At 39.0% G+C, this 65,255-nt stretch overlaps 4 protein-coding genes across 4 annotated transcripts; 2 read left to right on the top strand and 2 right to left on the bottom strand.

The window, feature by feature from the left end:
• Positions 1-8,985: 8,985 nt before the first annotated feature.
• Positions 8,986-24,369, bottom strand: copz1 (COPI coat complex subunit zeta 1). The gene is made up of 9 exons (XM_052106292.1): positions 24,281-24,369; positions 23,858-23,926; positions 14,996-15,077; positions 14,781-14,872; positions 14,633-14,688; positions 14,466-14,543; positions 11,983-12,034; positions 11,705-11,743; positions 8,986-9,476 (listed from the first exon to the last, which is right to left on the bottom strand). The coding sequence occupies exons 1-9, from the start codon at positions 24,296-24,298 to the stop codon at positions 9,429-9,431; spliced, it is 534 nt and encodes a 177-aa protein (XP_051962252.1). The 5' UTR covers positions 24,299-24,369; the 3' UTR covers positions 8,986-9,428.
• Positions 24,370-32,745: 8,376 nt separating this feature from the next.
• LOC127629091 (transcription factor NF-E2 45 kDa subunit-like) lies at positions 32,746-42,359 on the top strand. Its single transcript, XM_052106139.1, has 4 exons — positions 32,746-32,845; positions 36,863-36,941; positions 37,305-37,442; positions 40,799-42,359. Exons 2-4 carry the CDS (start codon positions 36,894-36,896, stop codon positions 42,014-42,016), a joined length of 1,404 nt encoding a protein of 467 aa, XP_051962099.1. The 5' UTR covers positions 32,746-32,845; positions 36,863-36,893; the 3' UTR covers positions 42,017-42,359.
• A 2,363-nt stretch (positions 42,360-44,722) lies between these two features.
• hnrnpa1b (heterogeneous nuclear ribonucleoprotein A1b) lies at positions 44,723-49,281 on the bottom strand. Its single transcript, XM_052105452.1, is given in 12 exon segments — positions 44,723-45,008; positions 45,244-45,369; positions 45,654-45,794; positions 45,895-45,943; positions 45,945-46,057; positions 46,422-46,490; positions 46,604-46,708; positions 46,785-46,877; positions 46,962-47,172; positions 47,275-47,421; positions 48,543-48,662; positions 49,170-49,281. Coding segments are annotated over 11 exon segments (1,176 nt in total). The 5' UTR covers positions 49,182-49,281; the 3' UTR covers positions 44,723-45,008; positions 45,244-45,253.
• Positions 49,282-49,979: 698 nt separating this feature from the next.
• On the top strand, positions 49,980-57,733 carry LOC127628669 (chromobox protein homolog 5-like). The gene is made up of 6 exons (XM_052105453.1): positions 49,980-50,114; positions 51,052-51,129; positions 51,236-51,441; positions 51,720-51,948; positions 54,913-55,013; positions 56,012-57,733. The coding sequence occupies exons 3-6, from the start codon at positions 51,305-51,307 to the stop codon at positions 56,151-56,153; spliced, it is 609 nt and encodes a 202-aa protein (XP_051961413.1). The 5' UTR covers positions 49,980-50,114; positions 51,052-51,129; positions 51,236-51,304; the 3' UTR covers positions 56,154-57,733.
• Positions 57,734-65,255: the final 7,522 nt, after the last annotated feature.

Raw genomic sequence — 65,255 nt, 5'->3', positions numbered from 1 at the left:
TCAGCCAATGGCGGGACAGCAGCGGTAAATCTGTCACTGCAGGGTCTGTTCACGGGCACTGTGGTACAGATGGGGAATCCGCTCGGGTGAGGGGCGAGTTAAAGTTGTACTATACTGTATATATGAGGGAAAGGGAGAGATGGAAGATGAAGAAAATCTGAGCAACAATCTACTGCATCTTGCTTTGGTTACCAACAGATTAATTTGCAAACTCATAATGGGTGAAAATCAAAGTGTTTTTAAATCAGTAAGCACTGAAAACCAAACATGACCACATACGAGTGCGAACGCGTGGTTCAAGCCTTCCTGCAGGCAGGATAATACACACAAAAAGAAAAATATCATAAAGCTTAATTGCCACCACTGCCATGTGTGTGACATTGAGTGCCCGCCACAAAAGTGAAATATGGCTACGTCGCACTCAACAATTACATCACTGGCTTAATCACGGACTCTGTCAAGATTATTTCAGATCACGACACTCATGCACATTCGGCCCAATTGAAATGTGTGATAGCTTGTCAAACCTCAAACATTTCTTTAAATTATATGACATAAAAATGGGAATGCAACATGTCTAAGTGTATGAAACATTGACCTGTGGCTTGACTGAACGGGCTCATGCTGCCAGTGTGCTGACCAGATGTTCTATCAGTGTTGCCAGATGTCGCAAGAGACATCTGGTTTGACAAAATTCGTTTTTAATATATATATTATTATTTTTTGCTTCTGTGTGTGTTTGTGAACTATAGATCAACTTAGACAACATAAAAACATTGATTAAACTAAATTAAGGCAAAATAATTAAATTTATATTTTTTCTAAAATCATTTTAATATTTTACATATTCAGTTGGCCATCTAGACCAATGAAAAAAATCTCTCTGTCATGCACACATTAACACCCACACATACCCAACATACATCTTCTGTTCCAGAGCATTTAGGTATGGTTAGGGTTACCACCATGACAGTACAATTCCATCCTTTGCTTTCACTCAGGGGCATTGATTCCAGGGGGGGACCCCCAATAATCAAATTATTTGTATTTTTGACTCTTTGACGTCCGTACAGGTGATAAAACATTTGTGGCTTAAGCCCCAGTAGCCCATCCCTAGCGCTACCCATGTGTATGGCGTGGCTCGAACATTTGACAGCTTAATTAGATGGGGGCCAAGCATTTGCCAGAAAAAAGGAAAACCCCAAAACGCTACTGTATTCTGGAAATAATACAACATTTATATATATAAAAAACAAGGCCGGTCAACCAATTAAAATGTTTTATAAAATGAATTGCATGAAATGCCAATTAATTAATTGATTTAATTACATATATACATATTTTCTGAGGAAGGCCCTCACATAGCAATAATTAAATACATAATGATTAAATAAATAGTTATATTTAGTATATTATATATATTATATTATTATATTATAAATAATTCAGATGATTAAAATGCATTATATTGTGGAAGACAAGTACAGCATAGACAAGACAATACAAAAACTGGCACTAGAAGGTACTATATTGTTTATTTCTATATTAATATACGTAAGCCTATCATTGGCCTTTAGTCTACTCCACAGCAATCCATTTTGCATCTGAATTTGTCAATCTGTCCAGGATAGATTTATTATAAGGGCTTTTCTAAGGACACGTCAATGTATACTTGCATATGATGGATGCTTTTGGTGTGTATACCTCATTTTAGTTGCATGTTATAAACACATACGTTTTAGGTTGCTGTGTCAATTAAACGTAGTTTGAAACACTAGACATGGCAACACTGCTGGATATTTGCTGCTAAAGAGAGGCTATTTGTGTGTGTGTGTGTGTGTGTGTGTGTGTGTGTGTGTGTGTGTGTGTGTGTGTGTGTGTGAGTGTGTGAGTGTGTGTGTGCTTCTGTAACACAGCAGGGCGGGCTTTTGAATCTTAGGGGATTTTAGTTTCGGTCTAAATCACAGAGAGGGAAAAAAGGGCTACTGTCTCTAAAAATGTCAACAGGCTGCAGCTTACGGAGCCACATTCTCAGCAACCATCTCTAGCACAGATTGACACAGCCAAATTCAGTGACTTATGGCACAGGCAAATCGAAAATAGAAATGTCTAAACAGGCTTGTAGACATATCCAACAGCTTGGCTGATAAATGTAGAATGCCTTCGCTAGAATTTATGTGTTTTTAAACTCTCTGTCATGTGATATGAAAATAAGGTAGGCCTACTCTTACTCCAAGATATGGCCAAAGCACTAACGTCTTAGCCTTTCTGAATGGTACATTTGAAACGCTTAGTGTGTTCTTGTGTAAATATTGTGCAGCAATGAAATCGCACATAACTTAAATGCGAACAGGATCCGAGGTTTAATGGGATACTTGTATGGGAGCTAAGAAGCTCTTCTTACCCATTAGCGGTCATTATACCAGATTTATCTCCAGGATTTCCTAAGTACACGCTTACACCTATAACGTTTACTTTTATGCATTTAAAACTTGAAAAATGGACAGCTTCTGATGATTTCAAGAGACAAATAACTTCAGCAATGATCTACGTAAAATATTGCAAAGAAGATGTTATTTTTATGTAGGATAGAATAGCTTGTTGAAATACTACTGGAACAGCAAAAGCTGTGGCATTACTGTTGATTTTGGCCCCCTCTGCCTCAAAGGTAAAATTATTTTCTTTTCGACAGGAATCCATAAACAGGCCCTGTGAGGGCAAGAGGCGCCATAAAACACATCAGGTCATACAGAGGCGTTTCCGTTACCGACTTGTGCTAGCCTGGGGACCACGGCAAAGCCAACCACAGCCTCAACTCTTATCTCAGCCTGGTTGTGTCCGGATCTATTTGTATGCCTACTGTCCTCTATTCCAAGTAATTTTCTATGGACTTTTTGATTAATTTGGCCTGTCTAAATTTGCCTGTACCAGGATCAGGTCGTAATTTACCTACATTTATCGCAGCCATGCTGTTTGCTCAGCTTCTGCCCTGAGCTGCATGCGTGATTAATATGAAACACAGGCACTTTTGTGTCGCCCTCTCCCTCAAGTGTGAACTGAATTTGACTCTGATTGTAAAAGGCATGTTCGATTTTGGCTGTGATCGAAAGCTTGCCTGATCCAGCTCCGGTCTAGCCCGATGTCCAATACCAATGATATCGGTCACTGGGTGATGGCCACTGACTGAAGCCTGTGCCAGCCACACAGCGAGGGGCGCTTCAGTCATCACTGTCTGCATCACCTCGGTCTACTGCAATGGACTACGCAGAGGATGAACTGTTGAACTACTGTAAGATATGGGATACTCCACTGGCCACTGACTGAGCCTCAGACTTAGTACAGAATTCTTTGCCGAAATGAACTGCCTCAAGCTTACAGCTGGACTGCGATGCACCTTACTAACCTCTGCCAGCATCATCTTGGTCATATGATGGACTACAGTCTCTTAATTTGTGATACATAGACAATAAATGAATGCCAACTAAAGCCTTTATCAGCCAAATAACAGAGGACACTGCACAATGTGCAATTCCACAGTTTATTCCGGATGGACATCAAAGACGTTTAGTCATTAATTTTAAAGTTAAAAAAAAAAACCTTTTATTTAAACAATGGCCAACAACATCTACTAAGTTTTCTTACACAAAACAAGACTTGCACCACACATAGAGAACTATTATTGGTTTATGTTCATGACGACAGACTACAGGTGCCTTAAAATGGGATATTCTCAAAATAATTTACAGCTTTTAATGGCTCCACAAACCAGAGAAAAGACTACACCCCACAGGACTGTTGCATATCATGGCAAAGGTGCTTTCCAGGCAAGTCAGTCCACTCGGTGACCGTTTTGGGAACGCTCCTGGGCAGCTATTTTGTATGGATAAAAGGGCCATGAAATACAGCTCCCATCAACTTGAATGGGAAAAGACTGAAATCTCCAAAATTCTTGGTCAATATAAGATCAAATAACATATTTCAAATCAGCAGTAATATCTGACAGCAATAGCATAATAAATTATGCTTCTTTAGCTCAGATCACGCTAAAAGACAAGAATTTTGAGGCTGGCCCAGCTAATGCGCTATATCGTCTATATCTAAAAAGTGATTGTCTCTTTTACCTGTAAGGTGGAACTTTTTTTCTACACCTACCATATTGAGTGTTCCAATTTCTCTACTTAATTTTAATGCAAGTGGTCCGTCTCAGGAATGATAGTCTCTGACTATAGGCAGTGAAGCACTCATCTATGGTGTCTTCAAAGACCAACCAGAAGCATATTAGTTGACAGGTTGTGTTGCAAACATTGGAATCAGATATTTATTTTACCTTTTCAGTTTTTGGACACTGCCTATATGAATTATTTTCTGCAGGAGAGCCGGCCTGCAGTCACATTAAAAGATGCAGCCATTCTGCATATTAGTATGTGTCGGTTTGAGGCTGCTGGAGTGATGATGCAATACTCCATCGGTGATATAAAGTCTCTGTAAGCTTGCAGATGATGATAATTTATTGACTGCCGCAAGCACATTCTGCATTTTACACACACACACACACACACACACACACACACACACACACACACACACACACACACACACACACACAGACAGCTCTAGGCAACTATCAATTACAGGCCTCTATTCCACATGCCTCACAATTTTTCTGCATGTTTTTTACAGCGTATCAAGCCGCACTGTTTCAGTCTATTATACTCATTCCACTATAATTAATATTATAGTGCATTTTTGCATTTTTACAGCCATGCCACTGTAATTAGTCGATGAAAGGCAGTCATCGACTTCCCATAGGTGCTGCTGGAATCTCTAGATAAAAGGCCAATGAAACGGCAGGCATGTAGGTGGGGCGCAGAAGGAAAAAGAGGGTCAAATTTAACCCCATCTCTGCCCTGCTGGGGTCGTAGAAAAGGCTGATCTACATATTTAACCCTTTGCCATCAAAACAAGCTCTGACAACCTTGACAACACCCTACACTTTCCATAACACAAAGGGTAAAGAACGTGCTTTTCAAATTAGCTGCATCAATATGGTGATTGCTTCAAGTCGTAAACAGAATGATTCCTCGAAATGACAAGGGAACATATTGTCCCTAAGGGTAGTATTCTTTCTTCAGGTGTATTAGCATAGTGAAAGGTGAAGTGTAGTAGTCCCAAATGAGGCACTATATGCTGTGAATTATAATATGCAGTCGGCCATCTAGTGTTTCAATTTTCAGTGTAATGTCATCTCAGGCCATGTCCACACTAATTAGTTTTAGATTGAAAACGCATTTATTTTGCTATGTTACACCTCTCCTTTATACTGGAAAAGTGGCCTCAAATTAAATATATATCTATATATGTTTTAATAACAAGCACAGAAGCATATGCATTTTTTAACTGACAGAAGTGACGTTTAGCACATTATCTAACTTCAGTCCAACACTTATTCCTATTCAGTTATGTACATATTCACACAAGGTGGGATGATTGTAAAGCATTCTCACATTTGCAAGGTACTGTCTTCACAAAAGTTTTGTTAGTTGCCACATCTGTTAATGCTGCCATCACGTGATTTTGGAATTTTCGTAAATACGAGTTTCCTATTCTGAAGTTGCACTTGAACGTCCCCTCAAGTCATAATTATGACTGAGAAATTATGAGATGCAGCTACCATATTATCACAATTTTACATTTACTTAATACACGGATCACTGGAATGCTCAATTCTGATTGTTCAGTTGCGCCATCTAGCGGTCTGATATTTCTCTGTAATATCGGCACATCCATATATCAGACCGCTCATCCGGGAATTTGCGAGCCATCTTTCCTGCTTCTCGCTTGACTGTGCATTCTCTACAAAGAATACAATAATTGGGTAAAATAATCAAAACTAAAACTATATAATAATAATAATACATTTTTCATGTACATTTACTCATTTATTTGGCTAACACAAGATACGAAATGAGCAGCCAGATGTTCATTAATTACAAACTAAACACCAACAGAACTTTGACGAAAACCGGAGTTGCATTTCATCTTTTCAACGATTTATTTATTATCACATAATTTCAACACAACACAATATTTTATGTCCATGTATTTACTTACAGTATGTGGGTAGTAGCCATGTAATAAGTGGGATAATGTACAGTTAGCTGGTGGTTTTCACAAAATAAACCCCTTCAGGGTGGTCCAGCTCACCCTGTCGGGATTTATTTTGCAATAACAACCGACTGAATGTACATTAGCCCTTTCATTTATCAGGAACTACATGATGTTTATTGTGCATTTTTACACAGAGAAAATATGTAGCATGAATTTGGCCAAAATTCCATCATCATCTGCCAGTTGGCTAGCATGTATTACGGTGTCAAAATAAGAGTTCCCCAAGAAATATACCTTGATTTGATTCCTTGGCAACAAAGCACTTGAACATGACGTGCTTCATAATGACAATAGTTTTATGAGGCCAGAATCATGAAATTTAATGTGAAAACACAATTCGCACTACAAATATTTAATTAGTATCTCTAAAACATGCTTGATGTTAGGTGGTACCATCATACAAAAAAGCCATCTGTTAAGTTATTGACTACAGGCCAGTTAGTCAGCAGCATTGGGTTTTGCACACCATGTGTCCTAATCAAATTTGTGTGAATTTCTTCAGTGCATCAGAAACAGTATAGCCTATGCATGCACCCCACCCAACAGTGTCCTCTGTATGATTCTGAGGATGTACATGATATACTTCTTATTTTAACAACCATTACTCGAGGGGAAACCTTTCATTTGCATTAAAACGAGAGAGAGAGAGAGAGAGAGAGAGAGAGAGAGAGAGAGAGAGAGAGAGAGAGGGGAGGAATACGCCAGAAAAAAAGTAGACACGTGAAGCTGTCATCCCTCCTTTCAGTATTTTGGCGCGCTAAATGCGCGCGCACACGCATTAAGAACACATGTGGGACACGTCCATTTTGATTCCGAATATTCATTTGGGTAAACACTTTTCTCCTGTTAAGAGGCTTTTTGGCCAAAACAGCTCTTCCCATTTTTGAATAACAGCCTTTTTTAGGACCTCTTAAAATGTGTGCCATAAATTGCAAGTGATTTAAAATTGAATCAAAATCACAATTAATTTACTCGTAAACCCCACAGTTGTGGATGTATTAGAACTATTGTAATTTTACATACACAAGGGTTCTAAAATGTGCCTGGAAAACATAAAAGGGCATCAAAAACCGTCAATTTAAAGTGATTCAAGACTGTTTGATTCGCCACCAGGCAGAAGAGGGAGCTGTTGGATTGATTTTGAGTTCATGCTTCAAATATTCATGCAAAAAACTTGGACGAGTTTAGAGCCGAAAATAAGGAAATTGCATTATATTTACACAAATTAAACTAGACTTAAACTTAATAGAGAACTAGAATACAATATATATATATATATGTATCTTGAGTGTTTAAAAAAATATCTGTGTATTGCTTTGTATGTACAGTAGGCCTACTATAAATTATCAATAAAGTTTTGTGTGTGTGTGTGTGTGTGTGTATATATATATATATATATATATATATATATATATATATATATATATATATATATATATTGTGAGTACAGGTACAGCCATAGTCTTATGTTCACAATGCTTTGAATCACTACATAATTAAAAGACAAAAAATATATTATTAATACAGAATTACAATGTTGTCAAATTCAATATGTGATAACAAATAGTTTTTTGTTTTTTTGCATTAGCATAAATAATATTTGTATGATTATTTAATCTATACAAGTTTACTATCACAGGGTATATTTATAAATTTATATTTAAAAATATATTTATTTGTGTATTACAAGACAAATGAGTACTATATATTAATGTCACGCAATGAATTATCAATGTATCAAATGCATGTATGTACAAATTATACATGCTAATTCTTACTCAAGATGGCGCTGATGTTTCAGTGATTGACTTTATTTACATTTGGCATTGCTATTTGGAGAAGCAGAAACGTGGAAGTAAACTATAACACGTTTACATGATTTGGCTATTGTCATTTGAGTGTAATACTGAAATTCTGTATGTTGTGCTTCTATTTAGACTTAAAATTACCAGTCACTCCCTTGTCTGGATTGGTTGTTGAAAAGAGGGAAATGCCAAGCAGATCTTCACTGCAATGGAACTTCCCTTGTTCCCATCCCAGACAGTTGTTTGATGTATTGCTGCCACAGTGTTGTTGTTGTCATCTATTGTTGTAAATAATGAGTTGAAGTTAACCTTAATCATTGAGTAAATATTGTAAATACTAGTTAAGTGTGGAAGCTGTAGGGTGGTGGGTGCCATTTTTGTTCAACCTTTTATCTTTGCTCCTGTGTTTTGGTTTGTGAGGGAGGTAGGGAAGTTAATGTCGTTAGGTAAGGTAGTTTTGACTCCCCAACAGATATTTAAGTAGTGTTTGTTATTTTTGCCTTTGCCCCCTCCTGAAGCCATTTTGATTCTTGTTTTGATTAAATAAATACTTTGTTTTATATTTTAAACTCAAGTGATGATTGAGTGCTGGGATGGGAGAAGGGGAACCCTGAACCTGTTTAATTTTGTTACTCCTCCCCAACCCTAGACTGGAGTGGGACATAACATCTGTTCTATATTTGTTGCATCTCTTTGAAAAATAAAACCTCAAAATAAATGTATATCAGAATATCTTATATGCTATTTATTTATTTATTTTTTTGTAATTGTCTTGAAAATGTTTCAAATATTTGACACTATCTGTGATTTTGTAGATCCATTTGTGATACATGCTGGGTCACTAAAGACCAGAGTATAAAATAATGTTTGGCAAAACACCCATGCGTTTAAGGGTTTCATGAGTCTTATCTTACTATGAACTATGAATTATAAGGCTTAAAAAAAATGCCACTGGTTCAAATCACAAATAGTAAACAGGACTCCCACCCCCCACCAAAAACTGGATAACAACTAGAATGAAAATGTTTTCTTTACTTCAATCTAAACGAGGGTCAGAGGGAAGAAGAGAGCACAATATCAACCACTGGAATGTACATGAATGGATATGAAATTCTCACAGCACAACAGTGAAATTCACAAAACCAGCCATATATTCAGAGCTTACTGGAATGGGATAAAAAACTACAACACACACATCCCCTGGTACTTTTCCCTAAAAACAAAGTCCTGCCAAGACAATATTCCGTCTTCTCTCTCATTTTGACATTCTAATTTGAAACGGTCATGTTCTTCTTGGCTTTATCTTCAAGTGAGAAATCAAAGAAGCTGTTTTCAGTGGACATTAAGAAAAAAAAAAAAGAAAAAAAAAAAAGGCAGATTGGAGAAGAGTGCCGAAAAGTGGTTGTGTCTTCTTTTATTCCGTTGTCTCAGTTTAGGAACAGGACCAAAAGTGTCCTATCGGAGGAGAGACCATTTAATCTGCTCCTTGGCTGACTGTAGCACCTAGAAATAATAATAACAAAAAGTTAAAACCAACTTAAACGTATACCTAGAATATTATGTTCAGTTCTCATATTATTATGTAAGACACAAATTATTGTGTATAGTATATTTATTAATGTGTTTAATGTCTATTAATAATGTTTCAATGGCTCATTTGTGGTTTTTGCAAGGGAAACATTTTGGTTACATATGCAATTGAAGAAATACCCCTTTTGCAGACATATTTGTATAAATAATTTAGTCCAAAACAAAAAATGTTTTGAGATGTTTGAAGGTGCCATGTTAGTGTACAATACTTGTAACTGTATTTGTCAAAAGTACTATTCATTTTTGTAAGTATAAAAACTTTAAGTGGGAAAAATGTCTAGGGAGCACATTAAATGTAATTATAATGGTTGTTAGAATTAATTTATGGTGTCATTAGGATACTGAATATATGAAAGTGGGTGCTGCCAATTTATTATGACCTGATGTTTCAAATTATGATTTGCTAAATAATTAGTCACATTTAATTATAATGAAGTACCAGCTTCAGCATAATTTATTTAAATGTTTTGTGTTCTTCTTCAGTGAATCCAATCACTCAACGAAGATGGATATATGAAACCAACCCCCAAAAAATAGTTGTTTCCAAAGCCAAAACAGGTAATTGAATTTGAATGCGTTTGTGATCTTGAGTCATCATTTGTTGTAAAAGAAAGGCATCCATCAAAGTGCTGCTTTCCAGTTTTCAAAACTGAAAACAATTAAGGTAGTCCATTCAAAACATTAGCACCTCCTCTTTAAGATACAGTGAAGTCCAAAACCAATAGCGGAGTTACTTCTCTTTAGCAAAAAAAAAAAATAATATTACAATTTATAATATCAGCATAACAATCTGAATGAAAAGTTTAATCTAAAAATGTACACGGGGTAGTTAGTATTTAGTATGCCCCCGTTTGCATTTGTGACAGCATACATGGCATGGTCTTCATAAGTGTGTATTAAGCCTGATGATTCATGCTACATGTCACCAATTTGATTAGTGACCTTAATTCTCTCATTTACTCTCCCTCATGCCATCCCAGATGTGACTTTCTTTCTTCATCAGAACACAAAGATTTTTAGAAAAATATGTCAGCTCTGTTGGTCCATACAATGCAAGTGAATGGTGACCAAAATTGTATAGCTCCGAAAAATCACGTAAAGGAAACATAAAATGAATCCATATGACTCCAGTGTTTTAATCCATATCTTCAGAAGCAACACAATAGGTGTTGGTGAGAAACAGAATATTTAACTCGAAATCTCCATTTTAACTTTCACTTTCAGATGATAGTGAAACTAATCAGGCACCAGATGTGACTTTCAGATGTAAAAGTGGAGATTAATAGTAAAAAAGGACTTTAATTTGTATCCGTTTCCTACACACACCTACATCTGAAGATATGGATTTAAACAATTGAGTCATGTGGATGAATTTTATGTTTCCTTTATGTGATTTTTGGAGCTACAAATGTCTGATCGCCATTCACTTGCACTGTTTGGATAGCCGAGATATTCTTCTAAAAACCTTTGTTTGTGTTCTGCTGAAGAAAGTGAGTCATACACATCTGGGATGGCATGAGGGTGAGTAAATTAAATAATTTTCATTTTTGGGTGGACTATCCCTTTATAAATGTGCAGAATCTTACATTTTCTTCTTACATCATAACTTCAAAATCAAACTACATAAGGAAAACAAAACTTTCCAACTAAAACTCATACAAAGGGGCAAACGATAAGGGAAACCCTGTAATCGAGTAATGCAGGCACGACAAAACATCCAGGAATTAATTTATCATCTTAATTTGAGCGAGGCAAAGCAGAACCATATAGCGGGGAAGGCAAGACAGCCATTTATCACAGACGTGAGAGGGATACAGGCAGCCTGTCGCAGGAGCTCTTAAATGAGAACATTAATCAGTCCACACTCGTGACTACAGCAGCCACGGGGAGCCGTCGCTGGCAGACAGCCGCCAATAATTAGCCATCATGTTTACATGTGGAAGACGCACCCCGAAACTCTGAAAAAGCTGGGCTAACTGCACCGCTGTGGAACTCCTAATGTGGGAGCCATGAAACCAGACCACCACAGACTCATTTTCTAAATTAATCATGAGTAAATTCCTAAGCAACTATAAAACATAAGAGCAGTGATGGGATAGGACGACAGGTGCCAGCGCTAAACAAAGCATGTCTTTGCTCACCTGTGTGACTGTCTGTTCTGTCAAAGGCACATCATCACCCTATAGAAGAGAGAGAGAGAGGGTAAGGACTTCAAGACTGCTGGCTTACTTCCTGTCTCATACTTTGAGCCTGATTATTGGAAATCAAAATGAATAGCTGCCTAGCAGTTTCATAATGCTCATCAGTGGCTTCAGAGTGCATGAGACCAAGGAGAGCCGACAGATGTAAGGCAAGTAGATTAACATTCAGCACAGAATAATGGAAGTCAATAGAGGGAAAACAGGGAAATGTTGGTTACCCTCAAAGCAACACGATGGACCACCTGCTGAGGGTCACTCTCCAGGATCACACTGTAAAACAGAGCTTGTATCATCACAAAGACAGTGCTTTACCAATGACTGCTGCATTTATTGGCATTTTTAGACTCTCTGCTTGCCTCTTAAAGCTGATGTGTGTCATTTCTGTGCCACCAGTGGGAATTGCAATCACAATTAAACTGCAAAAATATATATCAAATATATATTTTTGGTCTTTGCTATCATTGACGAAATAAAAAAACACTTCATCAACAATAACAAACAGATGATGAAAAAGATGCATATCAAATTATATTTTATCTATTTTAATTAAAATATACTGCTGATAAAAATACAAGAAAAAGGTATAAAAAAGACCACAAAAAGAACAAACATCTAGAGCAACATCCATTTTTTAGAAGAAACACACAGAAAGGATTGATTAATGTAATCATATAACCCAGTATGTTGAGTATTTTTCCACTTGAGCTGCATGGAAAAAAAGAGCTGAATACCTTCAAAATAAACTGCTAATTAGCCTCAAACGCATCCTTTTTATACATGAGATTAATCACCATATCCACATTATATACATAGGATTACAACTTACTTCTGCACAGACACAGGACACATAAAGTGAATGAACAGGTGAACTTGAACCAAGTTTCTTGTTAGTCAGAATGCGTAACTTGCTTTGTAAATACACAACGTTTTCGTAGAAACATGGTACATGTAATGCACTATCCTGGCTAAAACATGGAAAAATAAAGGGATAGTTCAGCCAAAAATGAAAATTCATCATTAACCCTCATGCCATCCCAGATGTGTATGACTTTCTTCTACTCAAATTGAGATTTTTAGAAGAATATCTCAGCTCTGTAGGTCCATATAATGCAACTGAATGGTGACTAGAACTTTGAAGCTCCATCCAACATCTGGGATGTATGAGGGTGAGTAAATGATGAGAACTCTTTATTAACAGAATTTCAAACATAAAGATACTTCAAAAAAGTAGCTAATACTTTAGTACATTGTATACATTACTACAGTATATATTTTATGTAGAGGTGCACCGATTGCAATTTTCTTGACCTGCCCGATACCGATTTTTTGGTAACTATTATAAAACTATTATTGACCACATATACAAACAAAATCTACCTTTTTCAATGCTAAATTTTATTTTCATAATAAAATAAATGATTAAACATTACAATTTCCCCCAAACTGCTTTAAGTTTATAGGATCTTCTCTCACTTAAACAACTCTCAAAATAAAGTGCTCTGTGACTGGAAAGAGGTAGAAATAACAATTAACTGCAAATTAATTGCTTTATATAACAGATGTCATTTTCCACTAAGCCTATGAACAAAACTGACGTGTCCAATATGCTCAACATTGACATTAAGCTTACGTTAGATGTCCAAATATCAGTTGTAAAACTGATTGCTGCTTCGGGATCGGCTTGTAACCATACCGGTCAACACTCCCGGTTATCCCAGGAGTCTCCCGTATTTCACACCCATCTACCGCCCCCTTCCATTTTTTTATTTCTCCCGGGAAACTCCCGTAATTTGTATGGCCCAAACCACGTTATATGAATAATCACATCAATATATTATTCCAAGGTTGTCCAGTTGCCAGATCTTGTATGAAACGCATCCTACTCACACTATTGACACATCATACAAATTTCTAATAATTTGTGACCTCAACCTGGCAACCAAAACCCAGCTGCTCTGCGCAGGCAGTAAACACTGGAAGTTGAATCAAGCATCACTGGTAGATGGGAGGAGAAGACTCAGTGGTTGCTCCGGCGAAAAGGTTGCCAGGTTGAGGTCACAAATTATATATATATATATATATATATACATATATATATATACATACATACACACACACACACACACACACACACGTGTAAATTTAACAACAGCTGGACGGAAGAATTTAATTTCATATCCCGAAACCATATCAACAATACCTTTTGCAATGTGTGTCGCACTGATTTTAATATCGGACACGGTATTTTCGCTGCTCATACCAAGGAATGACAGGAGAGGCTGCTGACTTGTGGCTGGCTCTGAGTTCTGGCTAGCTTTAGCCGCTTTCCCTTTTTTAGCTTCTTTTTTAAAATGGGCATTTTCAGCCAATGACATGTTTACATGCAGCTGTGACGTTATTGCCTGCGCCACTGGCAACAAAACGGACCGGCTTGGAATCGGAAAGACATGAGGCTGACCGGCCAGTCACCGGTCCGGGCATGCGGAAAATCGGCTGATTCCAGTCCCTGGCCGGTCGATCGGTGCATCTCTAATTTTATGCTATTACTTCAGGAGCTCAGGTTTGACAGGTTCTCTTATATATGTTTGATAAATTTTTAAATTAATAAATGTTTATATATTTTTCTAAATGTTAGAATATTTGATTGACTTATTAATTGTGGCACACATATGTCATTTCGCAGGAGATACTGTATGCTCACCCTCCATCCACAATCTCATCAACAGCCAGGAAAAGGCCCTCCATATTTTCAAGCAAGGCTCTCTTTTCCACATTTTTCCTAAAACAAGAGAAAGATTAGAATTAAGACCAAACTGATGGTTATGTAGTCAGCAGACATCAATCAAGTGAAATTATGTTTTTCCCTACCTCAACATTTGACTCAGAGAGTCAAAGAGACAATTCAACACTGACATTAGCATCAGCTGCGGCAGGAAAGACAATGACACAGGTATGAGATTCATGAAGTAATGACGAAAAGAAACAAAATACACCGTTATCAAGTTTAAAGAATTACCTCATTTTCATGGGAGCTGCCGATAACGTAGAAATATAAATCAATATTGCTCTTGTACACAACCGTTAGACCCTCCAGCAATGCTATTTCACCTGTTTAAAAGAGAGAAAGAGTGATGTAGGACATTATGTTGAGGAACACAGAAGTGACGGTTCAGGAGTTCACATTCTGCAGTTTTTACAATACAGTATATAATGCCTATATAAAGATCTTACTGTCTGTTCTGTGTGTTTTGTTGAAAATGTTCTTCTCAAAAGCCTTCTGCTCTTTAACTGTGGGGTATGTGTCATCATAATACTGAAACATGAAACAAAATAATCACTTACAGAAACATTTAACCAAGAGTATGTAAACAGGATCATTTGTATATTTTAAGTTATTATTTTGTCCTGTGGAACACATACTAGTACATTTGTTAAGCAGCTTATTCTGGGTAGTACTAAATAATACCAAATAAAAAAAAAAAAAAAAAACATAATTATTTTACATTTGACGCATTTGGCAGATGCTTTTAAACAAAAGCAGCCAACCCATTCAAGTTAGACATTTCATCAGTTTGTGTTCCCTGGGAATCAAACCCATGATCTTGGCATTGCTAGCACTATGCTCTACCAGTTGAGCAACAGAAGCACTGTAAAACAAATAAAAAAAATGCTCAACATTTAACAGATTCTGGTTGCAAGAGGTATGCAAACCTATGAGCACCAATCGATTGTTTTATTACCTCTGTTGTTTTAGCATCCTGATTTACATTTATGCATTTGGTAGACGCTTTATTTCCAAAGCGACTTACAGTGCACTTATTACAGGGACAATCCCCCTGGAGCAACCTGGATTTAAGTGCCTTGCTTAAGGACACAATGGTGGTGGCTGTAGGGATCGAACCAGCGACCTTCTGATTAACAGTTATGTACTTTAGCCCACTACGCCGCCACCACCACTCCTATATGATTTCTTACATTTCTGTACATTTTTCATACTAAATTATTTTAGATCTTCAAACGAGATATAACATAAAAGAAAGGCAACAGGAGTAAACACAAAATACAGTTTTCAAATATATATATTTTATTGAAGCAAAAAAAGTTATCCAACACCTATATCACCCATGTGAAAAACTACAGTAACTGCGCCTTTAAACTTAATAGCTGGTTGTGCCACCTAAAGCAGTAACAACTGCAACCAAATGCTTCCGATATCTGGAGATCAGTCTTTCACAACACTGTGGTAGAATTTAGACCCACTCTTCTTTGCAGAACTGCTTTAGTTCAGCCACATTGGTGGGTTTGAGCCGTTTAAGGTCCTGCCACACATCTCAATCGGGTTTAAGTCAGGACTTTTACTAGACCACTCCAAAACTTTAATCTTGCTTCTTTTGAGCCATACAGAGGTGGTCTTAATCCCAAGCTTTGGATCATTGTCTTGCTACAAAATCCAGTTGCGCTTAAGCTTCAATTTACGGTCTGATGACCAGACGTTCTCCATAAGGATTTTTTGGGAGAGAGCAAAATTCATGTTTTCCTCAATTATTGAAAGTCACCCTGTAGCAGCAAAGCATCCCCACACCAAACTACCACCACAATGATTGACCGTAGGTATGATGGCTGGAGGTGGAATTCTGTGTTTGATTTAAGTCAGATGTAACGGGACCCCTGTCTTCCAAACAGTTCCACTTTTGACTCAACAGTCCACAGAACATTCTCCCAAAAGGTTTGCGGATCATCAAGGTGTGTTTTGGCAAAATTCAGATGAGCCTAAAATGTTCTTTTGGGTTAGCAGTGGTTTTTGCCTCGCCACTCTTCCATGGATGGCAGTTTTACCCAGTGTGTTTCTGATAGTAGAGTCATGAACAGTGAGCTTTATTGATGCAAGAGTGGCCTGCTGTTCCTTGGCTTTTTTGTGACTTCCTGGATGAGTCGTCTCTGTGCTCTTGGAGGAATTTCAGAAGGTCGGCCACTTCTGGGAAGGTTCACTACTGTGTCAAGTTCTCCATTTGGAGATAATGGCTCTCATTGTGGTTCTTTGGAGACCAAGAGAGTTTTAAATAGCTTTGTAACCCTTCCCAGACTGATGTATTTCAATCACCTTTTTCCTCATCATTTCTGGAATTTCTTTGACCTTGGTATAGTGTGCTACTGGGTGAGACCTTTTAGCCAACTTCATGCTGCTGAAAAACTTCTATTTAGATGTTGATTTGATTGAACAGGGCTGGCAGTAATCAGTCCTGGGTGTGTCTAGTCCAGCTGAACACATTATGAATACAGTTTCGTAGATTTGGGGATTTAATAACTACAGGGGATAATATATTTTCACACAGGCCCAGTTGGTATTGGATAACTTTATTGCTTTAATAAATAACTTTATAATTTAAAAACCGTATTTTGTGTTTTCTCTGATTGCCTTTGTTTTATGTTAGATTTTGTTTGAATTTTTGAAACAATTTAGTATGAGATACACACAAAAACAGAAGAAATCAGGATGTGGGCAAATACTTTTCCACAGCACTGAAGTATGGACTAACATCAAAGCTACAAGAATTGTTTTTAGAATATGACTCAGTTTTGCACTTGATGTTGTCCCTTAATGTGAGGTTTTATTAGACTTTGTTCACTTTTGGGTACTGTATAAGTATGTATACACACAAACGTATCGGTTACCTAACGTAACCTCGGTTCTCTCTAGATGAGGGAACGAGTATTGCGTAAGCTAGCTTACGCTACGGGAAAGATTAATCTTTTCTGAGATATTGAAGCCAAAAAATTATCCTTAATTTTTGTATCCATTGTCAACGCAGTGCGGCAGCTGCAGACCTTGAGCGGGCTAGCTAGCGAGCTCATAGGTTGCTCTGCGGCAACTGCTGCAGCCTATAGATGAGCTTGGGCGAACTCGCATCCAATGAGAGGCGTCCGCGCGCTCACTGCAACAAAGCCCGCCAAAATGGGCGTGACTAGAGTGCATATAAGCGTAGTTCGTAGGCTGGAACCCTGGTTTTCATTGACTGAAGCGAAAAGTCGCTCGTGGCGCGAGCACGGCCGGCTACGCAATACTCGTTCCCTCATCTAGAGAGAACCGAGGTTACGTTAGGTAACCGATACGTTCTCTTACGAGAGGTTCTCTCATATTGCGTAAGCTAGCTTACGCTACGGGAACCCATTGTCAACGCCGTGCGCGCCAAGCATCCACTGTATGAGCCCCAGGGAATTAAGGGGGGACCCGGGGGAGCCCTTATGAGTGGGAAAAAATATTTGGCCGGCAAGAATGCGGGTCATTGATTGTGTAATACATAAGCACATAGTGGGAAGGGAACGACAGCGCGGCGGTGCCGGTCTGTGTGGAATGTGTCCCATCAGTGCAGCTCACCAGGGGAGCTGTAGCGTATTAAACCGCTAGTAGTTTTGCCTGCAGAGCGGGCACTTCCATATTGTAAAATCTGACAAAGGTGGAGGGGGAAGTCCATCCCGCTGCCACACATATGTCGTGAATGGAAATCCCGCTGGACCATGCCCACGAGGATGCCATGCCTCTAGTGGAGTGAGCCCTAATGCCCAACGGGCATGGCAGGTCTTTTGACGCGTATGCAGCAGCAATAGCGTCCACTATCCATCTAGATAGTGTCCGTTTCGAGGTGGCGAGACCTTTGGTGCGCCCTCCGAACGAAACGAAAATCTGCTCAGAGCGTCTGAAAGCGGCGGAGCGCGCAGTATACAATATCAGTGTCCTGACCGGGCAAAGGAGATTGCCGTCGCGTTCGCTATCGGGTGCTGGCAGCCGATCACCTTGGGAACATAGCCGTGTCTAGGCTTTAAAATGACCTTGGAGTCACTTGGTCCAAACTCAAGACACGCAGCGCTGACAGACAGCGCGTGAAGGTCTCCCACACGTTTGACTGATGACAGGGCAGTCAGAAAAACGGTTTTGAGTGAAAGGTATTTCAAATCCACGGATTGAAGTGGTTCGAAAGGGGGGGCTTTCATAGTTTCGAGAACTATAGAAAGATCCCAGATAGGAACCGATGGGGGGCACGGGGGGTTCATCCTTCTAGCTCCCCTGAGGAAGCGGATGACCAGCTCGTTTTTACCCCATGACTGGCCGTGCAGGGGTTCAGCGAACGCCGCAACGGCCGCCACATACACTTTGAGCGTGGATGGGGATCTGCCCTTATCCAGCAGCTCTTGTAGAAATACGAGCAGCGACGACACCCCACATGTCCGCGGATCCAGGTCTCGGTCGGTGCACCATTTTGAGAACACAGACCATTTTGACGCATAGAGTCTTCTCGTGGAAGGGGCTCTAGCGTGTATGATGGTGTTTATTACTCCTTCTGGCAGAGCGACGGGTAGTCGTTGATCACCCACGCATGCAGCGCCCTGGGTGGGGATGCCAGATTGTGCCGCGAGCTTGAGAGAGGAAATCTGCTCTCACTGGGATGGGCCACGGCGCTGTCAGTGACAGCTGCGTAAGCTCCGGGAACCATGTCTGATTCTCCCAACGCGGGGCTATGAGGAGCACCGAGTGACGCGTTTCCCTGATCCTCTGCATTACCTGTGGCAATAGCGAGACGGGAGGGAAGGCGTAAAGCAGGCGTCTGGGCCAGTCCTGGGCCAGCGCGTCCTCGCTTTTCGAGAAAAATATTGGGCAGTGAGAGTTCTCTTTGGACGCAAAGAGGTCTATCTCTGCTCTGCCGAATAGGTGCCATAACGTCTGGACTGTTTGAGCATGCAGGGACCATTCCCCTGGGGGAATATTGTCTCTGGACAGTCTGTCCGGGCCGTCGTTCAGGTGGCCTGGCACGTGTGTCGCCCTCAGCGAGCGCAGGTGGCACTGGGACCAACTCAGTATGCGTTTCGTCAGATGGAAGAGGTTCCTGGATCTGACACCGCCCTGACAGTTTAGGTAGGATACCACAGATCTGTTGTCCGAACGGACCAGGACGTGGTGACCCTGAATGACCGGGAGAAAGCGCACGAGCGCGTACTTGACCGCTATCATTTCCAGTCAATTTATGTGAAGGAGCTTTTCCTGAACTGACCATAGGCCGAAAACCGGAGAGCCCTCGCAGACCGCACCCAAACCCGTGTTGGACGCGTCTGTCGAGATGACTTTTCGGCGAGATACAGCTCCCATTGTCACTCCCCGCTGATACCATTCGGCCACTGTCCAGGGCTGCAGAGCTGAAATACAGGTCTGAGTCACCTTGATGGGCTGGCGGCCTGTGGCCCAAGCCCAGCGAGACGCGCGGGTGTTTAGCCAATGCTGAAGCGGGCGCATGTGCAGTAAACCCAGCTGAAGTACTGCTGCGGCTGAGGCCATGTAGCCTAGCACTCTCTGAAATTTCTTCAGAGGTGTGAGGCTGTTCATCTGAAATGACGCGGCTAGTCGCTGCACACGGCGCGCGCGCTGTGTAGATAAGCGAGCCGTCATTGCCACTGAGTCTAGTTCTATTCCAAGGAAGGAAATTGCCTGACTGGGCTGTAGTGAGCTCTTGGTCCAATTGACTGCAAGGCCCAAACTGTTCAGATGACTGAGGAGAACTGTCCTGAGAGACAGAAGCTCCGTATGTGATTGTGCCAAAATCAGCCAATCGTCCAAATAGTTCAGAATTCGCAAACCCTGACTCCGCAGGGGTGCGAGCGCCGCGTCCATGCACTTCGTGAAAGTACGGGGTGCTAAGGACAGGCCGAACGGAAGGACGGTGTATTGATAAACCTGGCCGTCGAAGGCGAATCTCAAGAATGGCCTGTGACGGGGATTTATCTGAATCTGAAAGTATGCATTTTTCAGATCGAGAGAAATAAACCAGTCCCCCTGGCGCACATGCGCGAGGAGTTTGCTGGTTGTAAGCATTTTGAACGGTCTTTTTGCAAGCGCTTTGTTCAAAACCCTGAGATCTAATATTGGTCTGAGGCCGCCGTCTTTCTTGGGGACAAGAAAATAATGGCTGTAAAACCCCGACTCGCTCAGGGGAGGCGGCACTCTCTCTATGGCCCTTTTGCACAGAAGGTTTGCTATTTCTGAACGAAGCATGCACGCTGCTTCCGTGTTCAAAGTAGTTTCAAGCTGCGCTCTGAATCAAGGAGGACGGCGATCGAACTGTAGCAAATAGCCCTGTTTTATTGTGCTTAACACCCATTCGGATATCCCTGGAATATCTTCCTACGCTTTGAAGCGTAATGTTAGAGGGTGAATGGCCAAATCGCTCTGATTGCCGCACACAGCGCGCTGAACAGAATGTGTGAGCGCGCTTACTGTGCTTATGCTGGACTGCTCGCAGACAGCATGGACAGGCTGTTCTGTGAGTGACTTCCCGATTGAGGTGAATGGGGAAAGAGTCACGTCTGTTAAGTGATGCGCAAGCATAGCCACGGGCACGGGACTTACATACAGAGAAGTGTTTGCTGGCCGTGTGACAGAGCGGGCAGAGAATGGGCGCGCGCACGTATTCGTGAGCGCATTTATTGACTCTAACACTCGAGTGGTTCGTAACCACTTTTGAGTGTGCTCTGATGGGGACACGGAACGTGTAATGCTTGTGTGTAGAGGTGAACACTAGATTGTGGGCACATTTTCTACACATAAGGCTGGTCGTGTGACAGAGCGGCCAGAGAATGGGCGCGCGCACGGATTCGTGGGTGCGTTTATTAACCCTAACACTCGAGCGGGTCGTAACCGCTTTATGTGAGTGTGCTCTGATAGGGACACGGGACGTGTAATGCTTGTGTGTAGGGGTGAACACTGAATTGTGGGCACATTTTCTACACATAAGGCTTTATTTTGGGTCGCCGTGGAAACGGCGTTTGAGTGCAGGCAAGCGGGTAATATCACCGGCTTGTTGGCTGCTGAATCCACCACTGCAGTAGCCTGAGAGAAGGGGACTGACAGGGGGCGTACGGGACTTACATACAGCTGGCCGTGTGACAGAGCGGGCAGAGGAGGGGCGCGCGCACGGGCTCGTGGGCGCGTTTAACTCCAACACTCGAGCGGGTCGTAACCGCTTATGTGAGTGTGCTCTGATAGGGACACGGGACGTGTAATGCTTGTGTGTAGGGGTGAGCACTGGATTGTGGGCACATTTTCTAAACATAAGGCATGTTTACTCTTTACAAGATTTCTTTGGGTCGCCGTGAAAACGGCGTTTGAGTGCAGGCAAACGGGTAGTATCACCGGCTTGTTAGCTGCTGAATCCACCACTGCAGTAGCCTGAGAGAAGGGGACTGACAGGGGGCGAAGCTTTGACGGTGGTCCGGCCGTGGCGGGACTGAGCCGTCGTTTTCTCAACAACGCTAGGAGGACTTCGGTTGCTCGGGTTTCAGTACAATCTTAGGCCGAAGCCCGCAGCGGGGCGGCGGTCTGCGGCGGCTGTCTGAGCGCGATCGAGGGCGGCCGCCCTGTCGACGCTGAGAAGTCTGGCTTGTTGAGCTGGGCGCTGTGAAGAGGCTCGTGCAGGAGGCTGGTCACGTGGGCGGCCTGCAGAGGAGCTAGCGCGACGAGGCAGAAAGAGATTCGTGGCTTGGGCTTCGAGAAACGGTCAACAATGCCACTCACCGCGGAACCGAAGAGACCGGACAGAGAGAGCGGCGCGTAGTGCGTTCAGCTTCTCCCAAGTCGGCTGGTCAGATCTGAAACAGCCTCTGTCTGTAAGACGGCCATGGAATGCAGAGCAGATGCGGCTTGGCCGGCGGCGGTATAGGCGCGGCCAACACAGGCGGAAGTAGTTCTGCAGGCCTTAGACGGGAGCACCAGCTTAGACCGCCATCTCGCGGAGGGCGGGCAAAGGTGCGGCGTGGAGTCTGTTGGGAGCCTGCTCAGGGGGCGGTGACCACTCGAGCCCGAGGCGGTCGACGGCCTGTGTGAGGAGGCGCGTTAGTTCCCCTTCGACTCCGGCGCGGGTCCTGCTGGATTCCTGGGCCGAGGAGGAGGCGTGTGAGCCTGACCACTCCTCGCTGTCCGAAGCCATGATGGAACAGCCCTTATCCTCCGCTTCTTCGTCCGAGATGGCAGCAGAGCAGCCGCTCGGCGGCAACTGCGCGTCCCGGGTGGGCGGGGAGGGTTAAGGCGATGCTCGAGGGAGGGGCTCCGGCGAGGCAATCGCTTCTACCACTGGTTCCGGCAGCCTTTGAGAGCGGCGCTTTTTACTGCGCGGCTGAATGGAAGGCGGCGCGGCGGCTTCGGTCCTGAGCGCTTCGAGTCGAGCCCGCAGGGTCGACATCAGAAGCTCCTCGCAGAGATCGCATCCGCCTTCAGCGAGGGCGAGCTCTGCATGCCCCAGTCCCAGGCAGAGAGCGCAGATGACGTGGCGGTCTCCGGTGCTGAGAGGGGCGCAGCATGAGGCGCAAGTGGAGCGAGGCATCTTTAAAAAGACGCTCGTACTCTTTTGTGAAGTTCATAAGAACTAGCTTGCTTTAAAAAGGATACGTCGCCGGATGGCGTAGCTCGCAGGACGGCTGAAGGTGGCGAAGACGGCCGGCTTCTTCGAGCGCTGTCCACGCTTGCTTGATGCCCCTCGAACGGCGACGCGGCTTCCAGTTCAGAGATGCGAAGAGCTTCGCTGAAGAGATGAAAATCAGGGTTCCAGCCTACGAACTACGCTTATATGCACTCTAGTCACGCCCATTTTGGCGGGCTTTGTTGCAGTGAGCGCGCGGACGCCTCTCATTGGATGCGAGTTCGCCCAAGCTCGTCTATAGGCTGCAGCAGTTGCCGCAGAGCAACCTATGAGCTCGCTAGCTAGCCCGCTCAAGGTCTGCAGCTGCCGCACTGCGTTGACAATGGATACAAAAATTAAGGATAATTTTTTGATATCTCAGAAAATCTCAGAAAAGATTAATCTTTCCCGTAGCGTAAGCTAGCTTACGCAATACGAGAGAACCTCTCGTAAGAGAACACTACAATATTCAGAAAATGTTGTACAAAGCAAAACAAAGAATCTGTAAACACTTGTCCAAACACTTCTGGGGTGACTGATTGCAAAACAATTTCATCAGCTACTAAATCAATGAATTAAAACACTGCCACAGTTATAATGTGCATCAATCTGATATTCAGTAAATTGCAGAATCAAATTAATAAAAAAATCCCACCTTTGCATACAGTCTCTCTCCATCATTGTCCATGATCAGAACTGCTTTGACAGTGTACAGAGAGGGCTCCTGTTGCCACAGAGATGAAAACACAAATATGAGAGATGATCAGTGAAATACAAGAGTTAAAAATGAATGTGATCAGGGCAAAGGTTGAGCAGACGTGCTTCAGATACCCATCAGACGTCTCTTAGGTTATAACGTGAATACTTGAATCTATATACTATTCTTAAAGCTACAGACAGATCTTTAATGTTCAATTATCATGAATATGTATTGTATTATTTTGAAACTCGTATGGCTGATTAATAATACATTGAAAAGCGGCTGTGACAGTATGGATATTTTAACATGTAACAGAACAGATCTGGCTGTAGTCTTTAAACGGAAACAACAGATATAGATAAATAAAATATATATAACCAGTATTAACGTGTCCATGATCTACTGTATAGCAGTCGCTCACTCCAGCTTCGTGTTTTCGTTTCTGTGTGTGCTTCCGCCTACGACATGAAGTGAAAGGGCAAAGGTAAGCGGAAGTTGTCTCAAGGCAGGTTTATGACGTCAGATATTTTAGGCGGGTAAATTGTTAATCATAAATTATGTGTAATAATAATAATAATAATAATTACAACAACATATCTAATACTTATTTCTAGTTAAACTGTTTACTCTAAAATAGAGGGCTCATAGAGTTTATTTTAAAGAGAAAAATACGCTGTAGATCAAATGTTTGATTTTAGAGGGAAAATAAAAATAAATGATTGCAAAAACGGTTTCCCTACAGTAGGATTGACACACATCTCGTAAAATATGAGATCGTCCCGTATTTATATATACAATTATGCGTTCCGTATTTAAGCTGCATGGTCAGATTGCGTCACGGTGAAATATTTCCAGATTGCTAATTTAACCTTGATATAAGTTGGAAAATGTGCTTATGGTGGTTAAAGGACCGTCCGAAAAGTCCACACATGTTGTTGTTATATTATGAGTCTTTAAAAGCTGTAGGTTTGTGATAACTGAGCATTTTTAAAACTCACGTTATACTTTCCATGTGATATTTCTTATCTTAAATTTAATACAAACCCAATTTCTTTAGTTTTATTATTGAGATCCAAGATTTAATTTAGATAAAGCACACATTTTGTGTCTGATTTCCCTTTTATTATTATTTCTTGTATTTTTCCTCCTAATCTTCACCTTTAAGGCCTTTTAATCAACTGCAGTGAACTGATCAATACTTGTTAGGCCTGTTTTCTTGAAACTAAATAATGAAAGGATTCAGGAACGATTTAGATGTCAAGAAACATTAAAATGGTATAGGATGAAACAACATTTCTCTGACTGACTCTGTACCACCCAATTAATTAAGAGTGGCTCATATCTCTTTTCTCTTAAAGGGATAGTTTACCCAAAATAAAAATTCTCTAATCATTTACTCACCCTCATGCCATCCCAGACGTGCATGATATCTCAGCTCTGTTGGTCCATACAATGCAAGTGAATGGTGGCCAGAACTTTGAAGCCCCAAAAAATCACAAAGGCAGCATGAAAGTAAACCATAAGTCTACAGAGGTTAAATCCATGTTTTTTGGAGCAATATGATAGTGGGTGAGAAACAGACGAATCTTTAAGTCCTTTTTTACTATAAGTCTCCACCTTTGACCAGCCCTGACCAGTAGGTGGTGATACACACAAAGAATGCGAATTGCCAAAAAAGTGGAAGAATGTGGATGTAAGCGTGAAAGTGGATGTTAATAGTAAAAAAGCGTAAATGTATGTATTGTATTGAATGTAGCTGCGCTATTCTTTTTAATAAAATCCTTGTATTCTGCAGAAAAAAGAAAGTCATACACATCTGGGATGAGGTTGAGTAAATGATGAGAGAATTTTCATTTTTGGGGGAAATATTCCTTTAATTCTTTATTTTCTGTATATTTCATAAGCATCTTTACCTGACCATACCTATTATTTTCTGGTACAGAAATCGAGCAGGCAGAGACATAACATATAGCAAATATTTTATTTGACAATTTAACTTACATCTACCTTTATGTTTATGTAGTTTGCAATGGAGTATTTCTACTAAAGGTAATTCAATTAGTAAGTACTCTACTACTAAGTTGCTAATTATTTAATCACACTCTCTCCCTCTAATATAAAGAAAACTAAGCACCTCCGTATTGCTTAACCTGAAGTAAACCTCTGAATCTTATGAACAGCCGTTTAGTCAAAGGTACAGAGTGATTCAGATTCTAATTCATTACTGATTCTGTTTGATATCTACTTGCTCTTCATGAATGGGACATTTGCCTCAGTGATACAAGACCTCCTCAAAATCGCATATGCTCCCTGTCTGCCCCTTTTTTTCTGTGATAATTTAAGAGATCCTCCTATAATCAGGCATCATAATTTTGTTGAAAAGTGACAACCTGGTCACTTTTTCTGGGAAGCACCACTGTGAAAACGAATCCTAAAAGGGGGTTTCCCCGTGCACAGCTCATAGCTCTACTAAAGCAACCACACTGACATCATAGGTCATTTATTTTGTTTAAAAAGAAAAAAAGTTTAAAAGTTTAATCTAGAGATCAGTGGTTTGGCCAATTTTTTATTATTATTATTAAAACTTTCAATACATTTCAGAGGTTGTTGGTTAAGCTTTATTTTGTGTTTTAAAAATGAATATCGAAGCATAGGACAAAGAGATCTTTCTCTTCTGAATAAAGAGTCTCTTTATATGTGTGTAACGTAAGGTGGCTCACCAGCAAGTTTCGTAATGAAAGGATGGATTTTCACAATTTTACCACGAAGAGCATTTCGAAATTACCCTATGTTATGTCAGAGAGGATACAGTACGTCTTGTCTGGATATACTGTAAAGAAGATAAACCTTTTTTTCAGGTATGGTAATATATGTAACTCCCAACAGTCTTGGCATGAAAATTGTATTTTTACAGGCTTCAAATTGCTGCTCTAATAGCAGAATAAACATAGAATAAAAATGTAAAACTAAAAATTCTCAGATTATTTCCCCCCATGCCTTATATGTCATTATGTTCATCTCATTCATTAAAAAATAAACTCCTCTATACACTTTTTCAATTTCTGTAAGTGGATAGATGCATAAAATATCCATGAACAAGATATTAATTTCAAAAGTATTTAAATACAGTATGTAAGACAAGTGAATTTAAATGCTGTAAAGGGACCATTTTCTTTTTTGGGGGGGGGGGGTTAATTTCAATCTCTTCTTTGCCTTCACTAGTTTATTTTAAAAGTTCCTGTGGTGTGACAAATAAAAAGCAACTTAAAGTACAAGTTTTAAAGCACAAATATTCCATGTCTATTAAATATAAGGTCAAAAATGCTGCTTGCATAATAATTATAAAAGAGTTATCAAAAAGCTATTTAAAATAGATTTATATGGAGAATAGCTCACTCCAAGGGACATATTTGTGGAATACTGTAGGTCACCTTCTCAGAACTCAGTTCAGATAAATATTTTTCACTACACAAACATTATACCTGACAGTCCAAATTAGGAACCTGCAACCACAGTATCATTGCGCACAGTAACTATGTCTCAATAGTGCTTAAGATCAAATTCTCAGAGATCTTTCACAATAGCTCATCTTTATCTACATGATAACACTAGACAATGTGGTCAGTCTGATTTTTCACACATAACAGAAAGATAATGATGGACATTTTCCTCCCATTGGCCTGTAAAGGGTGTTTGGCCCTGGAGATGGCTCTGTATCCCTTCTGGATCCCAGTATGGGCATGGGTGTGGTGAGAGCAGCGATACACTTTGTGGTTGGTGTGTGTGGCTGCAGAGGGAGAGGAGACAGAGGGAAAGGGGATGTTGGGTGGTGGAAGCTCTGTTGAGTGCTGATAAAGGCTTGTGGTGTTCATGCTAACTGCTGTGGTTTTTGACTTGGGGGGTAGAGGGTAGCTGCCCAAGCCCTCATTGTACTTTTTAATTCACCCGGCCTCCTTTGTTGCACAATAAAGCATATATGCTACAATACATACTGTACATTGGGGTCCAAACTGAGACGACTATTGAAAATGCATGTTTTGCATACTTTTTAACGGAATATTGCTGGTTCAATGCAAGGTAAGTTCAACCGAATAACTACAATAGCAAGTTGTCCCTCCTTTTCTTTAAAAAAAGAAAAACTCTGGGTTACAGTGATACACTTACATTGGAAGTGAATGGGGCCAATCCGTAAACGTACAAATACTCACTGTTACATAATATACAATACATATAGCAACAATACATAAACAATATCTAGTTAATTTTATTGTGAGTAAATTGCTTACCTTTTCTGTGTAAAGTTGTATCAAATTATATCCAATTAGATCTAACTTTGTAGCCATGATGACGTAACACCACAAACTGTAAAATGACTGTAAGAAAGATGAATACTGTATGCCAACTTTTAAAATACATCACTTATCCATGATAAACACTACATGAATCTGATTCCAAAAAATAAAAGGGAGACATGATAACAGAAATGAAAAGATTAAAAAGTTATTTTCAATACACTGATCACCATTTTAAATCATAATATATGAAACAATTACATTAAAATCAGTTATTTTGTATGGTCTAAATTTCCCTTAATGCCGACAGAGCGTTATTGTTGTGCATAAAACATGTTCAAACAATGCAAGGAATGCAAAAAAATGCTTAATAAGCAGGATCACTTGGCACGTCATGTCCTGCACAATAGAGGAGGTAGAGCAGGCATGGGAAAAGTCATTTGGTTCAGGGGCTATATCACGCTTAAAAAGGAATATTTCACCCAAACATGAAAATTCTCTCATCATTTACTCACCCTCATGCCATCCTGGATGTGAATGACTTTCCTTCTTCTGCAGAACACAAATTAAGATTTTTAGAAGAATACCTCAGCTCTTTTGCTCTGTACGATGAAAGTTAATTGGTGCTAAAATAAAAGCACCACAAATCACATAAATCAGCACTTTTGTTTCAATGACAGAATGCTTTTGAGCTGGTATGGACTTAACAAGTGTGTCCAAATCCTGATGATCCATGTTATTTAGCATGATTTGAGAATGTTCCAAAGAGTATCTTGCAGGGAAACCTGATCTTTTTGAACAAAAGACTTAACACGGTACATAAGGAGTCAAAAAACATGCTGTTTATTTCATTTAGGGGTTAACAGAGCTGTTAGAGTATATACATTTAGCATTGGATAAAAATAGGTTACACTTGATAACACATACACATATTTTCCGCATTTCCCAGCAGCAGGCCAGGATGAACTTTCCCAGTGGACCACAAACCAAAGACATGAATGCTCTCATCATAGTAGTAGCTCGGGAAATTTTTCCATGCAATTAAACATGTTCTCATACTTGTACCGCATCTTTTTCGATTGCCTAATTACTCTTTGATTGTGATCCCTTTGTTTGTTTTTTTGCTATAGTTACTGAAAACTTTGAAGAAGACAAACAGAAATATACAGAATTCTTAAATAAATGTAATGGAATACCTCGGAAGGATAAGCAGTAGTTGGGTGGGTCAGGATAGTGTCAGTGGGCTCCATGACTTCTTGTGGTCATTGCTGGTTTATGACAAACCAACAACATGGGACAACAAAGTGGATTAAAAGTGTGATTGATCCAAAGATACAAGATAATAGCTCAAATAAACAATAAATGGAAAGACTAAATGGAAGAAAAGGACTAAAAGCTTACACAGTGAGATATAAAACTGTGAGATAGATACTCAATGACCTGAACTGTGCGTGGAGAGAGAAAGTCAGATTGGGTGTTTAGGTTGGAACATGCCAAATCCCAAACCATTGTGGTCTATGTAATAGCAGGCTGTTTTCATATGTGTGTTTGAAGGTGGTTAAGTAAGGTGGGTGGGTGGGTGCTAGGAATCAAGGCTTGGGAAGTCCCGTCTCTCTGATTCTTGGCAGGCGCCCACCTCTTTGGACGATGTCAGCCACCTACGTCCATCATTATGGTGCAATTACAAACAAACATATTAACATAAGGGAATACAAAGACCACATAGTAAAAGACGAGCTCGAACAAGCATTTAGAAAACCAGTGACACAAGACTGTCAGGGGCCTGTCATCTTAACACATTTTTAGTCATAATTTAAGCTCTATTGACAGCACATCTGTCGTGTTGTCGATTACCACAAAAAGTTATTTCGCCCCGAGTTTGTAATAACAAAGAAATGCGTTGATAGTTACACACTTACAATGTATGTTGGTTGTCCCATTAGACTTTTTTATTTGCTTATACCAGAATGAGGTCGGTACGAGTCAAAATGATTTGCTGTGGTAATCGAAGGCACGTCACAAATGCTGTCAATACGCTGCTGAAAAACCCAGCTAAAACCAGCCAAAGCTGGGTGGCTGCTCTCAGCTGGTCTTCCAGTCTGGCCTTTTGGCTTTTTTAGAGAGGCTTTGAGCACTTTTCAGCAGGTCAGGCTAGGTAACTAGTTTTGACCAGCTAAGATCAAGGTAGGTCAGCTAAGACCACCTGAAGGGGCGGTCACACTAGACTTCGACCATGTTAAATTATTTCGGGCACCACAATGGACACTAGGCCTACATGATGTCACGTGCAAGGGCTTCTGGTTTTAATGTATAATAAATCACTAATAGCAAATATTATTATATATAAATGTTAAAATATACTGTCTTCTCACTTTCCTGCAACAGTAACAAGCAGCAAGTATTATTAGTATAGAGCCAAGAGATCAGTGTGCAGTGTTTCAATTCAATCTTCTATTAGTCAGACGTCTTCCCGTCATACGAATTCACAGGTCTGAATTCACCAAAATTTTGAATGCAGTGGAATGCAAAATATGTTCTTTCCGGTCTCCCGTGGTTGGATGCGTTGGAATGGAAGTGAAGGTAGTTAGTGTTGTGTTACCGCGGCTTAAGGTTGGTTGTAAGGTAGGGCATAAAGTCTATGGTATAGGCCTACTTCATTTTCTCACACACTGAGTGCTCAGCCTTTCAAAGTATACTCTTTTGACCATTTAAGGATGCGTTTATGCATATGCAGTACAACTGCTTTGTGATAGCATTTCAGTGCTGTCAGCGCCTAACTGCGTAGAAAAACTAGGGTGCAGACAGTCTATGCGTACTGTGCTGATGACGATACCTTTATTGCACGCACTGTGCTCGAGATGTGCGTGCACGTTGAAAACTGAAGTATACTTTGGTCATGACTTGTACCCAGAATATTCCATTAAAAGAGTTTTCCTAAATCGGCAACTGAATGGGGAATACTAAAAGTATAGCCACAAGATGTAAACAAAATAATAAATGAGATGAAATCACTTACTAACCTTGTCTGTGTAAAGTTATATACAATATTACTTTGTTGCCATGACAATGTAATGCCATAAAGCCTAATGCGACAGTAAAAACAACAATTTAAACATCTTTACAGCTCAAATAATAGGCTACACAATTTTTTATGCAATAATAAATGTAATATCTTTTGTAAAATTATAAGCTTCACATTTCTCCAAAATTTGGCTCCATTCACTTTGTATGTGCCTCACTGTAACCTCCATTATTGCTTTTTCTTTATTTTTTGTTAAGAAAATACATTTTAAATATATATATTTATTTATTTATTTATTTATTTATTTATTTTTTTGTAGTAATCAACATTATGCCTCAAATGTGGCGATTAACCCTAACTTGAAGTTAGTTCCTTATAATCACACTAGTGGCAACATGGCATATGTTTTTGTATAAAAATTTGGTTGATAGGATTTTTCCTCTAGCATTGCAATTGTACTCACTCCACACAAGCAGTATTTGGCATAAACAGACACTTTGTGTGCTCCTAATGATTGTGAACTGCAACTCTTAAGTGTTGTAACACAGCTGTCCCTATCCCTGGAGTTTTTGAAGGAGAGTGTAACCCGACAATGCAGGCATTTCAATGGCATTGGTCAAAGAAATGAAGAACTTCACATGAACAAGGAAAACACATCATTTCACCTCGCCACCAGAATGCATAGTGTCTGAACAATCAGCTACGTTATGTCGATTGTCTTTATGTGACTGTGAAGGCACTTGATCAAGACTCTGACAGACAATTGCAACGTAAGTCATGTTCTCTTCCACACACACCTCTCCCCCTGCCCCCTGCTTTCACTCTTTCTCTGCGGTTGTGCTGCAGATACAGGAACAATGTGGCCTTTCTTACCTGGTGAAGGTGTACATTCCATCCCAACTAAACCGAGTCAGAAAACAGCACCCCCTCGTACTGCCCCTCCTCTGCGCCAGCCCGCACAGCAATTCCAGATTTAACTCCAGGTGCGCCTGCCCATGTTCAAACCACATCCCCTCACAGTGGATTTCCTTTACATGATTACCCTAAGCAATTTTCCTCCCATGAAATGCACGTTTCTCACCGAGGAAATACATTTTTGTTAATGTGAAGAACAGAGGTGACTGACGTTTTAGGACACGTACCAAAGATCTGGATGTGAATCTCTTATGGGCATAATCCACAGTCATAAGGGTTGACATGACATGGTCTATATTTGGTCAGGGAAGTCATACCTTTATACTTTATATTCGTGGCTAAACTATTTTGGTCTGTCTTTTTTGTGGAAAATGTAATTTAAACAGATTAAAAGTGCAAGTGTTGCATTTAGGACACAAGAGGGCAAGAAGTGTGGGTGCTTTACAGGAAAGCTGCTTACATCACCCATAGACCCATCCCATTTATGTGAGTGACAGCCAAAGCAGGCCGTGTGAGTGGGAGAATGAGTGAAGGAGGGAGAAAGACAGGTTGAGCGCGTGCACACATGTAGTTCAGAGCTATTGGTTAAAAACTTGCACCAAACTGTTTCACTCTTCAGTTAACACAGGGGTCAATGGTCTCTGCACCCGGGATAATATGATATTGTGAAGACTTTTTCATCTGAGCGCAGGGGTTCAAGGAAATGCTAATAAGGTACAGTTTGTCATTTCACTTTGTTAGTTTGTGTGAAGTTTCTTTAAGTAAATCTGACAGTTATTGACTTTATTAGAGACAATGATGTGAACTCAATTTAACGTTGTGAAAAGTCACTTCCAAACTTTCGAGATTCTACACGACACATTTAGGTTATCTAGTAATGTTTTTGTCATAAAAACACTACCATTTCCCCCTCAAAAGCTTTATGCATTTATACATGACAAAAAAAAAAAAAAAAAAAAAAACTGTGTGTTAACATTTAAGTCCCTAAGATTTAGAACTTCTGCTAAAGTTTTACATTTGTATTATTTTGTATAATTATTATTTCATATTGTGAATGATAAATGTTATAGTTGATCATTTGTAGAGTAGGTAAAAAATTAATTGGAAGAAAACTATTTTATTTTGAGAATAGTTATTGCTTGGTTTTTAAATAATATTCTAAGTAATATTATTTATTAAGTAATAAAGTCATGTTCTTTTGGTATATTTCTTAGTTTATATTTATTTTGTATTAGATGGTAACAACCACAGTTGCTGTATTCATATTAACAAACATTACAAAGCCATTTTTAGTCTTGGTTGCAAAATGAAACATTTGTAAATAAAAGCAAAATAAAGACCATATTTACATTTTCCTAATCTCTTGCAACAATTTTGGGTAATTTGTGGTCATTACCACAGCTGATGTTGACATTTTTGGAGGCTGGTCTCCTCAGAATTTCAGAAACAGTCTAAGGACTGATGCTAGACATCGTGGTAAAGGCAGGTTACACAAGAGGAATATGACAAGAGGAAAGAGGTTTTCTTAAAAAACTCAACACACTTTAAACACCAAACCATTAGATGTTACACTGCATTATTGATGCAATGTCCCAGTCAAACTCGTACCTGACATTTCAGTCAGGGAGTAAATATGTTTTTTTTTTTTTTAATTAGCTAGAGATAAACTGCTATTAAAATTGAGTGGAAGCCAGCTATTTCTACTTCCGAATGTAAAGAACAATTAAACTATACTCTAACTCTTTTACTCAATTTTTCATTTAATTTGACATTTAACAGTATTTTCTCTCATAGGCACAGTCAAAACCTACTGCTAAATAGTAGCCGAATAGTGACATTTGATCACAAAATGTAATATTGCTAAGGTTGTGTAGTTATTCTTGCTGCAATTATGTGCCCAATTTGAAATATATTAAATGGATTGATGACTGCAGAACACAGACGTTTTCAAGAAATTGGGTTGTGAGAAGAGCATCCACAGCTAAACAGAACATATCAGCACCTTTAATATGTCCTAGATAATCTTGTGGGTGTCTTAAAAACTAAGGAGGATAACAGACAGAATGGCTGTTCATGTATATTAAGTATCATTAGCCTATTTATCATTAACATGAAGGAGTGTAGCCTACTAAGAGAGTCTTCCTGACATTCTGATGTCTGTGGTTAGGCCCCTGCCTTCGTTTACTGGAGAAAAGGCTGGCTCCCAAAAGATTGCCTTATCAAGGTTTGACATTACTGTTCGAAAACCCAGCTGATAGGTCAAATTCAGCCTGATGAAACTTGATGTCCAGTGTCACACCATGCCATTTGGAGTACATGAGAAGAAAAATGTAAAGAAAATTCAACAAGTTTAATGTCTATATTTTGAAATTGTTTCAGAGTGACATTGTCATCGGTTAAAGGTTGTGTAAATTAAAGTATAGTCAGATAAATCCAGTTCCAGCATGTGTGCTGGTCTTTCGGAAACAAAATACTAAGAAAGCTATAGGCCCAGACAGTGTTTCACCTGCCTGTCTGAACGTCTACTTTGACCAACTTGCCCAACAAGTTCCCTGTTGCTTCAAACGCTCCACCATCATTCCGATCCCCCAAAAAACAAAATCACTGGACTAAATGACAACAGACCTGTCGATCTCACATCTGTGGTCATGAAGTCACTTGAGATACTGGTTTTAGCCTACCTGAAGGAGATCACTGGACACCTGCTGGACCCCATTCAGTTTGTTTAAAGAGCAAACAGGTCTTTGAATGATGCTGTCAACATGGGACTGCATTATATCCTGCAACATCTTGACAGACATGGGACTTATGCAAGGATCCTATTTGTGGACTTCAGTTCAGCCTTCAATACCATCATGCCTGATCTTCTCTCAACCAAACTGACCCAGCTCTCTGTGCCCACCCCAATCTGTCGATCGATCACCAGCTTTCTGACAGATAGGAAGTAACTAGTGAGGCTGGGGAAACTCACATCCGGGACCCTCTTTATTAGCACTGGTGCACCTCACGGATGCATTCTCTCTCTCTCTACTGCTCTTCTCCCTGTACATGATTGACTGCACTGCAAAAGACCCCACTGTCAAAACTCCTGAAGTTTTCAGATGACACCGTGGTCATCAGGCTCATCCGTGACGGTGAGAAGTTTGCATTCAGATGTGAGGGTGATCAGCTGGCTGCCTGGTGCGGTTACAACAACCTTGAGCTGAACAAGGTCAAAACAGTGGCGATGATATGGACTTCAGGAGAAATTCCACACCTGAACAATTAAACTGCCTCAGGACTCACCCATATGGCAATAAAACTCATTCTGATTCTGTTCTGATTTTCTGGGCATATCCAAGTGGGTGCAAAGTTTTATGTTGGCATGCAGTCGCATTTGACCTACGTAACCTGTTCTGTGCGCTGGCGCTGTTTGTGTCATATTGTTTTGTGATAAATCTATTGTTAAGCTATTGCTCTGGTACTGTTGTTCGGCCCTTTGGCAACATTTTTTTATTTTTATATGAACTATATACTGTATATATATATATATATATATATATATATATATATATACACACTGATTAGTCACATCAGTAAAACCACCAACAGGTGAAGTGAATAACATATATTATCTAGTTACAATGGCACCTGTCAAGGGGTGGGATATATTAGGCAGCAAGTGAACAGTCAGTTCTTCAATTTCATGTGTTGGAAGCAGGAAAAATGGGAAAGCGTAAGGATCTGAGCAACTTTGACAAGGGCCAAATTGTGATGGCTTGAAGAATGGGTTAGAGCATCTCCAAAACGGCTGATTTTGTGGGGTGTTCCCAGTATGCAGTGGTTAGTACCTACCAAAAGCGATACAAGGAAGGACAACAGGTGAAACGGCGACATGGGGCGTGGGGAGCGAAGGCTTGCCCATCTGGTCCGATCCCACAGAAGAGCTACTGTAGCACAAATTGCTGAAAAACGTAATAATGGCCATGATATAAGGGTGTCAGAACACACAGTGAAAAGCTGCCGAAAGTGCCTAAAAAGGGTACGTGAGCGTCAGAACTGGACCATGGAAAAAGGTGGCCTGGTCTGATGAATCACGTTTTCTTTTAGATCATGTGGACGGCCGGGTGCGTGCGTGTCCTTTACCTCGGGAAGAGATGGTAGCAGAATGCACCATGGGAAGAAGTCAGGCTGGCTGAGAAAGTGTGATGCACTGGGCAATGTTCTGCTGGGAAACCTTGGGTCCTGGCATTCATGTGGATGTTACTTTGACATGTACCACCTACCTAAAGATTGTTGCAGACCACGCACACACCCCTTCATGGCAACGGTATTCCCCTGATGACAGTAGCCTCTTTCAGCAGGATAATGCACCCTGCCACCCTACAAAAATTGTTCAGGAATGGTTTGAGGAACATGAAAAAGTGTTGACTTGGCCTCCAAATTCTCTAGATCTCAATACAATTGATCATTTATGGGATGTGCTGGACCAACAAGTCCGGTCCATAGAGGACCCACCTCACAACTTACAGGACTTAAAGGATCTACTGCTAACATCTTGGTGCCAGATACCACAGGACACCTTCAGAGTATAGATTAGCGGGACATACACGATATTAAGACAGGTGGTTTTAATGTCGTGGCTGATCGATGTGTGTGTGTGTGTGTATATATATGTATATATTTATATAGTATAGTATAAATACATACAGTATGTACAAGTGTAACATTTTGATTGCATTTTTATTTTAGACTGGTTAACTGCATCGGTGTTCTGTCCTGAATGTGTTCGGCAGTCAGCGATGTACTTCCACTAAACATCAATTGTGAGGTAATCATATGACAAATAACACACACAGACACGCACGTACACACGTTAGCTAATATATTTACAGAGTTTTTTTTTGTATTCTGTACATAATGGAAGAGATAAAAAAAATCTGATTAAACTCAGATTAACTTTAACCGTGGGCTTTATTAACATGCATGCATGAATTATTAAATTAAAAAGGAAACAAATATCTTAATACTTTCTTACTTTAATTTTACTTTTGTCCGCCATGTTAAATTAATGTTTGCACATATAACAAATTATGTTATAAACAGAGGAACACCAAATAGAATAAGGGTCAAATATATCAACTCATTTGAATAATCTCATTCAAGTTTGCCAATAACTATATTTGATTTCAAGGGACTGGCAAACCCTGGAAGACCGCATGGGGAAGTGTCAATGTCCACCAATGCCACTGGATTCTGGGCACATCGTTCCCCCCAGCATTTGGAGATGGACTTGGCCTGGCAGGAACTGATGGCCATCACAGAACTTCAGGTCTGTAAACTGGAACAACTAATCGTATACTTTGTAACCTAACTTCTCTTTTTCAGTCATGAAGGTCACAACTTGAGACATCATCTCAGACAGGGTAGTATTATTTATCTGTATGTAGAGTATGCAAAAAAAAAAATCCAACATCATTTCATCGTAAGCCACAGCGAAGAAAGCTGTCTTAATGAAAAGCCAGCCTTATAACATCTCTAAATCTGAATCCTATTGTGTTAAGATTTGCAACAATGGGCCAATGGCGAGATACAAGTATAAGGCAGACAGAGAAAAAGGGTGAGTGCTATATATTGCCAACAGCCCCCCTGCATAGCACAATGAGCATTTGTTTTGACATGAAACCTGAGCTAATTAAGACCAGCATAGGCTACGGGGCGGAACATTCACCCATGTGGGCTGGCCCTACAATCAGCAGCTGACTCTTGAACAGAACCCTCATTTGCTGGCCTACATCATAAATCAAATGTACTGTGATCAAGTCTCATGTCTCAAATTTACTAGTCTCATGTCAACTCATAATAATTAATATGACATGGTAAAGTGTAAGTTATTGTATGACTTAACTTTTACAAAAAGTTACTTTTAACCCCATTAAGATTTCAAATCGATAAAAAACAGGTGTCAAATTTTAGCTAGCCTCCTATCCAACACTTTTTTTTAGGAAAATAATTGTCTGTGATTTTGTGATTTACTCATTCCATATTTGCTTATGCAATACAAATGACTGATGTATGTTTGTAATGTGCATCCCTCGTCTCACTCCAAACCCTGATGTTTTCTTCTGTGAAAACATTCGAATTTGGTATATAGTTAGGTTTGGGTTAGGGGTTAAGCATTGGAAAAATGGTAAGAGCCCTCGTTCAAAACCCAAATGTTTTCTTTCTTCCAAGAAATAATGTTGCTTCACTTTATTTCCAAATATTCCAGAGGTGTTGCTGTGTTTTTTTCCTTAACTTTCCATCACTCCTGCATAGGGCTGGGTATCGAGTTCGATACATTTTATGAACCGACCGAATTGCCGAGTATCGAAAAACGTCTTGTCGTTCGGTACCAAATTTCGATACCTAAGTGGTTAATCTCGTCAACATCAGTGATAAGAATGTAGCATGTTAGATGTACCCAAATACAAAATGATGGTGATTGGCTATGTTTTGGCATCAAGGAAAAACACAAGTTTACGCCGGTAACGCCCAGAGACGCGGCTAACATGTGAGGCGGTAGTGTAAATGCATCCCAACATTGATGTAAAAGATGTGGAAAAGATAAAAAGTGTGGCTACATTTCACCAGGTGCGATGCAATATTTGTGACAAGATAATTGCTGCCAAGACCAGCAACATGACAAATCTGATGAAGCACTTTACAGTACACGGAATAAACTTAAGAGCAGAAAGTTGCTCAGTCTTCGACTGTAAGAAGACCGAGCCGGTGCAGTCATCCTCTCAGCATCCTCCTGCCACAGTGCTTCCTTCGAAACTACTGATGAATGCAGCGGCGCTATGACTGGGACACCGACAGGTAAGGTTAACGTTTAGCAAACAAACTAACAAAACAAAATCTGTTAACTTGTAGTGGTACACGCTTGTGTACATGTTAAATTAACGTTTCTGTGCGCGGTGACATAGTCCTATAAACTGGGACCTATATAACATTAGATATTTTTTGGATGAATGACTATAGTTAGCTAGCTAAATCAATGCTAAAAATGCTTTACGGTTGAGAGAACTGATCAAGTTGAACTCACATTAAACTAGTTATCTTGATAAACCGTACTTATCCTTAGGGTTGGCTGAATTAACAGTTTAGATTTCTTGTTTTTTCCCCTCTTCCCATTAATGTTATAGCCTCTGACCCCGTCGACCCTGGCATGAGGCGACCAGAAGGCTCAGGAGATAAGTCTTTGAGTCTGTAAAAAGTCAACAAAATGAAAAAAAAATATAAATATATTTTTTTAGGTAATGTGTAATGTTCGTAATTTTGTTAAAATGGATTTCATAAAATTGGTATCGTAAAAAGTATAGCTTAGGAATCGGTATCAAATTCAAGGTATCAGTATATAACTTTTTTTTTATGATACCCAGCCCTACCCCTGCAACGCTAGTGCACTGCAATCAGGGATTCCCCCATTGTGTTGACTTTTCAGACAGTAATATGGGACACTGCTTTTCAGCTTTAAAAATAGGATGATCACGTCTTTTACAGAACAAGTGGCAACCCTATATAGGGCTCCATACTAGTATGTTAGTTAACCAGTCTGTTGCTGCTTATGCATATACATGACCTTATGCATATACATGCATATGCATTCTCCAAATTTTTTATTTATTAATCCCTTAAATTGCGTAAGGAAAACTACATTTTTGTTTACGTGATGTTTCAAAATGCTGCTTTCTGAAAAAACTCTGGAATAAACTGTTTTCTTAGAGATTTCACCCAAAAATTAAAATTCTATTTCATCATTTACCCTGATGTCATCCCAGATGTGTATGACTTTCTTCATCAGAACAAAGATTTTTAGAAGAATTTCTCAGCTCTGTAGGTTCACAGAATGCAAGAGAATGGGTGACAAAATTTTTAAGCTCCAAAATCCACATATGGAGAACATAATAGCCCATATGACTACAGTGGTAAAATCAAAGTCTTCTGAAAGAATTTTGTGTAAGAAGGTGTGGGTAAGAAACAGATAAATACTTAGGTCCTTTTTTTATTACTATAAATTGTCCTCACTGCTTAGTCAATCTCTACTTCAGTTTCACTTTCCTATTCTTCTTCGGTTTTGGTGATTGTCTATGCATATAGGCCCCTATTGGGCAGAGAAGAAAATTTATGATAAAAATGACTTACATTTTGATCGATTTCTCAACCACACATATTATATCTGAACACATGGATTTAACCACTGAGTCATATGGATTATTTTATGCCCCCTTTGTGGATTTTGGAGCTTCAAAATATTGTCATCCATTTACTTCCATTCTGAGGACTAACAGAGTTGAAATATTCTTTTAAATATCTTAATTTGTGTTCTTCAGAAGAAAGTCATACACATCTGGGATGGAGCATATCATGATAATTTTCATTTTTGGGTGGGTTATCCCTTTATGTGCATGCAATGTGGTCGGTGATTTTTAATAAATCAGGGTTAAGGGCAAGGGGATTAGACTTTTAGCTGGTCAGTGTAATTTAAATGAACCCTCCTTTGCTGCTCCACATCATAATCAAATGAAGTCTACCCTTTACAAGGTTACCAGGGTTATATTATTTTAATAGAGCTTAATTCCATGTGCTTCCAAGGTTAGAGATGTTATTGGTAGAGTTTTAGCTAATTATTTTTTTTTATCACAGGAATTTGAAGTACCCAATGAGAACCCCTTTGAAGCAATCCCATACCACTCCACTGATCCCATGGTTTCTCAAGAAGGATTTGGAATGAGTCAGCCTCAGGTGGAATCTATTGCCAGAGCTTGTGATGGTCACCCTGCAGCGGCTTACGAGAGCTCGTACCCTGAAATGATGCCACCCTACCAACCCTTGAATTCACACATGGAAATGCACTATGGACTCCCAGGTGGCCACACTTCACCCAGAATCCTCACAAATGCACAAGCTCTCCATCCACCTCTCAGGAGTCTTTTGGAGCACATAAACATGTCAACACGCAATCATGGGGTTGGGAAAGATAACAGTCTCAACCTTCATGGTTTAGGACTAATCAAACAAGCTTCTACAGATGATCAGGGGTCAGATTCTGGTTTGTCACTTGGTTCAACTCCACCACTTGTCTCCCCCGAGAATGCAGTGCATGGAGTACCAACATATTTGCCTGCAGATGGAACAATGTGGTATGCTGAAATTGAAAGTATGGGAGAACAACACTGCATGAGGCCAAACCTACTTGGGTCTGGTGACTACCAGCAGTCATACAGATCTTACCCTGGAACTTCCTTTTCCACCACTGCAAATCAGCAGATTCAAGCTCACCAGCCAATTGTGTCGTTGAAGCAACCGGTTTTACCCACAGCCCTGTATGACCTTCAATTAAATGACTCGAGTTTATCAAGAGTAGGTTCATATCAGTATCCCTACCCAAAGCAAAAACCCAGTGTTTCTGCACCTCGGAGCAGAGATGAACGACGAGCCATTGCTTTAAAAATCCCATTCTCGCTAGACAAGATAGTGAATCTGCCAGTGGATGATTACAATGAGCTCTTGACCCAATTCACACTGAATGACGCACAGACCGCACTTGTGAAGGACATTCGCCGCAGAGGGAAGAACAAAGTTGCAGCTCAGAACTGTCGCAAACGGAAGTTAGAAAATATAGTGCATTTAGAGAACGAGTTGGGACAGCTTCAAACCCAAAGAGAGCATCTAATCAGAGAGAGACTGGAGTTTCAGCAAAACCTAGACAGTATCAAATGTCACCTTGCAGACCTTTACACACAAGTGTTTTCACAGCTACGGGATGAGAAGGGAGATCCTTTCTCACTTGATGAATATTCGCTAGAACAGACTAATGATGGCCATATTTACTTGGTGCCACGTAACAGCACTGGAGAGTGACTGCACTTGTGGTCCTGATGTGGTTTCACAAAACCGGTCTAGAACATGTTTGGGCCATATCAAGTCCCAAAATTTGATTAAAAGTCTCACTTGTATATGCACACATTTTGCATTAACAGTATGGAGTTTTAAAGAATTAGCTTATGTTGCCAAATGGATTAACTCAAGATAACCTTGTGAAGATACCAATAACATGTATGGAATAAATGTAAGTTATTAACCCTTGTGCATCCTTGTGGACATTTTTGGCTTTTTCAGTTTTGTTTTTTTGATAACTTTGTCTGTGTTAATGCTAACTGCATAAAATTTTCCACAGGTGTGAATTTTTATTGGAATTTTAATATTTCACCCCATTTTCTTTAAAAAAATATTTTTTGCACTAGTTACACAAAATACTCCCTCTTAGCATCGTTTTGGACAAACATGGCACATTGAAACCCTTTAAAACTGCGATTTTTAATCCCAGTGCCATTTAACTATAAAATTGTGCAATCTTGTTTAGGCTTCAAAATTTACATTTTAAATATTTTTATCAGATCGTGCCATTTTTTCAGGTTTGGCATATCATCGCTTTTGTTGTTGTTTTCTGCTGTTTTTGGCTTATGCATTTTATAGAGCCAATTAGATACATTATGAATATATAATTGTGTGAGTGTGTTGGTATGGATTTCAGAGTGTGGTTTGTGTGTCTGAGGCTCTAATAATAAAAAAAATTGTTTAGCATTTACTAAATTGAAAATAATTATATTTTTTTATAAAAAACAACAGTGGCATTATGTAAACAAACCGGCATTTAAAGTGTTAAAATTTTGAAAATAAATGAATGTTTGGTAATTATGATTAGAACTGATGCTGGTTAAAATATAAGTCAGTGAAAGTAGAAAATTTTATAATATTTTTATGACACTTTTTTGACATGGCCATTTTTGTCCATTATGGACCTGAGTGGTAGCTTTTTTTTTTAAATCTGATACTGCATAAAAAATATGAAAGCATCAAAATGAATGTTGTTGTTAATCATTGACATATCCGAGGCTCTAATAAAAGAAAAAAAAATTCTGCTTAGCATCTATTAAATTGAAAATAATTACTATTTTTAATTTTTTCCTAAAAAAAAAAAAAAACAGTGGCATTATGTAAACAAACCAGCCTTTAAAGGGTTAAAATTCTAAAAACGAATGAATGTTTGGTCATTATGATTAGAGCTGATGCTGGTTAAAATATAAGTCAGTGAAAGTGGGAAAAAATATAAATCTATAATATTTTTATGACAGTTTTTGGACATGGCCATTTGTCCATAATGAACCTGTGTGTAACTTTTTTTAATTGATGCACAAGGGTTAAGATAATGAGACCATTACGATTTGAATAACCATGCACCCAAATTAATTCCTCTTTAAAAGGCAGAAAAAGCACCATAATGCCTGTATGCAAACTTTGTTATATTACAGTAATATTTCATCCAAGTGAAGTGACCTGGACATGTTGCAAGATCACCAGATCCATGAAAGTTATTAGAATCAGCTTTTACTCTCCTAAACACCCAAATGTGCTTTTATCTGATATGGATCACCCACAAACATCTCCAAATCAATCCTTTGTCCAGTAACAAATCAGTATTTCACAAATATACACTTTTACCTGTCAAGATTCAGTAAATTATATTGGAGAAAAGACAACACCACAAGTGTAGCATTAAAATATTTATTATAAAAAAAAAGGTATTAAAAAAATAAAATGGTCTCCCACTCATCTTGGTCCTAAAGAGAGAAACAAATAAAGTGGATACCTTTTCCAGATGAATAGATTAGTTTGATATTAGAAGAGAATGTATACCTTTATTTCTTCACCAGTTCAGACAGACAGACAAATGCCTTTCCATCTCAAACATGATTTCACTCATAAGATCCTAAACAAACAAAATGGAAGTTAGTCAACAAGCAGATCATGGCATGTAAATCAAGAGGGCATGCATTTATTAAAAATAAGTTACATCTTGCACCTCAAGTAACTATACTGACTGCAATTACTTTCCTGTGAAGTACACAACACTGAATGGGAAGACTACATTAACTGTACAGCCTCTTAATAAAAAAAAAAAAAAATCATGTTTTATAATTACCAGCGGTAGTTGAGAAGTCTGTTCTTACCTACAGGAGTTATTAAAGCCTTTTGGTAGCTGCTGCCTGCTAGTCTTTGAGTGTCGCCCTGTACTCCCTGTTCTCTGCTTCTTCACAGGGCATCGATGATCTTACTCCTTTCTCAGTTTGCTCCCATGGCTAATCTGCTATATAGCCACATGTACACTACTCTAGGCATTTGCAATGGACAGCCTAACCTTTTTAATACAGAGCACTAAACCATGCCTTGAGTTAACAATTAACTTGATTGGGCTTGAGCTACTCAAATCCTTTTTAAAAATGACTTTGCTGCCCTACAAAAAGGCAAAAGATGCACAGTAAGGTCAGTGAACCTGAAAAATATTAAATTTTAAAAAGTGGCTTTCAAGAGAGCCAAATTTCAGTCAATTACAGCATTAATGCTGCATTTTGCCTTTCCACAGCCACAATGTTGAGCCAGTGGGTACGTTCACCAAAAAGCAGAACTTAGTTAGAACAATTTAGTTCAATGTTGATATATACAGTCCAGTCATACTTGAGAACTACACTAAAACCCCCAGAAACCCAAATGACTAAACAGCACATCTTTTTAAAAAACAGAAAGAGGATGTTTATTTCTCCTTGGTTACATAAATCAAAATCCATAACGACTGAAAGTAACTACATAAAACCTCAATGGAATGCTTTCCATAGACAATATAAAATAAGTCTGCATGATGACAAAATTCATGATGTCCCACACATGATAGCTCTACTGTACACATCTCTTCTGGTGGCAGCTGTAACTTGCCACACCTGTATGGCGGAGCAGGTCTAGGATGTAAACCTGCATCTGCCCTCTCTCTTGCTCTCCTCTCCTAAAGCCCTCAGTCCTGTTGAACAATATGAACAATATGAACAATTGTTAAGCTGCACACTACCTGAGGGTTGTTTGTACACCAGATGTCAGCAAAGTTACATTGAAGAGTATAGGAGGATTTAGTCCTCTAGAAGATTATAAAGACGAAAAGTCCTTAAGACTGTGTTGGCATTTTAACCCTGAAAAACTAATGGTTATCTGCAAAGTGTAGCTTACATTCAGTGCAGCCAAAAGAATGGGATACAGACCTCTTAGAACTTAAAACCGTCTGCCTCCAGAGCCGCCTCCAGAGCCACCACCATATCCACCGCCAGACCCACCACCACCACCGTATCCACCACCAGATCCTCCACTACCACCGCCGCCATAGCCACCTAAGACGGGAGAAAGCACACCATTTAGGATCAAGTAACAAGAAAAGTAGTAGTATGTTTTATTTAATGCCATGTCAGCGATCAAAGCTATTTTCATGGCAAGAATTCAATTACAAAAAACAAATATCATATAAATACAATAAAACCAAAACAAATATAAATAGCAAGTCATATTATACAATATTTCTTTTAAGATTAATATATGATAAGAAATCCAAAACCTTTTCAGGCACAATAGTAACAAGAAAAAGGTTATTGCATCCACATGAGTGCACATAACTTACCACCATAAGGGCCACTGCTCCTTCCACCACCACTTCCACCTCCAAAGTTTCCCTTCATAGGGCCATAGTTGGACTGCTGGTTGTTGTAGCTGCCAAAGTCATTGTAGTTACCACTTCCACCACCGCCACCACCAAAGTTACCTATGCACATTTACCACAAAAGTTCAGGGATCCTATAATACCTCTTGCACAAGATACAATCTGGATTAAGGTTGACCATCCAAATTACAAATCTACTCACCACCTCCAAAATTGCCATTGCCATTATTGTAATCGTTGTAGCCACTGCCCGCCACCACCACCATAACCACCACCCTGGTTGCCATAGCCTCCACCACCTCCTCCATATCCACGGTTTCCACCATAGCCCCCAGGACCACTGCCGCCGCCACCACCATAACCACCTAGAAGAAAAAAAAAAAAAAAAAGTAACATTAGGGGAGAAAAATATGAACTTGTCTTAGCATAACAGCAACTACTATTCTTTCAGCAACACGTACAATTTATAGCTGGATGAGACAACACATTGATGTTGTCATGCAATTTTTGAGTGGTGTGAATTGGGGAGTGTGCCAAAAAGGGGTAGGGGCTCTAAACTGCCAGCAAAGATATACAATACCACCCCCCCAACCACAAAGTGACAGCCCTTTTTTGAGATGATGCAACCCACTTTGTGTGCACCCAGCCTCTTTTGAAGATTCCACCCCCATTTGGAGATCTCTGGCTTGCAGCTAAACCAACTTCACTTTTCTAAGACAAAACCCATACCATCACCTCCAAATCCATTGTTGTAGCAGTCACCTCCATAACCTCCGCCACCACCACCTCTGCCGCCTCCTGAGAAAGAAAGGGTAAACATTTCTGTAACTCAGGTAGCCAAATTATCCAGCGATTTTTAGGTGAGCGCTTTATTAGTATATCACCAGGCAAGGGATAGAGGGTGCACATACCTCTTCCACCAAAACCTCCATCTCGACCACCTCCAAAGTCATTGTTGTATCCACCATTTCCATTGTTGAATCTGCCACCGCCACCAAAGTTTCCCCCACCACGACCTACAGAACACAGAACCCAACATTTACAACAGAGTAAAACTTAAACAATTGATTTTTTTTTTTTACATCAACTTACCCCTCATATTCATTCCGGTGTTCTGCATTTCTTGTTTTGACAGGGCTTTTCGGACTTCACAGTTGTGCCCATTCACAGTGTGGTACTTTTGAACTAAGAGGAAAGATATTGCAGTGTTAATATTGCGATGACAAATCTAAATATTACAAATAAGCTGAGCTCCAAAGTCACACTTACTGACTATGCGATCGACTGAATCATGGTCATCAAATGTAACAAAGGCAAAGCCTCTTTTGTTTCCAGTCTTGTGGTCAACCATTATCTCAATGGCCTCAATCTTGCCAAAATCAGTGAAGTAGTCACGAAGATGGTGCTCTTCAGTGTCATCCTTAATACCACCAACGAAGATCTTCTTTACAGTTGTATGGGCAAAAGGCTTATTGGAGTCCTGGGTATTGTAGCACAAGAGAGAAACAATTAAGCATTTAAAAATCAAACAGGATTTGCATTTCAATGAAACCTCAATAATAGCCTGGGGTGACAAACTCACCTCTCGAGACACTGCACGCTTGGGCTCCACGAGTCTACCGTCGACCTTGTGGGGGCGTGCATCCATAGCAGCATCAACTTCGTTCCCACTGGAATAGGTGACAAAGCCAAAGCCCCTGGAGCGCTTTGTGTTTGGATCTTTCATTACCTTAAACAAATACAAACAGTCAGAGTAATGAAACACTACTAAAAATCACAAATGTCTAGAGTAGAGGGCGACCAATATATCGGTTTTGCCAATTAATCAGCACAGATAACCATTTCTGGAACTATCGTTATCGGCAAAAATCCACACCGCTAATTGTTAAGTAATCTCTTAACATTAGTTAATAGCTAAAGTGTTACTTACCAATGAAATTCACACATTTGACCTGAAATATTTTCAGATGGCAAAGGCTTTAAAAGTACCAGTGTGGGAGTATATTACTGAGATAGATATATAATATAAAGAATGGTTCAGTCAGTACATTATTTTTTAATAAATGATAGCATTACTTTTACAAGTTCCCCCCCCATTCAGATCAACCATCTTCCCAACTTAATTATCGGCAAAATCCTATATTGGTCAACCTCTAGTCTACAGACAAAGTAAAATTACTCCAGCCCCCAAATTAAAAGACAGTTCACCCAGAATGAAAATTCTCAATTCCCCTCATAAAATCCAAATGTAAAGAACAATTTCAACGGAAGACTCGGTTCTGTACAAGCAAATAAATGCTGAGCTTCAAAAAGCATGTAAAGGCATCATTAAGTAAATGGTTCAATTTCAGTGGTTTAAATCACCATATTCTGAAGCAAATATCCATTTGGATGGACCAAACAAAAATCAAACAATAAATCTTGACATCTGCGGTCTCCTTGGCGATCATTATTTCAAGCTTGATTACACTGCCTAGTGCAATCTAGCACTCTGTGCATGCGTCAAGCACTAATGCAATCAAGCTAGAAATCATAAATTGTGCCTAATTCGGCCTTAACATGCTATTGGAAACAACATAAATCCTAATTTCACAAAACATGGCCCGTTTCCGCACAAAACCGCTTTGATTACTTCATAAAACATGGATTAATCCACTGGAGTCAAATGGATGCTACCATTGTTTATTGAGAATCACATTTTTAGTCACCATTCACTTGCATAGTACGGACTGGATATTAGTAAAAAAAATTGGTTTTCTGCAGAAGAAATGATTACAAATCTGGGATGGCATTAGGGGGAGTACATGAGATTGGAATAAAATATATATAAAATAAAAAAGAGCAACTTACAACACAATCCGTCAAGGTGCCCCATTGTTCAAAATATTCCCGCAAACTGTCGTCTGTGGTTTCAAAGCTGAGCCCTCCGATGAAGAGCTTCCTCAGTTGCTCCGGTTCGCGTGGTGGGCCCTGGAAACAAATTCGTAACAATTACATTCAATTTGGTGAAACTTCTTGAAATGCATCAGATTTAATAAATAAAGCGACACTAAAAGCATGCACGCATTGCCTTAAAAGCTTTGTGAGAGACAACACACAATCAATGTATTTTGGGGGAGGTGAGAACACCGCCGCCATTATCGTGCCGAGCCATATGGCCCACATCATTCAATCGCTATGCACAAGAAAAGTAACGCATTTTATAAACCAAATATATATTGTGGCGAATGACTCTCCAAAACAAAACTCGCTCGATGTGTACAATATGTATCAAAACCAAATTATATTTAATCATATGGCCCATGTGTGCCGCTCCGCGCGTTAAAATGGCGGCGCGTGCACGCTGTATGCATTAACAAAGAGATATAAAAAGAAGTACATGTTCAGAGATAAAACGCGAAGGAGTTGCAATAAATGCACAATTATTACGAACACTGCAGTTCTAAAACTAACAACACACTTATTAAGCCAACTCACGTCTTTAGACATCCTACCGACTGTTTCTGTACGTACTGCGCCACAAGCTTGTCGGTGAGAGACACGCAACACAGAGAACTTGGGGTAGATACAATTAATAGGTTACATAAACATTGTCCCCGCCCACCGCAGGAGATGATTGGTTAACGTTTCCCGCTGAGGCTTTTGTTTGTGCGCTTTACAAATTTCTGATTGGTTTAGATTAACGCCATTCCAAAAATCAGCCAATCGGACAACAGCTTATAGGTTCGGTTGTTCGGCGGTGACCTTTCATTGTACGAGCAATGTTCAATGTAGTTATTTTAGGGGGTTAGAAATAAAATACGTGAAACGAATGTTATCTAATATATGAGTGATTTAATTTAAAGCTATCATCTCATTAATATTGCATGGAAATTTCCAGCTCGAGATTATTTCTTTACTAAAGGTTTTAATTAAAAACGTGCAGAACGGAGTGCCGTTTTTTATGTGGGAACTTTCGTAAATAAAGAGAATTTGTATTTGTATTGATAATGTTTTATTGTCAATTCCCAAATCCATATTCGCCCAAGCAGATTTAGCAACCCAACAACTTATTGTTTTTAAAACGACACTAAGCAGTATACAGTTAGCACGTACAAATCTAAAGCTGTTAAGATAGCAGGCATGCTAATTCTTTATAAAGCAGTTGTACAATGTGCACTCATATTTATATTAGTATACCTTATATTTCCCCCTTAATGTGCATTATTTAAAATACATTTTTGAAACGTGTGTTGCTTTCTCTTGGCAAGGAAAAAAAGACGCCGTTTTTGGCGCGAGTGTGGCCCGCGCAAGCGCGCGCTGATTGGCTGAACACTGAACCGCACGGACGCATGCATGAAAGACAGCAAACTCCTGTGTGCAGGGAAACGCCGCAGCAGCCCCATTATCCAACACAAATAAAATAACTCAGAAAATCTCTCAGTGAGTATAAAATAGTAATCTATATTCATGTCAGACAATACAGTAGTAGACCACGCTTGCATTTGGCAGTGATTTAGACAGCAATGTTAAAAGATGATAAGATCAGGTGAAATCTGTTCTGTTTAGCGTGGCCCGTGGTGTTGTTAAGCGGGCATTGTGTTTTTCTACAGGCATTTACTCGCTGAGATTGCTTTTGGATTGATATTTACGAACGCAGCAGCAAACGAGTATACCATTATTTACTAAACGTGCTATTTTATTCAGTTGTTTTGTTTGCGATTGCAGGGTGAGCTTTTAGCCGTGCTAACTGTAGCAGTCAATGGGATTTCTTTGACCAAAATGTTAGCATGCTGTTAGCATTGCACGCAACTGTGTTTTCGATGTAATATTTGGTATGATGTTGTGGAAATACTTTGCACATTTGATAAAATGCTATAGGCTATATAGTTTAGTCATCTAGTTTAAACGATTGTTAGTTTAAAGCTAACATTTCGATTTTCTAGGCTCTTCAGTTTTTTCCCCCCACATTGTTTGGCCTTGCTCGCCAAGATCCTTCAGTGGCTTTATGATAGGAACAAATGGCTGGTTTAGCCTAGTATATCTAGTGCAAAGTTAGTTAAATATTATTGTATCGTGACCTATATTAGGTGAATGGCTAGTGACTAGATGATTGCCCAATTTACCCTTGTTTGTTTAGACAGCATGCAATGTTTGCATCTGTTTTATTGGTAGCGTTTAATGTAGTTTAAGTTACACATTCACAGCTCGAAAAATCATTCTGTAATTTCAGGCGTGCTGGTATTTTGTCTGTGATAGTTTTCGAAGAAGTGGCAGAGATTGAGGGGTTTTCCACATTAAACTGAAATGTTATGCATGCTTATTTTTTCGCATATTCTGTTGTTTAAATGTAATTATGCTGAATTATCTGTATACTTAGGGGGGGCTCTGTTTGAATGCTGTAACCCTAGGATCATCTCTGCACTTTCAGAGGTCACGCCCTGAAACCTAAGACTAGGTGAGTAGAGAGAAAAGCACAAATATTGACCTTTGTCATAGCAGTTCAGCTAATAGAAGTTTACCTTAAGACTCATTCATTGTAATGCTTTTTAAACCTCTTTCAGTGGGTTTCCTCCCCAAACCAGGAAGCACACTGCCATTGTTGCTTATAAGAATTAAGTTCAAAATCAGCCATGGGAAAGAAGAACCAGAACCGTGAAGATGAGGATTCTGGGTCCTCTGAGGAAGAGTATGTGGTTGAAAAGGTCTTGGACAGGAGAGTTGTGAAGGGCCGGGTAGAATTTTTCCTTAAGTGGAAAGGCTTTACCGAGTAAGTCTTAATTTACCTTTACAGCATTGTGTTCAGTTATAGGAGTAATGTGTTTAAACAGTAATAATATGTTTGCATCTCTGGAAGTTGAGTGTTACTCTGGATGAATGTTTACACATCCACGTTAAGTGTTACCACACATGAAATGGCAATGCCAAAAGTCTTTACAGAATACTCCTAGTGTTTAAACTCTCATTGTATTTTATGTACAAAGACCTGTAATGTGAGGAAATCTGATAGCTTTAGTTCACCATGCATGAATCATGTGTTGCTTGCAGCAAACACAATACCTGGGAACCAGAGAAGAACCTGGACTGTCCGGAGCTCATTTCTGAGTTCTTGAAGACCTATAAAAAGGGGAGCAGTGGGAGCACACCCAGCAGTAAGTCCTCCAGTACAGGCTCTTCTGTGACCCACCCCAAAGAAAGTAGCAGCAGCGCCACCAGCAAGAGGAAAAACTCGGAAGAAGAGAATGGGAGTAGCAGCAAACCGAAAAAGAAAAAGGAGGTAAAGGGTTAAAAAAGACACAATTCAAGCAAAGCAATTCAACATTTAAGGGAATAATAAACAATTATAATTCACCCATTTCATCTCAAACTCGTGCCTTTTTCTACCGCAGAACACAAAGCAAGATATTTTATGATAGTCCATACAATGCAAGCGAATGATGACCAAATTGTCAAGTTCCAAAAAGCACATAATGGCAGCATTACGGTAATCCATAAGACTCCAGTGGTTTAATCAATGTCTTTTGAAGCAAACTTATTGGTTTTGGTTAAAAACAGAACAAAATTGAATTCCTTTTTCATTGTACATCTCCATTGCAGTCTCTAGACACAATCAGGATTTCAAGTTTGATTACACTTCCTAGTGCTTGACGAATGCAAAGAGCGCTAGAAAATGGTATCGAACTTAAAATCACGATTTGTAGTGAAAAAGAAGTTACATTTTGGTCTGTTGTCGCCAAACATTGCTTGCATCGCTTTAGAAGACATGGATTTAAATCACTGGAGTCATATGTACTACCATCATCCTACATTTATGTCCTTTTTGGACCTTGAACATGTGGTCACCATTTACTTTCATTGAATGGACAATCAGACATCATATTTGTGCAGCAGGGTTCCAGAAGTATAAATCCCATTCATTATCTCCTTACTGGAATTGATTTTTAATGATAACTTTAACCTTTAAACACTAATGCGAGCTCAGAGGTTGTTAATGCTGCACTAAGAAACTTTGTCCCCTCTAGCGACATCTGTGGTTGAAATTAAAAATTGCAAGCAGTTTGTGGAAGAATACTTTAGGTTTGTCATGTTTCAACACTACTGTTCTGGTGTAAGAATCGAATGATTTGAGGTTACCTGGACATCGTGTGTGTGTGTGTGTGTGTGTGTGTGTGTGTGTGTGAGTGATCATGACTGGAAGATGTTCAGAGCCGGATTCATAACGTGATTAAACATTTAAATACAAAATATTTCTTGGTTTGACAAATATAAACAACACTCTTATTGAAATATTTTTAATGAATTGTACACTTTTCTGACACTACACTCAAAGTGGTTTTACATGGAGAACAGGGGACTCTCCTGAATCACCACCAGTTACAAGTATATTTTAATTATTACATTTTTTATTGACACTTATCATTTTAAGAGGTGAAACTGTGATACTGCTCAATGTAAGACTTCATTATTAATCTCATCAACGAAATCGCTGACAAAACCATAAGTTCACAAAAGGTTTTTTGATTTAGTCGATAAATGATCATCATATGTGCCTTTTATTAAATCATACTGATGACAAATATTACAGTTAAAAATTATACTGCAAGATATAAACAGAATTAGATATGGATTCATCTAATCCATGAATCAGTGTGTTGGGCATTCCTCCACTTGAGCTGCGTGAGTTGAACACGCTGAACAGCGGGAAAAATTAACCGCTTGAAAACGGAGTAAAAACCTCAATAAAACATTTCCTATTTATACATGATATTAATGTATACATATATGGAACAACTTACATCTGCACAATGAAACATGAACATGAACTTAATTACGCTCTAGTCAGAATATGCGTAACTTGTGTTGTGAATACACTGTTTCCATAAGAAACGTGCTACACACAATGTATCCTTTCACGGGAAATGAATAAGTTTCTAAAGCATGAAGAATTCAGAATACAGGCTAACTTCTAAAAAAAATAGCTAATATTTTAGTATTCATTATTATTTCAGGAACTCAGGTTTTTCCACAAGGACAGTATATACAGTTATACTGTAAGTTTGATTCATGTTTACATTAGAAAATGTTTTTTTTCCTAAATAATTGAATATTTGATAAGTTTAGTTTCTTACAGATTGACACGTTTGTCAATTTTGCACATCAAGTAAAAATATTCTTTGACAATAATTTATTGTAATTTTTGTCAAGACTATAACAAAAATATGAACACTGCAGTTGATCAAGCATGTGAAACTGTAGGTCTGATAACAATGTAAACTAAAAACATAAATTAGCAAAAATGGGGATAAAATATACTTTATTAAACACGAAAACAATATGTTTACAAAGGCATGTTTTTTTGTAAACAAGCACAGTAACTTCCCCTGACAACGTAGATACGTTGCAACTGGTTAACACGCGTGTAATGTTCGATTCTTAAAAGCATGACAACCCTACCAGACATCATACTGTATCCAAGCATTGTAGCAAGTAAACAACTTTGCCAAAAGGATAACAGATAAACATCCATTCAGCCTGCAGCGATGCTGTTCTGAACTGTGAGTTTGACTGTAATGAACAGTTCCTCAGCTGGAATACGTAACAGCCGGTACTACTTTCCTGTGTTTATGGACATGACGCAAAAGAGGAAAGACATAGCCAGCGAATACGTGCCAAATCTGACCCGACAGCTCAAAATACAAATAATTTTTATAGGTTTACCGAAATGAATCAATTAAGGTAAGGACATTGTTTTGAACGCTGTTTATGTATTTAATCAATAATGGCAATTTGTTCATTTGCAGCTTTAATCGATGGAAATGCTTCTGTGAAGCCATCGGTCCACATGGTTGATTTGATTTATGGCTTAGAACTGTGTAATGAAGAATTTATTTAAATCCTGATGGGGAAAATCTTAATTTTGTCAGGCACTATTTTTATAGTTTTGTAAGTTTGAGAGCCCAAAGAGTATAGGTAAACACTGTTTGGGAATTATTTGATCTTGTATTTATAATTTGCATTTATTACAATTTCAAGATGGATTATCATTTTAGTTGTATTTTTGGTATGGTTTGGGTATCCAGAGGCTCAAATCTCTTTCTTGCTTAATAATTTTCTCAAATATGTAATCATTTAATGTAAAGATCCTGTTTGGTGGATTTCGAGTGGAGATGAAAAAGAAACATTGGTCTGTTTTGAATCATTGGTTGTTGTTTTTTTTGAGCATCATCCTTGTTTCTCTTAGGATGAGATCCTTGTTGCAAGAGGTTTTGAGCGAGGCCTGGAGCCAGAGAAGATTATTGGAGCAACAGACTCCTGTGGAGACCTTATGTTCCTTATGAAGTGGTGAGTACTGTGTGTATGAGAGTCACTGTAGGGCAAAATATCTCCATTCAAAACACTGTATGTACCAGCTCGGCTCTACCAGTCGTTTAGTTTACAACTCTTACAGGAATGATGAATTTTACCCAATGGGGCGATATTATAGTAAACAGGATTTTTTTTTTTAAGCAATAGTTAGATTTGGGGAGGGGGGTCCAAACTAAGCTGCAAAATGACTCATTCACATATTGTTGAAGTGATGTTGTTGCAACAATTGCAACATTAACATATGACTTCCAACATTTACATATCAACACTTATTCAGCAATTTGGCCCACCCTGATTTGTGAACTTCAAGTATGTGGAGGTTAGCCATTGTTAAGAGGTCTTTCACATACATGTGGCTTAAAAACAGCCCATTTAATTGTAAGGGTCAGAAAGTGTGTTGAAAATTATGAACTAATTTAATGATGACATTTTGCTAAAATACATTTTTACTAACATTATAAGTGTTCTTCAGGGGGGAAAATATAGGAGCTATGTTCTACGTTTTTGTAGCTATGATCATTATCACTTTGACTGGGTTGTACATTTTACATCAATGTCTATTTTTATCGGTCAGTAAACTGTTGAGATACTTGATATTTTAATGCGACATTTATATCACAAGAACTATGGCAAGAGTTGTTTGTGTTAAAGTGCTGTGTTGCGAGTTATTGACAATTTCTTTTAATTCTAAGCTTGCAATGACCACCATTGGCTTAGCTTTTTAATGTCAAAATGATGGAAAGCATTTACACTTTTCCATCAATGTTTTTACAATTCTATAAATGGCGGAAAACTTTCAGTTAATGCAACTTCTCTTAGTAGAAGGGAACCGCTTACGCAGTCAATTTTATTGTTTATTTTTTTATTATATTAGAACTCAAGCCAATACAGTGCAGGATGATAAATAAATTAGACACAAAATAGTACCCCACTTAATGCAAATGCTTTTCTTTGTTCCTTATGTCCCACAACAGGAAGGACTCTGATGAGGCAGATCTTGTGCTTGCAAAAGAAGCCAATCACAAGTGCCCACAGATTGTCATTGCCTTCTACGAGGAGCGTCTGACCTGGCACGAAGATGGTGACAAGAAAGAGAAGAGTGCCACGGCTGTTTAAAGGATGGAGGAGGGGAGGACAGAAACCAAATCCTCCAAACCTCGTCCTCTATATCACACTGTTGACACTCTCATAGCCAACTTTTAACGGACCATTTAAAAAGAAACGGCCAGCTAGTAGTGGAGGTTACTGCCCACCTTAAACCTCCGTCCACCCTTCAATTAAAAAAAGCATTTCCCATCAGACAACTTCTCGAGCCATCTTAAAGTGAGCCAAATGTTCATGGAAAATGGAGTCTGCAGCAGATTGGTGGAATGTGATATATCTTTCTCTCCCTGATCTACCCTCTGTTTTGTCATGATTTGTGCCCCTACAACTATGTTCTTAAGATGTATTCTGTGCTAGTGTAGATGTGAACCGTACATGTCAACGTTTTAACTTTATTCACACAGTTGATTTGTAGTATTGTCCAGACTGAAAATATCAGTTTTGCGTTTGACATCTTTAACCCTGGACAAAGTCGTGATGGCATTTTTGGTTACATTTGGAAAGTTGCATCCCAATTGAAGTTACTTTCTTTCCCTTTTAACGATAAGGTACAATTTTATTGTATACCTTTTTTAACTACTCAAATGGGGAACCTTAGATGCTAAAATGCGGTCATTAGGGTTTAGTTTGTGTTTAACAGTAAAGCCACATTATATAGGAATTAACTGTATGGAGATCCAGAGATTGTTTTAAGACATTTTAATCGTTAGCTTTGAATCGTTTAATTTTCTTTCTTTTTCCCTACTAATATCTGTAAAATATCATATACCTGTTGACTGGCCCTTGAACTAATTACTGAGGACTGAGGCAATTGTCATTCTACGAGTTTGTATTGGAAGACCATTTTATCTGTTTGTAAACCTTTTATTTTTTTTCATTACATTGCTTTGCTCAGAAGTCCAACGAATATGCCCCCTCTTGTGGCTAATTTGGTGAATCAATTCCCAGTTTAGGCTCATGAACCTAATGCTGACCTCATTCAAGTGATAGTTTAACCATATGCCAGTTTCTTGTTTTACCTTTTTTTTTTTTTTCTTCTTTATTTTAACCTGTAGTTGAATCAATAAAATGGTGTATCAAGGTCAAGTGACAGTTATGTTCTCAGTAGTGATTACATTTTTCTTATGTTCTTTGAAGAGTCACTGGATGGAATCTACTGATAATGGTGGACAAAAACGGTTTCATTTACAAAAAAAAAAAAAGAAGCTTCATTTATGCATGTAGTCCATGTTGACAGCAGTGACATCCTCAGTTATTTTCAAAGGTTTTAGTTTAATGAGATGGAATTGTTTGTTGGAAGAGTTTTGAAACATTCAAACAGGGTTGAACTTATTGTGTAGTTGAAAAATAGTTTAACTCTCTACTTGTGTGCTTTTGTCGGATGACAAGCGAGCCTTTCCTGCCATGATCAGTTCTAAAGTTACCCTGATCTAGCGGTTGTTTTTAAAATGTGCAACATTAGATGTCTTTTATTATGTTAAGTGCACAGCTTTTTTTTTCCTTTTTTTTTTGGTCAACACTTAACAGTTGAAAATTTTGGAAACCCGAAACTGTCTTTTTTTTAAATAAGTCATACAAAATAAATTTCATTGTAGATGAAATCGATTACACAAGTTTTTACTCTTGTGATGTGAAGCTCATTATATTAATTTGTGTGTATGAGTGATCGGCCGATATGGGTTTTTTAATTGTTGATGCAATATACAGAAAGCAGGGTGGCCAATATATCACAAAATATTATAAAGTAAATAACAAACAAAATTGCTAAAAAAACAATGAATAAATTCTTATTTAGCACTATTTACTAAATTTCACACTAACCTTTAACTTGTAATATTGTATATAAAAAGGTAGATAGCAGGTTCTTCAGATTTCTTTTAAGTCTTCATTTTAGTAGTTTATTTGCACATGAAGAAATTGTTAATATATTGGAAGCAGTAAACCAGACACACAGTACAACCATGGATGGCATGTCCACGTTAGCAAATGCATTAATTCAAAATACAGAATTAAACCAATTGTACATACAGTGCATAGTGAATAAGACATTTACTTTAGCACACATGAAGCGCTTTTACTATTTCTTAAGTTGCACTTGTGCGGATCCAGCGCAAGCAGCGATCTCCTGACAGTTTAAACAGCCTGGATCACCTGCTTGGATTGTCATGGAGTGACCGTCATGATTTGTGAATCTTTTGAGGAACTTTTGATTCTGGCTGATAGAATACATGGTTCAGAGGAAGCTAGATGAGTGCTTGATGGGAAGAAAATGCTGGATTTCCGTGAGGTTCGTGAATTATTTATTTTTTAAACTAGATAACTGTATATTTTCAGACACTGTAATACAAGTTTTATTGATATTTGCCTTTTATAATTAGAAAAGTTAAAGGTGACAGGGAACTGTTGAGGCGTGACTGATATATATGATTTAGGAGGTAAATAAATGAACGCTCCATATGCTGGATCTGCTGAAATTGTGTGAGGTTGGTTTATTACATCTGTTTAAATGAGATATGCACGCATTTGCAGATGGTATATGATGTTAGTTTTATTGAAATGCGCCTTTTATCATTAGACAAGACAATAAAATGTTACATGGAACTGTTGAGGAAAGATTGGGAGAATGAAACAGGCAAGCACTTTAAGAGCTCAAACGCATCTGTCGCGACTGATATGTGGACGTTTAAATGATTGCGTTGCACACCGGTCGATTTTTAACATGATGGCACATAACAACAAAACAAACTGTGACTGGTCTTTTACATATCTCAGTCGCTTAACATGCAATGATTCTCAAATCAGCCAAATGGGAAAATATGGCTAATGCTGATAATCAAGCATTTCCGAATGTCGGCCGATTTATCGGCTTCGGCGATATAGCCTACCTTGCACTGCGCACGGCCAACGTGTCCGGGAATGATTAAGTTTGCCAGACAAATTGTAAAAAAAAGTCCAGTCATCTCATTTCGGTGTTTATTTTGTGATGGACTATGCATGCACATTTGAAGCTCTGTTATTTCAGGTATTTCTCTAAATAACGTAGAATTCTGCTCTAAAGATCATGTTTGTGCTTAGATTAAAGTGGGGGCAATGCCATCTCTTGCAGAGCACCTTGTTCCTCTAATCTGATCTTTCTATTTACAAAAGTAATGTTTGGGAGACTAACATTTATTTTTCCTATTGACACACTAGAGCTGAAGATAAAAATAACCATCTTAAGACAAAAGTTTTTGTGAAACATCTTAAGTGCCTAAAACTTTTGCACAGTATTGTATGTATATATATATCGATCAGCCACAACATTAAAACCTCCTGCCTAATATCATGTAAATCCCCCTCGTGAAACAGCGCTGACCCGTCAAAGCATGGACTCCACAAGACCTATGAAGGTGTCCTGTGGTATCTGGCACCAAGCAGATCCTTTAAGTCCTGTAATATGCGAAGTGGGGCCTCCGTGGATCAGACTTGTTGGTCTGACATCTTTTCCTGAAAACTATTGATTTTTGAATTATGCTGCATCCACACCACTAGGTGTCACTAAGTCCAAAATGATATGAACAAAAAGTTATTAAGGGCACCTTTAAGCTAAATTAACAGCATTTATGGCATAATGTTGATTACCGTAAGAAATTATTTTGACTCGTCTTTTGTATGTACAGGAATGTGCATTTTCTTAATCAACAAGTCAGTTTGTTGTTTGAATTCTTTGTCTACTAGTCAGTGTAAAGGATAATAATGTATAATTAGGCTGTTATGTTCATTTGACCCCGATCAGACATGTTTCAGAGGGATATATGGACACTAAACACAGCACTTCAACATTGTAACTAATGGATATTCAACAAAATTATAGGCTGAATATAATTTTTATTGCACAAAACTATCAAGAAAGAAATAAGAAAGGCTCCTCAAAACTGCTTATGCACATCCTGAACGCATAATTACGCGCTTCAATTTAACCAGAGCACTTAATTTTCGCTGTGCACTGAAAAGCGCAGAACTGCAATGAAATGATTCTGGTACACCTCAAGTTCACGATAACAAGTTGTTTTTTGTTCACCTTTTTAACTGCAACTCTTTATTTAAGATGTGTCAGACAGAATCATCGAAAGACATTAATCTCTCCAAAGCTCCTCACAAATACGGGAACGTCACTCACAGCAGAGGATTTAACATCCGACAGTGATCGTCTTGTATTGTTGTTGCAATGCTTTGATGGCTGAAACAGCAGCAGGGCATACATGTACTTAACTTAAAAGTATTAAAGAGACTAAACGTCCGGCAGAAGGTTTTACTGTGCTGAGTATTATTCACTTTTAAGCACAGCAAGCTGTGCACCTTATTCATCTTAGCGCCATCTTTGATTTTTAATGGCAACGCTATGAGGGATAGAAGTCTCTTCAATGTCATGAATAAAGCTGTACAAAGCTCCTCGATCACATCTTATTTTCCACAACTCATGTTGTCTGGAGTTCTTTGTATACTGGATGTACTTGGACAGATATTTAATCACTGTTTTCTCCGCAAGAAGTTCTGTTGTCTACCATGTAGGCTAAGCTATATATGGCACTAACTATGGTAGTGAATGGGGCCATAAACATGACAATACACACTGTTTCAAAAGTATGGCCATATAAAAAAAGATTGTTTTGAACCCAGAAAATCCCCTTTTCCTGAAAAGCAGTGCTGAGGTTCACCAGCAGATGTCATAATGGAGCAACTCTGGCCTATTTTTTTGGATTTGTCAAGAAATATTATCATACACAGAATGTACAGCAGCATATTGGAACATATCTAGACGGATCCTAGAGAAAAAAGGATTCTGTAAGGGTTTGCGCTTTGGATGCTTTTTCATCCAAATTCAGAGTGAAAGATTTGGCTTATAAATGGACTGTGATGTTGGACTTTTCACATAGCATCATACAGTATTTATGTCCACTGATATGTGAGGGATGCAGCTCATATTTCAAAGGGATAATTCACTCAAAAAAATCTGTCATCATTTACTCACCCTCGTGTGGGTGAGTCATTCCAAACCCGATTGACTTTCATCCAAGGAACACAAAAGTAAATGTTGGGCAGAATATTAGGAACTTTCACCCTCAATCATTCCCTTTCAATGCATAACTTTTCACATACAATGAAAGTGAATGGTTATTTAAGACAACATTCTGCCTAACATCTCGGAAGAATAATTTATATAAGATTTAGAACAACATAAAGGTTTGGAATTGATTACAGAATTTTCATTTTTCTAAATTTTGACCTGCTCTTGATGCAGTTTAATAAAACAAATGCAGATTTATTCTAGTTTGCTGTTCCCTTTACCTTTTGTACCCCATTTCGGAGACATTGAGATCATTGTAAATGTGGTTTGTAGCTCCTTCTTGGCCTCAGCTCCACACAGTCCAGATCTTAGGAGAGGTGGCGTCTGAGCCTTAACCACTCCCTTTACATACTGTCTGATGGCTGCTTTCTCGACTACCTCAGTGGCAGTGGAATTTTCCAAAGGAGAAAAGGAGATGTAGTGCAACTCTAAAATGGAATGCAGAGGTCACTAGTAAATTTGTAGCCCTGAGGAGCAGAAGTCTCAGCAGAGTTAGTGAGAGGCTGCATTTATGCTTTATGGAATGCTGGAGAGCTGTCACACTTGGTCTGCTCCACCGAGGCCATGATCTTAAAGGAATAGTTCAGACAAAAATGAAAATTCAACACCTTGTCATTCCAAACTTCTGTACGCTGTTATTTTGCATGGAATATAAACAGTGAATTCTTGAAGAATGTTTACGCAGCTTTGTCCAGAACAACAGTTAATATTAATATAACAGTTTCATGTCTGAAAAGCTTCAAAAACATCATAACAGAACCATACGAGTAGTCCATGCGACTATATTTCAAGTTTTCTGAAGCCATATGATAGCTCTGTTTGAGGAACAGACAAAAAGATTGTTATTCTTAAGAATGCTTCCACTGCAGCTCTCAAATCGTATTCTTTATCATGCATGTTCAGACTGGAGCTTCAGGTTAGTTTATGACATGACAATTAGTGTTGTTTTGGCATCAATGTCATGATGTGCAATTTTTTAATCAACATCATGATTGATTGTGAATGATAACATTTCAAACAAAGTCATCTTATGGCTTCAGAAGACTGAATATTTGCTCAAGATGAGTCATGTTGAGTATTTTTACTTTTTGGAGCTTTACAGCCATGGTCAATGAACTGTTGTTGTACAGCAAAAAGCTGCACAATATTTCACCAAACAAAGGTTCTTTGTCGGCATGTGGTTCCATAAAGATCCTCTTCAAAATGTTGTACAGAGCGGTTATCTGAGTTACCGTTAACTTTCTGTCAGCTCAAACCTTTATGGCCATTCTCTGTTGACCTCTCTTATCAACAAGGTGTTTCCGTCTGCAGAATTGCCACTCACTGGATGTTTTTTGTTTTTGAGCACCAAAAGTAAATTTTAGAGACTGTTGTATATGAAATTCCCAAGAAATCAGCAGTTACAGAAATACTCTAATCAGCCCATCAGGCACCAACAATCATGCCACGGTCGAAATCACAGAGTTCACATTTTTTCCTCATTCTGATGGTTGATGTGAACATTAACAGTATCTGCATGATTTTATGCATTGCACTATAGATAATCAGATGAATAGGTGTACAGGTGTTCTTAATAAAGTGCTTGGTGAGTGAAGGTTTTGAATGACTCGAGGGTGAGTCAATTATGATAATGATTTTATTTTTATTTTGTGTGATCTGTTCCTTTAAGAGAAAGGCAAAAAGAAAGTAACATGAGGATATGCAAAGACTAAGTATTGCAATTGTAGTCACATTTTAGATGTGAACAATTACATCTATTACTGGAACAAAAGGAGCATTGATAACACTTTACCATAAGGTTGTATTCATTAACATTAGTTAACTACATTAGTTGACATGAATGACCCAAAATGAAGAAAATAAAATATAATAATAAATAAATACTTTATCGTCATATATAGCCTATATTTTATTTAATGTTAAATTCAACATATGAAAACATTTTAAGAATTAAAAATTGTATATGTTAACATTAGTTAATGGATTATGAACTAACAGAGCAATTGTTTAAAAAAAAAGTACTTTAACCTAGATTATTAAATGCTGTAAAAACATATGGTTCATTATTAGTTCATGATAGCTAATGCATTTACTAATGTTAACAAATACAACCTTGAACTTGTTAATGGAGCATTGAAGTTAAATCTGCAATGCTAACGACTACATGCAAATTGTTGCCTTATTTTGAGTAACATCAAACTCAACCAACTAGTTATACAGAAAGAAGAGAGTGCACGCTTGGAATATATTTGCTGTTTGCCGAAGCAAAAAAGTCAGCAAGTAGCGAATGGACTCTGTGTGCATGATTTCTGGGATGAATGTGGTCCGATGGGTTTTTGCTACGCATAAGCTAAAATAGATGGCTGTCAAGGGGACCACTGAACAGCTGTGGTCGAGGGCAGGAGTTTGGGAGGGGAAGACTGCACCAGTATGCTCTCGATCCACACTGCACCACCATCCAAACCACCACACACACACACACACACACACACACACACTGCACTTGAGCGCCATCCCTTTATTTGGATCAGTGAACAGAGTCTGTAGCCCTCGGAAGTACAATTTACAGTTTCGCAACCTCTCATTCCGAATGTAATAAAGAACCAACCAAGCACTGCTACACCACAATTTTGCAGAGTTTTAGTGCAAGATTATGTGTGCCATCATTAAAGACGCAAGGTGCTACCATTACACGTGACCTTCTGAGGCACTTATCGCCCCTCTGTTGTGTATCGGATCGTTGTTCGAACCATACACCCTTGATGACTTGCTCTGCAGTTTCTCCTGTGCAATAATCAGTGATGCTGCAATGGCGCTCTTATTTGGCCTGCAATTGCATTTAATGAGCAGCAAAGCGTTGAGAGACAAAGCCCAACATCTCTTGGCAGCCCCCTCTGTGGAGCGAGCAGTCTGCCGTTATGTCCAATCCTCCACCACCCCCATCTCTTCCTCTAGCCGGGGGAGTGAGAGAATTATGGCAGCCATAAAAGGCAGATAATGCATTGTTAACTAATTCTGTCTGCTCAGAGCTGATGTATCCAGTGCTCTAAATCTCCATGCCTCCAATAAAATGCAAATGCTAATGCTCGTCCTCCACGAGCTGTTATAATTATTAACAGGCCGGAGGTAAAAGCTGAGATTGGGTGGGGCAGCGGACGACATAGACTGTGTGAGGTTTGGCTTCCTCAGATGCTCAGCAGGAGAGAAGATGCTGAACACCTATTAGAGCTGCATTTAATAGCACACCTCTCTATGAACGGCCCAAATCTGGTGATGTAGCTTTTGAAGGCTGGGAGTAGAATTACCAGAGAGTAAATGTCAGTGTGTATTACTCTGTGAACTGATTCATGGGCTTTTGGTGTATTAGCTTTGAGCAAATCATTACATTACTTGGTATGTATTATTTACAGCACGCATGCACTACGAGTTTCAGTACTGAAATATTACACCTCTTAAGGACATTCTAATTATAAAAATCTGGGCTTCTAAATCATAAATATTAATTTTAATACTTTCATTAATGTGTTACATGCTATGTGCTTTGGCATGGCTTCGACCAATCTTTGATGTTAGAAATTGCATTAATGAAATCTTCCGGGTTCAATACAAGTTAAGCTCAATCGACAGCGTGTAGCATAATGTTGATTACCACAAACAATAATTTTGTCTCGTCCCTCGTTTACAAAAAAATTGTGGCTATAAATAAGTTGCTCACAATGGAAGTGAATGGGGCCAGTAAGTAAACGTTAAAATGTAAATTGTTTCAAAAGCCACAAGATGTACACATGATACGTGCTAACATAATTTTAGTGTGATAAAATCGCTCAGTGTAAAATTTTATTCTAAACTACAGCTTTGTTGCCATAACGACGTAACGGCATTAGCGATATTTTCTATTATGATAAAAAAATTATATAAATATTTAAATAGATTTTAACACACTAAAATAATGTTAGGACTGGCCCCATTGATTTACATTGTAAGTGGCTTCCTTTTTTAAATAAATG

The sequence above is a fragment of the Xyrauchen texanus genome, chromosome 35 (genome assembly GCF_025860055.1).
Source record: "Xyrauchen texanus isolate HMW12.3.18 chromosome 35, RBS_HiC_50CHRs, whole genome shotgun sequence".
Classification (NCBI taxonomy): Eukaryota; Metazoa; Chordata; class Actinopteri; order Cypriniformes; family Catostomidae; genus Xyrauchen; species Xyrauchen texanus.
The sequence above is the reverse complement of the archived record's forward strand: the minus strand, read 5'-3'. Positions and strand labels throughout refer to the sequence as shown.

What these genes read in the sequence shown, in the direction of transcription:
- LOC127629091 (XM_052106139.1), top strand. Translation starts at nt 36,894, where the DNA reads ATGTGTTCGGCAGTCAGCGATGTACTTCCACTAAACATCAATTGTGAG. An exon ending in CACTAAACATCAATTGTGAG is followed by an intron (nt 36,942 to 37,304) that starts GTAATCATATGA and finishes TTTGATTTCAAG; the next exon opens with GGACTGGCAAACCCTGGAAG. An exon ending in TGGCCATCACAGAACTTCAG is followed by an intron (nt 37,443 to 40,798) that starts GTCTGTAAACTG and finishes TTTTTATCACAG; the next exon opens with GAATTTGAAGTACCCAATGA.
- copz1 (XM_052106292.1), bottom strand. An exon ending in TCTCTGAGTCAAATGTTGAG is followed by an intron (nt 14,544 to 14,632) that starts GTAGGGAAAAAC and finishes CTCTTGTTTTAG; the next exon opens with GAAAAATGTGGAAAAGAGAG. An exon ending in CAGAACAGACAGTCACACAG is followed by an intron (nt 9,477 to 11,704) that starts GTGAGCAAAGAC and finishes TATTATTTCTAG; the next exon opens with GTGCTACAGTCAGCCAAGGA.
- LOC127628669 (XM_052105453.1), top strand. Translation starts at nt 51,305, where the DNA reads ATGGGAAAGAAGAACCAGAACCGTGAAGATGAGGATTCTGGGTCCTCT. An exon ending in AAGTGGAAAGGCTTTACCGA is followed by an intron (nt 51,442 to 51,719) that starts GTAAGTCTTAAT and finishes TGTTGCTTGCAG; the next exon opens with CAAACACAATACCTGGGAAC. An exon ending in CTTATGTTCCTTATGAAGTG is followed by an intron (nt 55,014 to 56,011) that starts GTGAGTACTGTG and finishes GTCCCACAACAG; the next exon opens with GAAGGACTCTGATGAGGCAG.